The 72,089-nt window shown below is 38.6% G+C and overlaps 1 pseudogene; it reads left to right on the top strand.

Annotated features, from left to right (window-relative positions):
* Nucleotides 1–13,142: 13,142 nt before the first annotated feature.
* On the top strand, nucleotides 13,143–44,856 carry LOC101605537 (annotated as a pseudogene).
* Nucleotides 44,857–72,089: the final 27,233 nt, after the last annotated feature.

Genomic DNA, 72,089 nt, shown 5'->3' on the forward strand with positions numbered 1-72,089 from the left:
TAGTAGTAAAAATATCAATGTATGATTTAAATATTGAAAAATATGCTGGGTTACTGTTAAAGTACTATGTTTAACAAAATATTTCTCCTTTGAAATATTGTTATTCTTCCCCCACAATACTAGTGAAGAGTAAGCAATACTCATCTATTTTGTTACCAAGTTACTGATCTTATCTGTTTCCTATGGGCAAAAGTAATGCTCAGTACTCAGCTCACAACCCTCCTAGACAATAAATACCCATTAAGCTTTGTAACAATATCTTGTTTACCATGATGCTTTATGATCTAACACATTAAAGTATGTCACTATTCAACTCATTTGCACAGTTTCTAAGTATATTCTTCTCTGTCTCAAGGATGCATTATTTGCCTTGGCTCTACAGAGATAGCTGTAGAAAGTGGAAAACAAAAGTGAAGAAGTTTGGCCACATTCTTCCCTCTCAGATGGGCCCTGAATCTATGGTTCCAATAATGAAAATTGGGCCCTGACAACTCCAAAGCATATTAATTTGTAAAAGTATCTTATAGGTGAATACTGTTTTAGCATTAAGAAGTACACTTTTGGGTAATCCCAGTGGTCATCACCATCTGAAAAGGGAAGTTTCTCTAAAGAGAAGTGAGAGTAGCATTAATATATGAATATGAAAATTAAGTGTAGTGCTTTCAGAGTAATTTGGTGAGAGTAATTTATGCATTTATCCAGACAAGAGCATGCTTTATACCCCTAAGGCTCATGACCTTCCCTGCCATAGGCTTTTGATTAAGTTTTCAGTACTAGGAATGTATTCCCTTTGATAGAGTGGGCCTTCAGTCCAATTAGAAAGCAGTTGGTTTCCTCTAGACCAGACAACCCACTATTGCACTTGTTCAGTCTTTTGGCCTGTCTGGCCAAAATGCAACACAGTGCTGAGAAGAAGGGATAGAGGAGTGTCCAGAACTGAAATATCTCCCACCCTCCAAGGTCCATGGCAGAAGAGGTGGTGGAAAGAATGTAAGAGCCAAAGGAAGAGTGCCACTCCTTACATACAGCTGTCTGGACAGAATTTGGCCTCGATATCCAAGACTTTGCAGTGCCTAGCAATACCTACATAAGACCATCATAATAGGAGAAAAAGATGATGACATCAAATTATAAGAGAGACTAATGCATAGAGGGAGGGGATATGATAGAAAGCAAAGTTATAAAGGGCAAAGTGGGGGAGGGGAGGGAAATACCATGATCGGTTGTCTGTAAGTATAGAAGTTGTCAATAAAACACACACACACACACACATATTTTTAAAAAAGAAATACACTTTTTATTTTTTTTACAAAAAATATTTGAAGAAAAATGCATATGGTATCAAAGCACAGACAGCATAGGCTATAATACAAAGGATAAGAATATAAGCCTTCAGAATATATACATGGCTCAGTAGTTAAGAGCACTTCCCAGACCAGCAGAAGGGCCTAAGATGGCCTGACACATATGAGATCATTTCTCCCAGATGACACATAAAACACTTGGGTGTGGCCACACATGTCTGTAGCCCTAGTCCTATAGGGAAAAGATATGAAAGAATTGCTAGACAATACCTTCACAAGACCCTCATAATAGGAGAAAAAGATGATGACACCAAAATAAAAGAGACTAATGGAGAGAAGGATGGGCTATGATGGAGAGTGGAGTTGTGAAGGGGAAAGTGGGTGAGGCAAGGGAATTATCATAGTTTATCGTCTGAAAGTATGGAAGTAGTCAATAAAAAACATTAAAAAGTAATTGCTAGGGCTGGTGAAAATAGCAAGTGCTGGAATTAGTAAGAGACATCTCAAGACAACTAGCAGATAAGCAATGCAAGGAAACATGACGTTCTCCTCTGGCCTCTGCACATAGGTCCAAGGAGTACACATACCACACACAAATCACACCACACATACTATACAAACACATGGAAAAAAGAATATTAACTTTCAAACAGATGGCATACAAATATAAGTAATAAAAATTAAATGACACCATTTTGATTAGTAAAATTTGTAGGAACAATGTCTGCCACTTACAACCTTAATAAGTTTGAGATGATAGGTATTCAGTTAAAATATATAATGCTGACCTCATCATACTTATGTTTCTTCTCTTTTGTTGCTGATGCTCTGGTGATATTTGATAAAAATCACAACTTTTGTGCAAATAAAAACCCATTTCTAAATATTTATGAGAATAATTGAAGTTTTTAACAAGTCCTTTTGAATGAGGCATAGTAAAATACTTTCTAAAAATAATTTAAAATTTTTCTCATAAATATTGAATTGTATCTAGAAGCCAAACACAGAACAATGAAATAATTCTTATTCATGTCTGAAATAACTGTGAACTTAAAGTTTTTTTCTCCAAATACTAACTCTCAAAAATAGTTAATCATATAGTTGGTTAATAGGTATGCCTATTTTGTCAATGAAAGGATATAAAAGTAGCATAATGTTATGTTTTAAGTGAAAATAAGGTATTGTATTCTGATCAAATATATTTTTTGTCAGTTTCTAATCTATATTACTTCAGATGACAGATTTTTGATGTTTTCACAAATCTTAATTCAAGATGAAGTAACTTTATTGCTTACCAAAATTCTTATCCAAAACATAGACCTTCAGTGTTAAAAATCGAGTAATATAAAGATGCTGATTTTGTCCATTAGTGTTAAGTGACAGAATAAAAAAAGTAAATGCATTAGTAAATGCAAGTTAATTATTTCATCTATATGTACCCATACTTGATTCTCAAAGAAAGCAAACGAATAATTTAATTTCTGCTTTTAGATCATCATTGTGAATACATTCTGATATTTTTTTTTTCTTTTTAGCATATAAAAATGTATTCACAAGCAAAGCAAATACAGGTGGTTGCCACAAGTTTCTGTGTTCCCTGCATGACACAGGAGCATTGTCCAAGGGGGCACTGGAAGGTGGATGCCAGCAGTGAGGGTGGAGATAAGGATGTACAGTGGGGTATGGGGCACCAGTTTTCATAGACCAGGCTGAAGCACTGGTCTACAGAGTTAGCTGCTGTAGAGGTGTTCATGAGCTGAGGCAGAAAACACCACTTGACTGATCAGACAAGGCAGCTGAGGCCCAAATGATCTGCTGAAGCAGAAGGCAAGTGGAGGGGAGTGAGACCTGTGGCAGAATGGGAAGCAAGAAGTGGGCACACAAACCCCTAACTTAACACCATACCCTTCATCAGCCTCCAGTGCACAGGCCCCAAACATGTCATGTGCCTCATTAACTTGGAGTTCACAAGCTCAAAAATATGGGCCACAAACATGTTAAGCACCTCCTCCACTTGGAGTCCACAAGTCCCATACACACTGACCCTCACCAGCCTGAAGTGAGTGCACAGGCCTCAGGCCTCACACATGCTGGCAACTCGAAGACAAAGGCACAGGGTACAAATACATGGAGCACCTTACCAGCCTGGGGTGCACAGGCCCAAAACACACTGAGCCACTCACCAGCCCAAAGCGCTGAGCCCCAAACAAACTAGTGCCTGGAATGCACAGGCCCTAATCACATTGTTCCCTTCACAAGCCTGGAGTCCTCAAATCCCAAACATGCTGACAACAAAAATCACAGGTACAAACACGTGGATCACCTCATCCAATTGGAGTGCAAAGGCCCAAAACATACTGAGCCACTCACCAGCCTGGAGTGCACAGCAAAAATATTTTTTAACTTATACATATATTTTTATTTAGTTTTTACTTCTTAGAATTAGATGTGCATAGGGTATAATAGTAGCTAGCGGACATCGGCTTTGATAATAAACTTCTTCGAATATGTTGTCAATGAAGGGAAATTAAGTTCTGGAGAGCTAAGTTTTCAGTTTGCCTTTATCTAAGACATTTCACATTGTTCTGCCTGGCACAGGGTAAGAAGACAACCAGACAAAATGCATTTCAATAAACTACAAGCTATGTATCCATTAGGGGAAAAGAATCAATGTTGCCTGCACTTTATTTTTAAAGACTTTACTGGCTATTGTTCACTTTGTCCATTGATATCATTCTTCACCAGTTAAATGTATAAGTCATGCATTCTTATATTTTTCATAAGGGTCTAATCTTTTGACACAGTGACGTATTTTGTAATTTATTCAAAAGAGGCATTACTATTTTAGAGGAAAGAATTAAGTTGTTCTGTTCCAAGCAGCTCTTCAAGTAAGGCAAAAAAAAAAAAAAAAATCTAACAAATGAATCATCTCCAAAAGAAGCATGAAGGCTAGAGAGATGGATTAGCAGTTCAGGTTCTTGCCTCAAAAGCTAAAGGATCCAGGTTTGATTCCCCAGGATCCATGTAAGCCAGATGCACAAGGTTGCACATGTATCTGGAGTTCATTTGCAGGGGCAGATGTCATGGCAAGCCCATTCTCTCTATAAATTTGCCTCTCTTGCAAATAAATAAAAGTAAAATTTAAAAAAAAGAAGAAGTATGAAAGAGCTGGAGAAATGGGTCACTGATTAAAAGTGCTTGCTTACAAAGACTGACCCAGGTTCATTTCCCTAGTAATGACATAAAGCCAGATGTACAAAGTATGACATATGTCTGGAGTTCATTTGCAAGAGGACCTAGTATGTCATTCTCTCTCTCCCCCGTCTCTCCTTATAACACAAAAATACACACACATAAATAAATACATAAAAATAAAATAAACATTAAAATTAATCTTTACATCTTTATGTAAATGTTAAGAACTTCTAAGTAATTTTTTAACCCTATAAAATTTTTGGAGGCAGAATGTAAAAATTCAGAAAATTGTTACAAATTGAGTATTTCAATTTTTTATGACTAGTTGAAATACAAGACAAGCCCAAATGTTGTATAGGTAGGTCAAAACTTTGGTAGAAATCTATATTCTTTCCATCTTACAGAATCAGAACATAGAGGCTGGTGCAACCATTCCTAAAATAAAGAAGGTATCCTGAAAAAGCAAGAATACAGAAATACTAAAATTCATATGCCAACTCCATCAGTCTCTTACTAACTGCTGAATCTTGCAAGTATGGGGAACTCAAAGCAACTTGGAAATAAATGTGAGAAACTAAGCCAAACTTCCTCAAACAGGGAAAAAGTGGGGTATGGCTTGAAAATATGCAAGGTAATTTATATATTTTTAAGAACATTATTGATTGCAAATAAAAGGGTGTAGAAATTCAATAAGTAAAAATTTCCAAAGACATAGTGAAAATTACTCAGATAAGAAGAACCAATAAGCTGGGCATTTGTGGCTCATGCTTCTAATCTAGAATATATAAATAAGTTCTGAGACCAATATATGTACATGTATGTGTATATATATATATTTGTACAGCCTTTAATGACACCCAATGGCTCCGCATTATCAAGGTTAAATGTTGTGTATATGTTTCTGATAACTGAAAATATCTCATCTGTTTTACAAGCCATGTGAAATACTACTGTGCCATTTAATGAACAGTTCTGTAAGAAACTCTCAGCCAGCTCATCCTCAGGTGGTCCTCAGACAAGCCAAGCCTGTCTACCTGGATTCCTTTGACCACAAAAAACACCAGTTTGCTGTGGGCTCACTTCTCATTAATTCCTTACTTTTATACTTTCTCCCCAATGTTCTCTTCCAAGACTATTTTCATGCACTCCTGGGTCCATTAGAATAATTCCCCTCTCTGGGAGAGACTCTCTAACTGCCACAAGCCATAACTTACTGTCCCATTCAATAGGAAATAGTAAGCAATAGTAAGTTATAGTGCCTACATATAAGAGGGAGAAATAAAGGAGGATAGGATTAGGGTAACTGTACCCCTCAAGGTAAAAAGGGCAATAAAGTTTTTCTTATCTTATTCCCAGTTCCAAAGAACTGTTTGTTAATGCATGTGCTGCATGCCTGGCTCTGCAAAAGATAGGCTTTGCTCTCTTTGATGCAGGTCAAGTTATGTCTCTCTGCCTGTCCAGCTCTCAGCTGACCAGAGTTAAATGCCTGATCAACCTTTCCATAATCAGGACAAGTTGTGTGAAGACACCCACTCTCCTTTGGTGCATAAATATTTCCTCTCCTAATTATTGTTCCCCAGTCTTGATTGTTCCACAGGTGTAACTCTACAAGAAAAAAGTCTACAAACTCCTCCTGAACCAACCAAAAAAAGATTTCCATCCCTCTGCTGGTGGGCCTTGGCATGACACTGTCTCTAGATGCCTCTGGTGACCAACCACCTCAAATCTCTCCAGAAACAATAGTACTTCCTTGCGGGTTTGGTACTTCAAAACTGTCTAGCCTTAGACTTCATTACTGCTGAACACAGGGGAGTGGGGTATGTATGGTCTTGGGAAAATAATATAGTTCTTTTTGTTGTTGTTGATGTTGTTGTTGTTGTTGTTAATGAATCAAAAGCTGCTTGACTGCTACAAGCCTGAGGACCCTACCACCTGGCTTCTACTTAGCCCCCTCCCTACTATAGGAACACTACTGCTTGTAGGCCCTGTCTTATCAAATTTCTCTGATAACAAATAATTAATATGGCTATGGATGCTACTAATCTGGTACTTGTACACCACCTAACTCTTGCTGGACCTACAGTCAATTATAAAAACAAAAAACAAAAAACAAAAAAAAACCAAAACTCATTCAGGATGACACTGCCCCATTATAAAAACAAAGAGAGAGTTGTTGGGCACTTCCAGGCACAGACTGAAGCCTTCAGGAGAGGAGTCTGAGCTACCAGGCACAGCTAAGGACCCCCAGACTGCAGGAGGCCACTCCATCTTCAAGCCCAGTACACCTGAACTTAGGCTTTGACCATAACCCTGTCACCTTTGGCCAGTTGCCTAGGAAATTCCTTATCAGCCAGCAGCCTTCACATAACCCATCCCCTTGATGCCCTCTTCCTGCCACTAGATCAGGTGCCCCACCCCACCCCCCCACCATTGCCTATGAGCGGGAATTAGTGTCCCCATATCAGACATAGGCTAGCAACCTTTAAACCCACCAATTCCCTTAGGGACCTCTTCCGGCCTTCAACTCTTATAAATCCATTTCCCTGACAATAAGCTGAGAGCTGTTCATGGAAACTATCTCCTCAAAGTCTTTACTTTCATGTGCTCACCTTCATGGTTGCCTGGGACTCTTTGGGGGACCGTAGCCAGCCCAAGGGCCCAGGAACCCCCACTAAATGGCTAAAAATGAGAACATTTTTATCTAAATTGTGAAATAAGACAAGAGTGTATGTCATTTTCTCTCTAAATATAGTGCTCAAACTCTTAGCTATAGAAATGAGACAACAGAAAGAAATGAAAGGAACACAAATAGGAAAAGAAATCTTTGAAGATGGATTTTCCTATACCTGAAAAATCCTATAAACCTCATAAGAAAACTATTAAACCTTATAAATGCTTTCACCAAAATATCAAGATGTGACATCAACATATAAAAATCAGTAGTTTCTATTTATACCAGCAACAGACTCACTGAGGAAGAAGTTAGTCAAAATTCCCACTCACAAAATCAATAATAATAATAATAACAATGGAATACCTAGGAATAAGCCTAACAAAAAGAGCAAAGACTCATAACTGAAGATTTAAGACACAGAAAAAAGAAACTGTAAATGACAGTAGATGATGGGCATTGATGGGCATAATTGTCCTTCAATTATGAATATAATGTTAATGATGCTACTGAAAGCAATCCATAACAAAATTCCAATGTCATTCTTTAACATTCAATGTTTTGTCCCCAGCTGATGTCAGATCATGTATGTGCTAAGTTCATCAAAATATTAATGAGAAATTAAGAGGAAGTAGGTCATGGGTGGTGTTCCTTTGAAGAGTACATCTTGTCCCCATCTACCTCACCTCATTCTTGCATCCTTGTCTGCTAAGGGATGAGCAGATTTGCTCACATGCTTTTCATGTTTATGTTCTACTGTAGCCCAGACACAATGGAGCCAAGTAGAAATGTGAACAACATATATTGTTCCTTTCTTAAATTTTTATGTAACTTGGGTATTTTGTTAGAGTAATGGGAAGAGACTTACAGAGCATATATCATGATTAATAAAACTGAAGCATATATATGTATACATTATTATGTTAGATGTAAAAGGGAAGCTTTCATAGTTTTCTGTTCTGAGTTCGTACTCCATCTTTAAGGACAATCTACAACATTTACAAAAAAAAATCTACCTCTCAAGTTTGTTTATAAGAATATAGAATGTAAATGAAATGGTAGGGTATGTACTGAACTGAGGTTTATTTGTGAGTCAGATGAACCTGCACCTATAAGATAAATACCTCCACAGGACACTCTGCATATGCAAGAATGGAAAGATTTTATAAAATCTTTTAAGTAAGTTCACCAGATAGATGAAATTATTCCTTTAGATATTTGGTCTTTGTACATTCTTATTACTTTATCATCCAGCTATACAACCATTAAAAACTGCTACCCCAATCAGTGGCTGGAGACCTTAAGAGTCTCATAAATACTGCAGAAGATAAAACTAATTGTGAGGAGGATTATCTGCCTTTCACCTACCATGTCTCTCACTTTCAGAGTCTTCTGACTCAAAGGAAAATGATAAACCTTAAGATGCCTCTACATGCTTCATGGAAAAAAATCATAAATTTCAAATCAACAGATCTGGCTAAATGTATCAATTATGCTCAACAAACTACCCCATAAGCACTGCTCTTAATGTTCATACCCATATACTGATTGAGGGGGATATGATGGAGAGTGGAGTTTCAAAGGGGGAAAGTGGGAGTAAGGAGGGAATTACCATGAGTTATTTCTACAATTATGGAAGTTGCCCATGAAAATAAATTTAAAAAATAAATAAATAAAAATTTAAAAAATTAAACATAATATTCCTCAACCCTGGACCCAGAGACTTAAAGGAATTCAGTCTTGAGGACACTCCCCTGTAACACACCATACACTGTTAAAAAAAAAAAAAAAATGAGGAAGGGCTTGAGACATGGCTTAGCAGCTAAGGTGCTCACCCGCAAAGCCAAAGGACCTTGGTTCAATTCCTCAGTACCCATGTTAGCCAGATGCACAAGGTGGGACATGTATCTGAAATTTGTTTGCAGTGGCTGGAAGCTCTGGCGTGACCATTCTCTGTCTCTCTCTCTCTCTCTCTCTCTCTCTCTCCCTCTCCCCACTTCCTCTTTCCCTCTCTCAAATAAATAAATTAATTAATATAAAATTTTTAAAAATGAGCAAATGAGAAGGGGGAACACAGTTAAAGAGTCCAATGTAAAATATGGGACAGGCCCAATCAAAGGATAAGGAAATAGATATTCAAACTTGAAAGGAAAAAGTAATAATTTCTTAACTCACTTGTCTTCTGTTTAAAAAGGAAAATGATGGGCTGGAGAGATGGCTTAGCGGTTAAGCGCTTGCCTGTGAAGCCTAAAAACCCCGGTTTGAGGCTCGGTTCCCCAGGTCCCACGTTAGCCAGATGCACAAGGGGGCGCACGCGTCTGGAGTTCGTTTGCAGAGGCTGGAAGCCCTGGCACGCCCATTCTCTCTCTCTCCCTCTGTCTGTCTTTCTCTCTGTGTCTGACGCTCTCAAATAAATAAAAAATTAAAAAAAAAAAGGAAAATGATAAGATTGTAAAGATATATAAAATCTGTGGCCACTTTAATTTTTAGTTATGTTTTCTGTATAACAACTTAAAGCATGAATTTGTGTGAATGTGAATGTTTTAATGATATATTAAAAAGCCTTGTATAAATATATACTTAAGTAGTCCTAATTTTTTAAACCTGTCAAAATGTTCACTTTAGATTTACTATATATTTTATAAAATCTTTAACATTACTTGTTTGGGTGATATAATATTCATTAGAGTCTTCAGATGGAAGTTTCATCTGGCTACAAAGGTTAATATTATATGCATCTATTTTGATGATTTCCTTCTAAAATTAGTTTTACAATAATTATATTTATTCAATAGTCATAGCTAATAAAAATACTAAATACCTCTAATACACATTGAAGGTTTTTTAATTATACTGATTAAAATAGATTTTTATTTCAGTATTTCTATACAAGTTACCAATTTAAAGTCTTTATTTCATAAACTTGGAGATTTTTATGTTAAATGTCTTTGTGACAAGTAGGAATTTAAAAGCTTCACTTCCCAAAAGCAACATTCAGAATTTGACTCGGCCAATATGTATGTATGTATGTATGTATGTATGTATGTATGTGTGTATACACACACACACACACACACACACACACATATATATATACATATATATATATACATACATATATATATATATGTATAGATAGATAGATAGATAGATAGATATGGTGTTTATATTTTATATTGCTTATATAATAGCATATTAATTTACAGATAAATGGTCATATAAAAATACTGTTGTTAATCCAGATTCCTTCTAAAGTCTAAAAATCCAAAAACTGATGTCTAAAATTGCCCAAAAGACAATGACTTATTTCTGTTTCTGCTATCCTTAAATAATTAACATATTTGACTGAACAATAGATTTGAATACAGAGGTATACAGACTAGCCATTGAAACATGTTTTATAACAAAAATGTCAAGATATTATCCTGCCCTGTTTTGGGGATTACTTAACTGTTATGAAGATAATAATAATTTAATTTCAAACTGACAACAAATTTATAAGCTATAAAATTTATTTGGTTTTTGTGACTAGGAATATATATCTATGTATGTGTATAAATAGATAGATGATAGATAGATAGATAGATAGATAGATAGATAGATAGATAGATGGATAGATGGATAGATAGATACTATCTTGCTAATATGGTAACGATGCCTTATAAATGAGTTATCATATAAACTAAAATATAATAAATTACCTTAAATCTTTCTCAATTTAAGACATTTTTCAGGAGGCTCTATACTAAAATAACACCAGGGAAATTAACAACCCTCTGTAAATTAGGATAGCTAACTTTTAATGTCAAATGGCTATTGGAATTCAGAAAATAATTAAAAATATAGACGGGGGCTGGAGAGGTAGTTTCGTGGTTAATCGCTTGCCTGTGAAGCCTAAGGACCCCGGTTCTAGGCTCAGTTCCCCAGGACCCATGCTAGCCAGATGCACAAGGGGGCGGACACATCTGGAGTTCGTTTGTAGTGGTTGGAGGCTCTGGCACACCCATTCTCTCTCTCTCTGTCTGCCTCTTTGTCTCTCTGTCTGTCCCTCTCAAATAAATAAAAGTAATATATATATATATATATATATATATATATATATATACAGGAAAAATACTAAATGCTTCTACTCTAAGAATATTTTAAAACAAGGTCAGTGAACTTACTTGGAGCCCTAAGAAACTCTCCCTGGAACAATTCAGCTAGATTCAGACCAGAAGCGTCAAGGCCTGAGTGCCTCCCACCGCAATGCGTGCACACACACACACACACACACACACACACACACAGACACACACACACAGAGAGAGAGAGAGAGAGAGAGAGAGAGAGAGAGAGAGAGACAGAGGGAGAGAGAGAAAGAGTATCCAAACACACTCTCCATTTAAAAATAGAAAGGTGAAAGCTGGCTTGGCTTGGCTTGCAGGGCCTCGCAGTTATGAAATGGCTAGGCCAGGGATAGGGGAAGTTTGCTATTTGAGCTACTGGGAAGTCCCATCTCTCCTCAACCTGATGCTGGGAGAGGGATTAAATGATGAAAAAAGACCAACTAAGATAAAAGTCTTTCTACACATTTATGCCAAGACCTCTGAGTCTTTTTTGTTCTTTAGCTTTTGGCTCTGAGAGAAATTTCAAAATTTGTTGTTTCCCATGAGTTTTATTTGACAAAACATAAAGATTTAAATGCTTATTTATATAGTGTTGGTTTTAACTTGCTTTTAAAATGGTTTACAAAAAATATCTCATGTTAGTTTGTCATATTAAATACAAGCCTTAGATTATGCCCATCTATTCTCAAATAGAGGATACAGCCCAGTGTGGTGGCGCACGCCTCTAATCCCAGCACTCGGGAGGCAGAGGTAGGAGGATCGCCGAGAGTTTGAAGCCACCCTGAGAATACATAGTGAATTCCAGGTCAGCCTGAGCTAGAGTGAGACCCTAACTTAGAAAACAAAAACAAAAAACAGTACAGCCTGTATATGCATGCTTGAAAATATTATAAAACAGATCTGGTTGCCACTTTTTTAAAGTATATTTAGAGAGATTTTGATGATATAAATAACACAGAGAAAAAACTTTTAAAACTTTAAATATTCATATTAAAATGTTTAATTGTATGTTTTGTGCAAAGAAAGTTTCTGTATAGATTTTCAATAATGAGGTGGTTAAATCTTTGCTAGATTGTGCCAATGTACTTCTCATCGATTGGTAATGAGATAAATAAGTTAAGTATGATTTCTTTTAGTAGTCCTATAAAACATGATTAATAAGTTCTGTTTATTAGGATGAGATAAAATTCATTCTGGCTCTACTATAAAAACCTGTCATACACCTTACACTTCCATTTAACAAAATAAATTATTTGCTATAAATCTGTTATTATGCGTTATCATTTAATCTGACCACAGATTCACAATATGTTGCTATTTGTTTAGCATTATTGAAAACTGCTATTATACCAAAGCATCCTATCTCACTGTTTTTTTACTGGTACAGAAACTAATTTGTCAAAAAAGAAACCCAACATATATTACCCACATATGCTTCCGTTAAAGCTACCCGAGCTGCTATTAGAAGGCAACACTCACACTGATCAGCTGGTATCACTTGCCACTGTGATAAAAGCTCAAAATTTACATTCTCTCACCCATGCTCCAACAACCTATTTACATCATAAATTCTCTTTACCTGAAACTCAGGCTGTTAGTATTGTCATATCTTGCCCTTCCTGTGCCCCATTTCATACTCCTTCATTTTTAGGGAAAACTAATCCATGAGGGTTCAAACCTAATGATATCTGACATATGGATGTTACACATATACCCAACTTTGGTCACCTCTCTTATGTTCATGTTATAGTAGACATGTTTTTAGGATTGACCTTGGCTACTACTCAATCAAAGAAAGAATTTAAATATGCTAACTATAATGTTCAGGAATGACTAAGACCAGGAGACCACTCTGAGGCAAAAATGGAAGCTTTTATTCAGGAAAACAGGAGCTGCCAGGACTTTCAAGAGCAGAGTACAGCCAGCTTTGAGATTATAGATAGTGGGCTATATAGAGTCCTTCACCTGGGGGAAGATGAGGAAGGTAAATAGCTAGGGTGTGAGACCAGAACAGTGACCAGGTGGGAGATAAGGAGGCAAGAAACCTAGACCTGGGAAATTGTTAAGCAAGAAAGGGAAATGGATGGGTGGTTCCCTGAGGAAAGTGGATGACCCACGTCCTTATGTCTCTGTCTCCCTCCTGCTGTCCTCCATGACTCCATTTTATCCTGACCTAATGACTAAGGACTTTTGCTATTTCAGGACTGCCCATAACATTAAAACTTAAAAGGCTCCTTCTTATGCTAGTGCTCAATTTACTTGCTTTCTTGCTAATTGACATATAATGCATACTACTGGAATTCCATACAATCTACAAGGTCAGGCTATTGCAGAATACAAAAGTCATACTCTGAAATTATACCTTACAAAACAATAAGGGGGAAATTACAATATCCACAGTTGTAGTCATATTGTCATTGAGGGCAGAAAACACCTGAAAAAGAGCAGCTTGTGGAAAGAAAGGGTTTATTTTGGCTTACAGACTTAAGGAGAACCATGATGGCAGAGGAAATGATGGTATGAGAAAAGGGTGGGAATCACCTCCTGGTAGTTATCAGGTGGACAAGGAGCAGGAGAGTATGTCAAACACTAGCAAGGGGAAGCTGGCTATAATATCCATAATACTGCCCCCAACGATGCATTACTTCTAGGAACCTCCAAGTCCCAGATTGCCACCAGCTGGAGACCTAGGATTCTGAACACATAAGTTTATGGAGAACACCTGAATCAAACCACCACACCACCAAAGAAAGGGCTATGGCATTATATGCTATAAATTAGGAAATTTTGGGTGATGATGGACACTCAGTGCAGCAGAACTGGACCAATGAGGCTCCAGTTGCAGTCCCTTAGCCTATTTAGTGGAAAGACATTAGGAGTAATGATTGGAAGCCAAACCATGTTAATGTATGGGGTCAAAATTTTTCTTGTGTATCCATAGCAGCTGAGGAGATGTGGGTACTGGAACGAAGAATGAAGCCTTGACATGTAGCGACAGCATCAGTGACAAAACTTTGATGTTGGAGAAAACTTGGAGGCATCCTTCAAAATAATGCATATTATAATTCCAAAACAAGAAAGCAGTCCTCCTCAGACACAACAAACTTTGATCCACACTTGGGGGCAAATGAAAAAACTCACCCAAGAGGCTGAACAGCAGATTAAAAATGCCAGATATTGCCAGGTATGGTGGTGCATGCCTTTAATCCCAGCACTTGGGAGGCAGAGGTAGGCGGATTGCCATGAGTTTGAGGCCACCCTGAGACTACATTGTGAATTCCAGGTCAGCCTGGGCTAGAGCGAGACCCTACCTCAAAAAAAAAAAAAAAAAATCCAGACAGGATCTGAACCCTATGTCTCTGTTTCTAATGATGTTTGCTCTTATTTACTGTTATTGGGTCCAACTGTTGAACTGTTGTAAGTTCCCCTTTGATTTTGAATTGTACATTTTTTTCTTTTCAGAGATGATGGTGGGCCCTATTAGATGATATAAGGGTGGGAGGGAAATATTCAGTCAGGTTAATATGTTAGGCCCATGGAGAAATTTCATTGATCTAAGAGTAATAATGCTCAATATGGTATGTATAAACAGACAACTATGCTTAAGATGCTGGGTTATATAGTTATGCAAAACTGAAGAAGGGCTCTAATGTAGACACTACTTACTCTACTGTTGGCAACAATATTAATTTGTCTTTAGATAATCTTGAACCTAGTAATTATCAGAATCTTTGGACCCAATTAGCAGTCAATACTACAAATAAGAGTGCATTTTCCATTTAGGTGGGGACATCTGTGGAGAAATTATTAGCTATATATCTCATAGGATTATCTGTTAGACATGATAAATATGCTAATATTATGAAAGATAGCCTCACTCATCAGGTAAGCCTTATTTCCCAGGTTGAACCCATGTTGCTCAATTCTTTTCCTCTGCAACACTAGAGCTTGTGCATTGGCTGTACTAAGTTGCCTACCCCTGACAATTGTTCCATTGAGCATGATGTCTCCCTTCCTGCTGGGAAGAAACTCCTTATGGGATGGGTTTTTCTTTGTAGACTTGTTGCGTATCAATCTTTACCAGCCCATTTTTCTGGTATTTCCTTGCTAAGATGACTTTTTTTTTCATTTGTTGTCCACATTACCCCATTCACAACATGCCACCAATGGGCTTCCTGCTAACTGTGATGATCAATTGCATTTTATGAGAATTCCCCAAATAGCCATTATGGCTGCTTTTGTTTTACCACTATGGGGTTTAGTAGTAGGATTGCAATGAAAAATTACTCGATTAGACTGTGTATTTAATAAAACAGCTATTTGTACTTCCCAGGTCTTGGCTGAGCTCAATCCAAAAATAAAGGAACTCTGAACATCAGTCCTTCAGAACTGGGCTATTACTGAGTTTTTTCATAAAACATCATTTAAGACATGAGTGCTTTCAAGGAGTGTGCTGTTTTGATATCACTGGCAATTCTAATATTATTCAACAACAATTAAACCAAGGCATACAGAGGTAGATAAGATTCATCTCTAGGGCTGGAGAGATGGCTTAGCGGTTAAGCGCTTGCCTGTGAAGCCTAAGGACCCCGGTTCGAGGCTCGGTTCCCCAGGTCCCACATTAGCCAGATGCACAAGGGGGCGCACATGTCTGGAGTTCGTTTGCAGTGGCTGGAAGCCCTGGCACGCCCATTCTCTCTCTCTCCCTCTATCTGTCTTTCTCTCTATGTCTGTCGCTCTCAAATAAATAAATAAAAAATGAACAAAAAATATTTTAAAAAAAATAATAAATAAATAATAAAAAAAAGATTCATCTCTAGCTTCAAGTTAGCCAAAGATGTCTCCTACTTCTGAAATAGGGAAGTTGTTGTCTACTTTATTTTGTATAACCTGTTATTTGCATAAACTCTGCATGCACCCTATACAGTGAACTGTTCTAATAAAAGTTCTGCAAGCTGCTGCCTCAGGGATCATGAGCAGAAGAAATTTTCTAGACATGGAGTTCCCTGGTTCGTTGACTTACCCCAGTCTCAATTACTCAGCACAGGTCATTCAAAACGTTGAAACAGGTTAAGTTGGTGCCAGTAGATGATGATTCTATCAGTTGCAAATAGCTAAATAAATCTAGGAACAGTGTCCACAAGGGATCTCAATGTTTCAAGCAGAAAATTGTCAATGCCTACAAATTTCCTCCTTGTTCATGAATAGTCTGTAACTAATACTTATAATTACAATCTCACACATCAACTTACATTTATATAGACAAATCCATTACTATTTTTCATTATCTGTCATCAGCAATGTCCAGGAAGATCAAAAGTTCAAAGCCAATATGAGGTTGAGTGAGTTCAAAGCTAGTAGGGACAACTCAATGAGATCTTATCTTAAAATGAAAAGCTAAAAAGGGTCCAGGGGTGGAGCTAAGCAGGTTTCCCCCTTCAGTAGCCAGACTCTCTGACTATAACTGCTCTCAGGAATCGTGAACACCACCTTGAAGCTCTAGATCTGCCTGGACTCTGTCCCCAGCCTCTTGGATTGGGGTGGGGGGGGGGTGCTTGGGACTTATCTCAGTGGAGGATAATTTCCTAGCATGAATGAGGCCTTGGGTTCAATCCCTAGTACAAGAAAAAGGAAGTAAAAGGAGGTGGTCCAAAATATCTTTGGAGACTTATTCTTATTTCTTCTACCTTTACCATGTAGGTATAATGTCTTTGAGTAAAATGTCAGTTACACTGGCAGATGCCATTTATTAAAATTCATAGTGCTTTACATTTATGACTTATGCAAGATTCTGCAGTTATATTGTGCATTTAAAAGCTAAAGTTTTGAGGGCTGGAGAGATGGCTTAGTTGTTAAGTCACTCACCCATAAAGCCTAAAGACCCAGGTTTGATTCTCAAGTACCCACATAAGCCAGATATACTAGGTGATGCATGTGTCTACAGTTCATTTACAGTGGCTTAGAGGCTCTGGCATGCCAATTCATTCTCTCAATCTCTCTGCCTCTTTCTTTCTCTCTCTCTCTCAAATTAATAAGTATTTTTCAAACATTAAAGTTATGAAATACAATAAGTATATTAATTAAGTCATATTTCTTCATATTTTGTGATATATAAATTATATTATTTCTCACTTGATAAGAAAGAAAAAAACTGTTTATATTTATATTTCTTAATTTCATGGTCTGTGGTTCTCAGCTAAATAAGTTAGGCAATTGTTCCACATACTGTCTTCCAACTTGAGGATACTTAATTCATAACATCACGTTTTTTAAAAAATAAAAAAGTCTAGAGCTGGAGAGATAGCATAATGGTCAAGGCACATGCCTAGAAAACCTAATGACCCAGGTTCAATTCTCCAGGTCTCACATAAGCCAGATGCACATGATGACACGTGTCTGGAGTTAGTTTGCAGTGGCTAGAGGCCCTGGCATGCTCATTCTCACTCACTAGCTATCCCTCTCTCTCCCTTACTATGTCCCTAATAAAAAAATAAAAAAGTCTAAATATATGAAAATGTTGAGTAAATATAGCAGTTGAGCTTTAACACAAAAAAGCTCCAGTGTGTTCTAGAAGACATTAATTCTTTTGCATGTAAATAAATGATGTAGGAAAGCAAGAACAATCTGATCAAATAAACTTAGGAACTAATGGGCTAAATAAAACTGAACAGCTTTGTCTACTACAGGAATGACGGAACTGAATATTATCAGAATAATATGTATGAATGAGCACTAGCTAAACTAACTAAAGTGACATTTTTTCTTTATAATAATAAAATAACTCACAAAAAATGAAGACTTAGGCACTAAGGTAAACTGTGCCATGAGGCAGATCATTTCTGAAGCTTTAAGTTTCATTTCAAACATTTGTAGCCATAAAAATAGAAACAAAGGATGGATCTTTTTCATTATGCTGTGGAACCTTCAGGATGAGGTTTCCTGGGAAACATAATTCACAGAGCATACAACTTTTCCCCCATGCTATAGCTCTAAAAATGGCACTTCTAGAAGCTTTAGCTGTCACCTATCCTCACAATACAGTCATGAATCTGGTAGTTTTTACATTCAACAAATGTGCACAATAACTGAGAATAGGGCCTAACGAAACAAAGAAAATGGTCCTCATGAATTCACTGCAACAAGATATGTAATGAATCTATTAAAAGACTTTCCAAAAAGACAGACTTACCTGCAGTTCTTACACTAAGCAGCCACCAAAAGTAACCACTTAATTTGAATTACATATAATATGTGAATAAGTAATAGAGATAGGAAGAAAAGATGTTTACTATTGTTATATACTCTGAGACACTTCAGACTAAAGTGAAGAGAAGGCCAGTGAATGAAATTGGGATGAGTTTATAGAAGAACTTTGTAATACGTTTATAAAACCAAGAATTTCCTTAACTTATGATTTAGATTCATCTATTTTTCGTGACTAACACTTTAGTTCTTATGACTCCAATTAATACCAATAATAAGTAATGTACCAAGAAAAGCTCTTACTTGGAAAGTGTAAAATACATATTTGGAAGAGAACAGCTGTGTCCTTTACTATAATCCAACTGGACTCATTAAGAGATGAAATCATAATTATTAACTCTGCATTATTTTTTGTTTCTATAACTTCCATAAATACAGAAACTGTAACTGAAATGAACTTTCATTTTCTAAAAATTTATTTTCACTTTGCAGAAGTATTTCTTCAAGTACTTGTTATTATATATGTTTAGCAATTTTATGTAACATTAATATTGTATCAAACTGTAGTCTGTTTTCTTTAATCCACAAGAATGAATCTGATTCAGGAAGCCTTTTAGTTGACATATAAAACACTGACATATTCAAGATGTGATTCAGACTTATCATTTGCATATTTGTATAGCAGTATATACACTCAAACTATGTTAAATATAGCAGCATTCAGTAATTTTCACTCATGTTATCTTTTAGAAAATGGTAAAAACAGTTAAGTAAAGGAGAAGCTGTAGCTTTTGGAAATATTTTGTTTTATTTAAAAATCTTCTAAATCTTTGACATAAATATAAAAACGAATAAAAAATGCTTCCAAATTATGCAGCAATTTGGTGACATATTAAAAAATTATCTAAATTGATTTAGGACATTATTTTCTCTGGCATCATTCATGGGTAGGCCAAAATAAAAATGTAGATGCTTCAAAGAAACACAAAACTGAATTAGATATTTATTATTAATAAGAAGTCTATTCCCAGTTATTTGAGAGACTTTGCTAAAATAGTATGCTCATGGATACTCTGTGCTACATAGCAAGACCTTGTCTCAAACAAAAGTGGGCCTGGAGAGATACCTCAGTGGGTAAAGTACTTGCCATGCAACTATGAGTACCTGATATCAGTACCCAAGAACCATGTAAAGCTGTATGTTGTAGCACTAGTGTCTATAATCCCAGCATACCAATACCAGTGAAAAGGAAGCTGGATACAGGAAAATCTGCCAGAAGTCTGTGGACCTCATATCCTGGTGAATAGAGTAGTGGAAAATGATATACCAAACAAGGTAGAAGATAAAGATTGACATTGGAAAGTTATCCTCCAACCTCCACATGCATGCTATGGTGTGTGCATGCCTATACTCACACACATGGATACATATACACACAGACATTGTCTACTCACAGCATGCTGATATTAAATATACAAGCAGAAATTATCAAGAGAATATGAGCAAAACGAATTCAATAATATAAACAGAGAATATAAAAATAATCCCAAGATTGTAAGAACAGCTCAGCATCTGATAATAAATCAATGTAAATCATAATATTGTGAGATATATAAAAAACACATCTGAACATTTTCAATAATGCAAAAAATGTTTGATAAATCAATACCTCATGAATTGATATTTTCATACAATGCAAGCTCAAAAAAGTAGGAGTAGAATATTTCCATGACTAAAAAATAACAAGTGGGCTGGAGAGATGGCTAAGCAGTAACTTTGCTTTCCTGCAAAGCCAAATAACTAGGGTTCAATTCCCCGGAACCCACATAAAGACAGATGGACAAAGTGTCACATGCATTATGAGTTCGTTTGCAGTGGATAAATGCCTTGGTGAATCCATTCACTCCCTCTCCTCCTCTCTCTCTCTTTGTAAAAAAAATAAATGAAATACACTTTTTTAAAAAGGAACAATAAAATGGGAAAAAAATAAAGATTAGGAAAGAAATTAATGAAATAGAAACAAAAAATCCAAAGAATTAATTAAAGAGTTGGTTCTTTGAAAGGATAAACAAGATTGATAAACACTTAGCAAATCTGACCAAAAGAAAGAGAGAAGAGACACAAATTAATAAAATCAGAGATGAACAAGGTAACATCACAACAGATGCCAGAAAAATTCAAAAACATCATAGGGACATACTATAAAAAGCATATACTCCACAAACTATGAAAATCTGAAAGAAATGGATGATTTCCTTGATTTATATGACCTACCTAAATTAAATCAAGATGAGATTAATCACTTAAATAGACCTATAACAATCATGGAGACCCAAACAGTAAAATCTCCCAACTAAAAAGAGCCCAGGCCCAGAAGGATTCACTGCTAAATTTTACCAGACCTTTAGAGAAGAGCTAACACCATGGCTTCTTAAGCTTTTCCATAAAATAGAAAAAGAAGGAATCCTACCGAATTCCTTCTATGAAGCCAGCATTACCCTGATACCAAAACCAGGCAAAGATAGCAAAAAAAAAAGAAAAAAGAAAAAAAAGAAAATTACAGACCAATCTCCCTCATGAACATAGATGCAAAATTCTCAACAAAATTTGGAAAACATAATACAAGAGTGTATCAAAAAGATCATTCACCCTGACCAAATAGGCTTTATCCCTGAGATGCAGGAATGGTTCAATATATGCAAATATATAAATGTAATACATTATATAAATGGATTGAAGGACAAAATTCACATGATCATCTCATTAGATGCAGAGAAGTCTTTTGACAAAATACAACATTCCTTCATGATAAAAGTCCTACAGAGACTGGGAATAGAAGGAACATATCTTAATATATTAAAGGCTTTTTATGACAAGCTTACAGCCAACATATTACTAAATGGGGAAAACTGAAAGCTTTTCCATTAAAATCAGGAACAAGACAAGGGTGTCTACTGTTTTATTTAATAAAACTTTTATTTAATATGGTACTGGAAGTCTTAGCCATAGCAATAAGGCACATAAAAGGGATACAATTTGGAAAGGAAGAAATCAAGTTATCATTATTTGCAGATGACATGATTCTATATATAAAGGACCCTAAAGACTCTACTACCAAACTGTTAGAGCTGATAAAAACCTACATCCATGTAGCAGGATACAAAATAAATACACAGAAATTAGTAGCCTTCATATATGCTAACAACAAACACACAGAGGATGAAATCAGAGAATCAATCCCATTCACAGTTGCATCAAAGAAAATAAAGTACCTTGGAATAAACCTAACCAAGGAAGTAAAGAATCTCTACAATGAGAACTTTAAAACACTCAAGGGAGAAATTGCAGAAGACACTAGAAAGTGGAGAAACATCCCTTGTTCCTGGATTGGAAGAATCAATATTGTGAAAATGGCAATCTTACCTAAAGCAATCTACACATTTAATGCAATCGCCATCAAAATTCCAAAGGCATTCTTCAAGTAAATAGAAAAAACAATCCAAAAATTCATTTGGAATCACAAAAAACCTTGAATATCTAAAATAATACTGAGCAACAAAAATAAGGCTGGTGGTGTCACCATCCCTGATTTTAACATATACTACAGAGCCATAGTAACAAAAACAGCATGGTACTGGCACAAAAGCAATGGAACAGAATAGAGAACCCAGATGTAAGTCCAAGCAGCTATAGCCACCTGATATTTGATAAAAATGCCAAAAATACTCATCGGAGAAAAGACAGTCTCTTCAGCAAATGGTGTTGGGAAAATTGGATATGTATCTGCACAAGGATGAAAATAAATTCTTCTCTCTCTCCATGCACAAGAATTAAGTCCAGATGGATTAAAGACCTTAACATCAGACTGGAAACTCTGAAACTGCTAGAGGATAAAGTAGGGGAAACCCTTCAACATATTGGTCTTGGCAAAGACTTTCCGAATACAACCTCAGTTGCTCAGGCAATAAAACCGCAGATTAACCACTGGGACCTCATGAAAGTACAAAGATTTTGTACTGCAAAGGACACAGTGAAAAAAGCGTAGAGGCAACCTACAGAATGGGAAAAAATCTTCACCAGCTATATATCTGATAGAGGATTAATATCTAGGATATACAAAGAACTCAAAAAGTTAAATAATAAACCAAACAAGCCAATTAAAAAATGGGCTATGGAGCTAAATAGAAAGTTTTCAAAGGAAGAAATGTGGATGGCACATAAGCATCGAAAAAAAATGTTCTACGTACCAAGTCATTAGGGAAATGCAGATTAAAACTATATTAAGATTCCATCTCACTCCTGTCAGATTGGCTACCATCATGAAAACAAATGATCATAAATGTTGGCAGAGATGTGAAAAAAGAGGAACCCTTCTACACTGTTGGTGGGGATGTAATCTGGTCCAGCCATTGTGGAAATCAGTGTGGAGGTTCCTAAAACAGCTAAAGAGTGATCTATCGCATAACCCAGCTATAGCACTCTTAGCATATATTCTAAGGACTCATCTCATTTCCTTAGAAGTACATGCTCAGCCATGTTTATTGCTGCTCAATTTATAATAGCTGGGAAATGAAACCAGCCTAGATGTCTCTCAACTGATGAGTGGATAATGAAGATACGGTACATTTATACAATGGAGTTCTAATCATCAGTAAAGAAAAATGAATTTATGAAATTTGCAGAAAAATGGAAGGATCTAGAAAGTATTATACTAACTGAGGTAACCCAGGACCAGAAAGCCATGCGCCACATGTTCTCTCTCATATGTGGATCCTAGCTACAGATAATTGGGCTTCTGTGTGAGAAGAAAAAAACTCAGTAGCAGATGCCACTAAGCTAAAAACGAGATACAAAGGGAAGAGAAGGGAAGGGAGGAGGGTACTTAAAAGGTTGGTATTGTATATATGTAAATAGAAGAATAGATTAAAGGGGGTGAAAAGGCCTAAAGTGAGGTCAGGGGAGGAGATTGAGTAAAGTAAAGGTGTAAGGAGGGCTAATCAAAATCTGAGAGGATATAAATAAATCAAATGGGAATCCTTCAGTTTTGGACAATGGAACACACAGGAGCCATAGATCATTGCTAGAAAATTTTCAGTACCAGAGATGGGATACCTTCCAGTGAATTGTTGGCCAAGGTCTGTTGTCCCCAAAACATTATAGGCCATTGCCAGGTCCTTGGTTTCCCACCAGGAATAGATGGTAAGACTCTATTGCTGAAGACTCCACATACTTGGGCTGCAAGGCCACTGAGAAATCCTGCTGGAACTGAGCTGATAACCTCCTCCATGTAGACCAGCTGACAGAAAGTTGGAAGAAGCCATTCCACATGCAGTTCAATGGGAGAAAGAGATACCACCAGTGAAGATACTCAACAGTGGATACTGAAAGCCTTATAATTGGCCAGCCAGGCCAAATGAGCCAATGGGTGCAATAGTGTCATATCTATTATGGTGGAAACCAACTGCCCTCCAATTGGACTGGAAGCCCACTCCAAGGGAGGGAATACATCCCTGATACTGAAAACTTAAAACAGGAGTAGTCATGAGCCCTCGGATTGTAACAACTGCTGATGTCTGGATTAGGGTATATACTACGTTTATCAAACTTCCCAGTAAAAACTTCTCTTAATATTCATACCCTTATATTAATGCTACTCTCACTTTGGGTAGAGAATCTTCTCTTTTCAGAGGGTAGTGACCTTGGGACAACTCAGAAGGTATCATGGTGCTGGAAAGAAGTAACTAGAGTACCCAGTAACATTTTGATCACACCTTCCAAGGCTCAGGGTCTTATGCAGATTTGGTGGTGGAAAGAATGTAAGAGCAAAAGGAAGGGTTGGACTCCTTACAATGTGCTCCCTCCATACAAAAACTTGGCCTCGATATCCATGACCTCATAATGCCTGACACTACCTACATAAGACCATCATAAGAGGAGGGAAGGATCATGGCATCCAAATAGAGGAGAGACTTATTGAGATGGGGAGTGGATGTGATGGAGAAGGGAATTTCAAAGGGGAAAAGGGGGAGAGGGAGGTATTACCATGGGATATTTTTTATAATCATGGAAAATGTTTAATAAAATTAAAAAATATAAAATAAATGAAAAAAATAAGAAAAGTTTGGTGGCATAGCATATACATTTAGCCATACAATAGTAGTAGCTTCTCCCCTAGAGCTTATGACCTCCCCATTCATAGCCTTTTTTAAAAAAAAATTTTTATTTATTTATTTGAGAGCGTCAGACACAGAGAGAAAGACAGATAGAGGGAGAGAGAATTGGCGTGCCAGGGCTTCCAGCCTCTGCAAACGAACTCCAGACGTGTGCATCCCCTTGTGCTTCTGGCTAACGTGGGACCTGGAGAACCGAGCCTCGAACTGGGGTCCTTAGGCTTCACAGGCAAGTGCTTAACTGCTAAGCTATCTCTCCTGCCTGCATTCATAGCCTTTTGACTACATTTTCAGTACCACTCATAGATTCACTCCCACAGTGTGGGCTTTTTGTCCAATCAAAGAGTAGCTGTTTTCACCCATATCAGACATGCCACCATTGCACCAACTGGAACAACTGGCCTACTGTCCAGCTTAAAGGCTTGCAGGGTTCACTTCTGGTTAAGACTGTTGATGACTAGGGCTAGAGAGATTGCTTAGTGGTCAAGGTGCTTATCTGCAAAGCCAAAGACTCAGTTTCAATTCCCTGGGACCCACATTAGCCAGATTCACAAGGGGACACATGTGTCTGGAGTTCATTTACAGTGGCTGGATGCCCTGGCTCACCTGTCTCTCTCTCTCCCTCTCCCTCTCCCTCTTTACCTGACTCTCTCTCTCTCAAGTAAATAAATAAATAAATAAATAAATAAATAAATAAAATTAAAATGAATAAAAGATTTTTGATGACTTCTCTCCCCAAAAAAGCTAAGTGCTGCACAGCTCTTTCTAGCATCTTAACAGCTAGTCAACAAGGAGGAAGCTTCCATCCAGTTTTAATTCTTAGTACATGTAGTCTTCAGCAATAGGGTCTTACCACCATGTTCTAGTTGGCAACCAAGAGCATTAACAATAGCCTGTATTGAGGGAGGGCTTTATCAGAGGCTCCCCTTGCCAACAACTCACTGGAAAGTATATCACTTCTGACACTGAATTTTGTTTTAAACAATCTATGGCTTCTGGATGCAGCATTATCCACCACCACAGTGTACTTATGCCCATACTCTTTCTTTTTAACATATATATTATAATCTAGTGAAGAAGTAGGCTTTCATATGGCTTATGCATAACATCTTAAATTTTGATTAACCTTTCTCCCACTCCTTCTCTCCTCCATCTCCCATACTACTTGGAGCATTCCACCTCTAGTACTCTGCCTAGTTACATATATACCACTCTCTCTTCTTAAGCCCTTCCCTCTCCTCCCTCCCTCTTAACCCCTTTCTAGTTTTCCCTTTATTGACAATTTCAAATGTGAAAATAATGTAATTTGATCATACTCCTCTTCCAAACCTTGATTAATCCCCACTCCTCTTCCCTTCAACTGAATTCCTTCTATATAACTAGTTGCTCTTTTATTTCTGTGCTATCTTTCTTTACCTGCTTCCATCATCCATGTCAAAATGTTGGTTAGCTCAATATTGTAGAGGCTGAATGTAATTACAGCTGCAGTGGGCTCATTAAGTGACTGGCACTAAGCCCAAAAATAGAATATCATTTTTTTTTGCAGGGAAGACTCAAAACTCATCAAATTGCTGAGATTATATGACTATTGAGTGATCAATGATGAATGAGAAATCCTTGTCACATATTCCAAGGTTTAGGGAATACTATGAAAAATGGTGGGGGCAGAAAGAATGTAAGAACTAGAGGATAGGTCTAAATCCTTTGCCATGCTTTTTAATATAACATGCTTGTCCACAGACATTTAGTTTACTTCCTCGTTTTCTTTCAAAGCAACTCAATTTATAGTCATGTAATATAGTTTTTCAAACAAAATTATCTTTGATTTGAAAGAGGAGAAAAGTATACTTAGGATAAATCTTTTTAGTTGTAATTTAGCAATTTGGCAAATAAGTGTTAAAAGCTTATGTATTTTCATAAAGTGCTTTATTTTTGTTGTTTGTAGGTTTGTTACATTTACTATAGGGTATTGTTTAAATTATTTTTTGTAAAGTAAAAGCTTTTGAATATTTTTGTTATTTTTCATCTGTAGGGAAATCATCTGACACTATTGTCATCTATGTATTCATGACAACCTACTATAGACACAGGTCACTGACATAATTAGTTTAGTAAACCCTTCAGATAACATAAATTCAGTTTTTTTGTTTCCTTTCCATTATTTATTTATTTATTTTTCTGAGCAGTCTAATATAAGTTTGTTTATGGAAAATTGACCACTTTAAACACCTTTATTTGTTTTATTAGCTGTTCTGTGAATTTATCAGACATAGTGTTGCTAGCTACATGTCCACATATTTTCCCATATTTTCTCATAAGACTTCAATGTATTTGGTGTATTTGACATGACTTTCATTGCAGTTTTATATTTTTCCTGTTCTCCCTCTTCTCCTTTTCAATATTCTACATTTTTGGTTCATGTAAATACTATGTACTGAGTGTAGGTTTTTAGTGTGATAGCTTCCACTGTATATTTTTAACGTTGGAAGTAAATTTACAAGTAAATTGAAACTTGACAGTAACTTGTCAGGAGGGACTATTACTCTGAAAACCAATAATTCTACCAACTAGTCAAACTTATAGAGTACCAATATTTCAATATGCATTTGAATTTCCCAGAAAAAATCTGAGAACTGGTATAAATAAAATTAAAATAGGAAAACAAAGTCATTCTTTCATAATCTATATAGCTGGTTATACAACTATGGAATATCTAGAATTGATTGACAATTCTAAATCAATTGATTGTCATGAGTAAAATATAAATAAATAGAGCATTCTATTTATGACTAGTTAATATTTATTTTGAGATTTAAGTTGGTACTGACCCATCATTGAAATACATTCAAAAAAAACCACACAAGACAGCAGAAACTGAATCAACAAAGTTGATTTTTTTTCCTGAAGCTCTTGCTTTAGACCTCAGAAACTCCTTCCAATGTGAATAGTAATCTTATATCAAAACACCTACAGGTCAAGCCAAACCAAGGAGTGGCTGGCCAGGTAAAGAGGAGATTTCTGAGGCCTCAAGCACTTAGCTCAAGAGCTCCTAGAAGAGACTTAAAAAAAAATCAAGATACTAGGATGATGCAACCAGGTTTTTCCTCCAGGCTTTCCTGAGCTTATCACCATTCACCAGAGCAATGGGGAAAATTTCACATGTGCTGAACATAAGTTTCTATGGAGCCCTAAAACTATGCAAATGTAAGGACTGTCCCAACATTTTCAATTAACTATCACTTCTTAGCCCACCAGAAAAGACATTGGAATGAGGCTATTTGTTTTTGCTGTGTCACATAAAGGAGAACCCTTAAACAGGCAGCGTTTGTGAAAGTCTTTCAGCCACAAAACCCATGTGCTCTCATGAGAATATTCAAACAAGAGAGAAGCCCTTCACATGTTCGCTTTGAAAGAAAAGCTACCACCACTTATCACACATCATTATCTCCTGAGGAGTCAACAGAAAATCAGATTCAAAGGTGTTCCTTCCTCACCAGAGGTTTCCACAGTGACTTCCTCAATGTGGTGCAGATAACTACATATGTCTGTATGCTTCTATAGTTCATGTCTATTGGGAATATATCACACCATTTTTGGATTAGGCTTCTTACTGTCACCCTCCACTCATATGCATGATGACAAATTGCATGCCAGTGTGTTCACTAAAATACTGCAAATATCTAGATGGCATGATGTTTTTTATTCAATAAATATAAATCAGTAATCCAGGTATGGTGGCTATCAGGGAGTATGATGCAGGAAAATCACAATTTCCAGTCCAGTCTGAGTAGCTAAGCATGACCTTGCCTCAAAAGAAAAACTAGGGCTGGACATACAGCTTACGGGTTAAGGTGCTTGTCTGGGTAGTCTAAGGACCCATGTTCAGAACAAGAATGGTCTCAAAATAGAGTCATTCTTATGTAGTCTTTTACAGAATAATAGGATGTCCTTATTTTCCAAAAGTTTTCATTTTTTAAACTCTTTTTTTTTTTTTAATATTAGACTGAGTGGCTCTGTAACAAACTTCTACAAACCTAAATATGTTCTTAGATTACACTGTATGAACACATAACATTTCTTTGGCCTTATTGCTTAGTATTTGCTGATTCTTAACAACCTATCATTTATTTTTCCTTTTGTTTAATGGTTGATTGGAGATAACTAATAGATGTGTATGTTCCGTACATGAAGTCTTTCCAAGACATTCATCATAAAGTATATACAAATCATATCTATTCTAATTTCAACATTGTTTGGAAAACTGCAACTCTAAAATGAATAATATTATAACACTTTTTAAATATTTTAACATTTTTAAAATACATCACCCAAAGAAAGGAGAGCAACATGAAAGTTGAAATTAATTTAGTATTTTTTCTAAAATAGTTTTAAAACTAATGAGCTTTTTTAGATAGGATTCACTCTAAAATTTTTATGTGATAAGTTAATTAATGTGATATACTTGAGATATATGATATAAATTGGACTTGTCCATTCATTGTGCCTTCGAGATTTCTGCTTTCATTATCATTATTGTTAACTAATTGTTCTGAAAGGAGTTGTAGTCTAACTTTATTTATTAATTTATATTTATTTTATAGATAAAGAGAGAGAGAAAGAGGCAGATAGAATAGACACTCCAGGGTCTCCAGCCACTACAAACAAACTCCAGACACATGTGCTGCCTTGTGCATTTGGCTTATATGGGTACTGGGGAATCAAACCTCAATCCTTAGGCTTCACAGACAAGTACCTTCAACACTAAGCTACTTCTGCAGCCCTTAGTCTAACTTAAAATGTGAAATACTGGTTAAAAGATTTCACCATTAGCCAGAGCAATGGGGAAAACTTCACATGTGCTGGACACAAGTATGTTTCTATGGAGCCCTAAGACTATGTAAATATAAGGACTGTCCCAACATTTTCAGTTAACTATCACTTCTTAGCCCAACAGAAAAGACATTGGAATGAGGCTATTTGTTTTTGCTGTGTCACATAAGGGAGAACCCTTAAACAGGCAGCATTTGTGAAAGTCTTTCAGCCACAAAACCCATGTGTGCTCTCATGAGAATATTCACACAAGAGAGAAGCCCTTCACATGTTCCCTTTGAAAGAAAAGCTACCACCACTTATCACACATCAAATAAGAGTGGAACTAAATTTAATGTATTATTTGTCAAATTATTTATTTATAATGAATTCTTTCCTGGTAAATTAGTTTAAATAAAGAAATGAATTGGGGACTTCCGGTTAAGATGGTGGCGTAGGTACCACACCAAAGCAGCCTAGGGGGGAAAAAAGACCAAAAAAACTTAGGAAAATACACACTTTTACTAAAAAGTGAGGTGTATAGGAAATTGAAGCAGCAGTGGAGAAGTAGGAGAGATCCAGAGCATCCAGAGCCCACACAGGCCAGCAAAAGCGGCTCCGTCAACTCGGCCAACCAGAAAGCCTCCAGGCTCGGCTCAAGCCACAGGAAAAGCCAGGTGCAGGAGCTTCCCCTCACACTGGGCTCTCCGCAACTCAGGAAACGTGAAGGGAGAGCGGCAGTGAGCAATGGAGGAGCAGAAAACAAGGTAGAAGAACACGTGGAGCAGCGAGAGAACCAGAGCAGCTGTGGCTCCCTCCCCTCCCCCACTGCCTGAGCCCAGCTCCGGCGAACAGAGCAGCGGTTCCGGGACCCGGCCACGCAAACTTAAGCTGACAGCAGGACCCAAACAGGAGCAGAGTCTGGCAGCAACATCAGTGGCTCTGGCACCAGTAACAGCAGCTCCAACAGTAGCAGCTCCAGTCACAGCAGCAGTGGCAAACCCAGCATCAGCAGACCCAGGAGCGGCAGCAGCGCAGACCCAGAAGCAGCAGCTTCTGTGGTAGCAGCAGCAGTTGACACAGCAGCAGCAGCTTCAGCAGCAGTGGTGGCTCCAGCAGTGGCAGCTACAGCAGCAGCAGCTTCAGCAGCAGCGGCTACAGACCCAGCAGCGGCAGCTTGAGCAGCAGTTTCAGCAGCAGGGGTGCTGATCTGCAGGGCCACACTTGCCAGGCTTGGTTTGCCCAGCAGGAAAAGCCAGTGCCCAGCTCCAGAAATCAGAACAGCAGCCCAACGACCCAGGCAGCAACTTGACTGAGACCAAAATCATCCAAGGTAACTGGCATTGCACCAGGGAAGGGTCTCACTTGGTTGTAAGCTGACTTGGATCCCTCAACAGACCAGATATCTTAACCTCTTTGTTGATAGAGGACCTGGTCGTTATAATAACTACTCTTGCATAGATACTCGGGGCTGTTTCTGATTGAATGTGTACAGTGTTTAGTTAAGCTTTAGAATCTACCTGTATTTTATTCCACTCAGCCTGCTTGAATACTCCTATAGCAGGGAAACTCAACCCCTAGGAGCACCTTTGTAGATACTCTGAGAGTCTTAAGAGCCACACCTAACACCTTAAGCTCCTACCCTGAAAATATATTACATCAAATCAATTGATACAGCTAAAAATACCCAGCTAGCTAGAAAATCCAAGCATTAACTTAATCCAAGATGCAAAAATATATACAGTATAACACAAGAAACACTAAAAAGCAAGATGATATAAATCCACCTAAAAGTATTAATGAAGCAGAAATGTCCTCCAGTGAGAACAAGTTATAGGAAATGCCTGAGAAAGAGTTCAAAAGAATGATTATAAATATTTTCAAAGAGGTCAAAGAACAAATCAAAAGAAACAAAGAAGAAATCAAAGAGGAAATTAAAGGAATCAAAGAAGAAGCAGGATACCAATTTAATGAAATAAAGAAGGCAATACAAGACATAAATAAGGAAATAGAAATAATAAAGAAAAACCAGTCAGAATTACTAGCAATGAAGAACACAGTTAATGAAATAAAAGCTCTGTAGAAAATCTCACCAGTAGGATGGATGAGGGAGAGGACAGAATATCTAAGCTAGAAGACCAGGTGGCAGATCTAATACAGTCCAACAAAGAGAAAAACAAACTTATAGAAAAGTATGAGTGGGAATTTCAAGATATTTGGGACACTATGAAAAGATCAAATATAAGAATTCAGGGCATAGTAGAAGAAGAATTCCACTCCAAAGGCATAGTAGGCGTCTTCAACAAAATCATAGAAGAAAATTTCCCCCAAATTGGGAAAGAGGTGCCAATGCAGATACAGGAAGCCTTTAGAACCCCAGCCAGACAAAACTTGGAAAGAACCTCTCCTCACGGTATTATAATCAAACTTCCAAACACACACACCAAAGAAAAAATATTGAAAGCAGTTAGAGAGAAAAATCAAGTTACCTACAAAGGCAAGCCCATCAGGATTACAGCAGATTATTCAACACAAACTTTTAAAGCCAGAAGGGCTTGGAGTGATATATTCCAAGTTCTGAAAGAAAACAACTGTCAACCAAGGTTACTTTATCCTGCAAAATTATCCATTCAAATACATGGAGAAATAAGGACATTCCATAACAAAAGCAGATTAAAGGAGTATTTGAAGACAAAACCAGCTCTACAGAAAATACTTGATAGAATCCTCCATGCTGAAGAAAAGGAAAAGCATACATATAAGGAACCTAGAAAAAACAAGCAATACTCAAATACTAGTTAACTGAAGAGAGCACAGGTAGAACTGGAACCACAAAAAAAAAAAAAAAAAAAAAGGCAAACATAAATATACACCTTTCAATAATATCTCTTAATATCAACAGCCTCAATGCCCCAACCAAAAGACATAGGTTAACAGACTGGGTTAAAAAGCAGGATCCTACAATTTGTTGTCTCCAAGAAACTCACCTTTCTACAAAGGATAGACATTATTTTAGGGTAAAAGGTTGGAAGACAGTGTTTCAAGCAAATGGACCTAGAAAACAAGCAAGGGTTGCTATCCTAATATCAGACAGGGTAGACTTTAGTCCAACGTTAGTCAAGAAAGATAAGGAAGGTCACTTTATATTAAGGGCACACTCCAACAGGAGGGCATTATAATCCTTAGCATATATGCACCTAACATGGGAGCTCCCAAATTCGTCAAACAAACACTATTAGAACTAAGGTCACAGATAACACCAAACGCAGTGGTGGTGGGTGACTTTAACACCCCACTCTCATCAATTGACAGGTCATCCCGGGAAAAAATAAACAAAGAAGCAACTGGACTAAATGAGGTCATAGAAGGAATGGACTTAACAGATATATATATACACAGGATATTTCATCCAAAGGCTGCAGAATATACATTCTTTTCAGCAGCACATGGAACATTCTCTAAAATAGACCATATATTAGGACACAAAGCAAATCTTAACAAATTCAGGAAAATTGAAATAATTCCTTGCATTCTATCTGACCACAATGGAATTAAACTACAAATCAGTAGCAAGAAAGGCTATAGAGCATACACAAAATCATGGAAACTAAACAATACACTACTAAATGATGAATGGGTCAATGAAGAAATCAAGAAGGAAATCAAAAAATTTATAGAGGCAAATGATAATGAGAACACAACATACCAAAATCTCTGGGACACAATGAAGGCAGTTCCAAGAGGTAAATTTATAACCTTAAGTGCCTATATTAAGAAATTAGGGACTGGAGAGATGGCTTAGCGGTTAAGCACTTGCCTGTGAAGCCTAAGGACCCCGGTTCAAGGCTCGGTTCCCCAGGTCCCACATTAGCCAGATGCACAAGGGGGTGCATGCGTCTGGAGTTCGTTTGCAGAGGCTGGAAGCCCTGGCACGCCAATTCTCTCTCTCTCCCTCTATCTGTCTTTCTCTCTGTGTCTGTCGCTCTCAAATAAAAAATAAAATAAAATTAAAAAAAAAAAAAAGAAATTAGAAAGGTCGCAAGTAAATGACCTAATGCTTCACCTTAAAGCCTTGGAAAAAGAAGAAGAAGGCAAGCCAAAAATCAGTAGAGGGTAAGGAATAATAAAGATTAGGGCAGAAATTAATGAAATAGAAACAAAAAGAACAATCCAAAGAATTAATGAAACAAAGAGTTGGTTCTTTGAAAGGATAAACAAGATTGATAAACCCTTAGCAAATCTGACCAAAAGAAAGAGAGAAGAGACACAAATTAATAAAATCAGAGATGAACAAGGTAACATCACAACAGATTCCAGAGAAATTCAAAAAATCATAGGGACATACTATAAAAGCATATACTCCACAAAGTATGAAAATCTGAAAGAAATGGATGATTTCCTTGATCTATATGACCTACCTAAATTAAATCAAAATGAGATTAATCACTTAAATAGACCTATAACAATCATGGAGATCCGAACAGTAATCAATAATCTCCCAACTAAAAAAAGCCCAGGCCTGAATGGATTCACTGCTGAATTTTACCAGACTTATAAGGAAGAGCTAACACCATTGCTTCTTAAGCTTTTCCAGGAAATAGAAAAAGAAGGAATTCTACCAACCTCCTACGAGGCCAGCATCACCCTGATACCAAAACCAGGCAAAGATAGAACAAAAAAAGAAAATTACAGACCAATCTGCCTCATGAACACAGATGCAAAAATTCTAAACAAAATATTGGCAAACAGAATACAAGAGTATATCAAAAAGATCATTCACCCTGACCAAGTAGGCTTTATCCCAGAGTTGCAGGGATGGTTCAAGATACGCAAATCTATAAATGTAATACATTACATAAATGGGTTGAAGGACAAAAATCACATGATCATCTCATTAGACGCAGAGAAAGCATTTGACAAAATCAAACATCCCTTCATGATAAAAGTCCTACAGAGACTGGGAATAGAAGGAACATATCTCAATATAATAAAGGCTATTTATGACAAGCTTACAGACAACATATTACTAAATGGGGAAAAACTGGAAGCTTTCCCACTAAAATCAGGAACAAGACAAGGGTGTCCACTGTCCCCACTGTTATTTAATATAGTTTTTAAAGCCTTAGCCATAGCAGTAAGGCAAGAGGCACACATAAAAGGGATACAAATTGGAAAGGAAGAGATCAAGTTATCATTATTTGCAGATGAAATGATTATATGTATAAAGGACCCTAAAGACTCTACTAGCAAGCTGTTAGAGCTGATCAAAACCTACATCCATGTAGCAGAATACAAAATAAATACACAGAAATCAGTAGCCTTCATATATGCTAACAACAACCACACTGAGGATGAAATCAGAGAATCACTCCCATTCACAGTTGCATCAAAAAAAATAAAGTAACTTGGAATAAACCTAACCAAGGAAGTAAAGAATCTATACAATGAGAACTTTAAAACACTCAAGCGAGAAATTGCAGAAGACACTAGAAAGTGGAGAAACATCCCTTGTTCCTGGATTGGAAGAATCAATATCGTGAAAATGGCAATCTTACCTAAAGCAATCTACACATTTAATGCAATCCCTATCAAAATTCCAAAGGCATTCTTCATGGAAATAGAAAAAACAATCCAAAAATTCATTTGGAATCACAAAAAACCTCTAATATCTAAAATGATCCTGAGCAACAAAAATGAGGCTGGTGGTATCACCATCCCTGATTTTAACCTATACTACAGAGCCATAGTAACAAAAACAGCATGGTACTGGCACAAAAACAGACATGTAGAATAGTGGAACAGAATAGAGAACCCAGATGTAAGCCCAAGTAGCTATAGCCACCTGATATTCGATAAAAATGCCAAAAATACTCATCGGAGAAAAGACAGCCTCTTCAGCAAATGGTGTTTTGAAAACTGGATATATATCTGCTGAAGGATGAAAATAGATTCTTCTCTCTTGCCATGCACAAGAATTAAGTCCAAATGGATTAAAGACCTTAACATCAGACCGGAAACTCTGAAACTGCTAGAGGAAAAACTAGGGGAAACCCTTCAACATCTTGGTCTTGGCAAAGACTTTCTGAATACAACCCCAATTGCTCAGGCAATAAAACCACAGATTAATCACTGGGACCTCATGAAATGACAAAGATTTTGCACTGCAAAGGACACAGTGAAAAAAGTGTAGAGGCAACCTACAGAATGGGAAAAAATCTTCACCAGCTATATATCTGATAGAGGATTAATATCTAGGATATACAAAGAACTCAAAAAGTTAAATGATGAGGAATCAAACAAGCCAATTAAAAACTGGGCTATGGAGCTAAATAGAGCATTCTCAAAGGAAGAAATACGAATGGCATATAAGCATTTAAAAAAATGTTCTACGTCACTAGTCATCAGGGAAATGCAGATTAAAACTACATTGAGATTCCATCTCACTCCTGTAAGATTGGCCACCATCATGAAAACAAATGATCATAAATGTTGGCGGGGATGTGGAAAATGAGGAACCCTTCTACACTGCTGGTGGGAATGAAATCTGGTTTAGCCATTGTGGAAAATTCCTGAAACAGCTAAAGATTGATCTACCATATGACCCAGCTATAGCACTCCTAGGCATATATCCAAAGGAGTCATCTCATTTCCTTAGAGGTACGTGCTCAACCATGTTTATTACTGCTCAATTTATAAGAGCCGGGAAATGGAACCAGCCTAGATGTCCCTCAACTGATGAGTGGATAATGAAGATGTGGCACATTTATGCAATGGAGTTCTACTCAGCGGTAAAGAACAATGAAGTTATGAAATTTGCAGAAAAATGGATGGACCTGGAAAGATTATACTAAGTGAGGTAACCCAGGCCCAGAAAACCAAGCGCCACATGTTCTCCCTCATATGTGGATCCTAGCTACAGATGATTGGGCTTCTGTGTGAGAATGAAAATACTTAGTAGCAGAGGCCAGTAAGTTGAAAAGGAGACATAAAAGAGATAGGAAGGGAGGAGGATACTTATTAGGTTGATATTGTATATATGTAATTACAATGATTGTAATGAGGTAATATGATGGAGAATGGAATTTCAAATGGGAAAGTGTGGGGGTGGGGAGGGAGGGAATTATTTTGTAATCATGGAAAATGTTAATAAAAATTAAAAAAAACCACACACACGCACAAAAAAAGAAATGAATTGTTGTTAGTTCGTGAGTAACACTATTGCACTAAGGGGAACATACAGCTAAGGCATAAGGAGCATCCCCACCTGCACACAGTTCGAACATGACACAAAGCTGATTGTCCATGATCACTTATTGCTTTTGTGTTTTTTTTCCTTTGTCCTTTACAAAGGATGATGTGAAAGTTGTTCCTTCTCATTAGCTTTAAATCCTAGCATAAAGCCTAAAACAAAACAAAAATCATCTTAAGGCCTACAAATGTTGATCAATGATGATAGTTGAATTTCCTAGAAGTTACTCAGGTATTTTAAAAAATCCTTCTTCAGAACACAAGAACATAGGATTTTGTTTTCTTCATTTTCTTTCCTGAATATCACTGATCTGAAACAGATATTTTCAATTATTCTATTTAAAACAACAATTTATCCCAAATTCTAAATAGCTATCATCCTTCCCTAGCTTATTTTGTTTGGGGGTGTTCATGTATGTATGTGCTCTTTTGTTTTTGAGACAAGGGCTCACTATATTGCTCAGCAAGGCCTAAAACTCCTGGTCGTCATGCCTCAACCTTCCAAGTACACCATCACTACTACCATGTTATGGTTCTCTTTGATCATTAGCATTTCCTAGCTATGCTATGCATTCATGTTGATTCTGCTTTGTTTACTATTCATGATATGATCACAAAATATAATGTTAAAAGACTTATAAACAGAAGTTTCTTTCTTAAAATTGCTGCATCTGGAAATTCAATGATCAAGTGCCCAGAGGTTTGTTTTCAGGTGTGGATTCTATTCCTGGTTTATAGACAATAATGGTCTTTCCTTTGTGTTCATGGAGGAAGGGGCAAGACAGGTGTCTAAGATCCCAGTTTCATTCAAGAGTGCTCTGTCCTCATTAGCTAATCACTCCCCAAGGACTCACTTCACAATACCATCTTCTTGGGTTGTTAGGATTTAAGAAATGACTGTGGTTAGACAACTTATATTCATATCAAAGCACTTAAAGTCATTTATTCAGCATTGAGAATCCTGTCTCAATTTTGTAGAAGAGGTTGACCAGAAAGATAAGACCTCTCTCTGTTCTGCTTATTGGTCTCCTCAATGAAAGAACTTATAGAACATATTAGCTAGAGTTTTATTTCAAGGAATAATATGAAAAAGTGAAAGTGTGCATGCTGGGCAGCAGTGTGAAGATGGTACAGGATGTCCAGATGGAGTTTTTACAGGTCTGTTAATGTTTATAGGATGGTGTGTTTTGGTTGTCTCCTTTGTAGATGAAAATTGGGTCTTAAGATAGCTTGTGCATATCATCAGCAAAAATTATGTTCAGCTAGTGTTTGAAGTCAGGAATCATACAAATTGGGGCCAATTTTCCCTTAATTTTACCATTACCAATTAAGTGTAACAGTGGAAATTCATATACTGAACATTTGCTGATAGTTTTAGGGAACTGTATATGCTCATGGGTTTTACACCTGGTAGTAATCGTGTGTGTGTGTGTGTGTGCAGATGCATGTGGCATTGTGTGTATGAATGTGTAGGCCAGAAGATCATTCACCTTTTTTTGTTTGAGACAGGGTCTCTCATTGGTCTGTAGCTCACCAAGTAAACTAGACTGGCTGGCCAGTGAGCTCAAAGGATCTGCAGATGCAGGTGCCCCCTACCATGTCTGGCATTTTTTTAATGTGAATTTGGGAGATGGAAATCAGGTCTTCATTCTTGTACAGCTATCTCCCCAGGCCTGGTAGTAATTTTGAAGAAGCAAGAGAGCACCCCTGAAGCTAGAGTTCCTTTCTTTTATGACTGGATCAGAGTGACCAGTGTATTTTCTTATGTGCAAAAACAAGAAGGGAATAATGTGATGAGGGTTGGAAATTTCTCCTGATCCCTGAATTCCTGACTACCAAATTATTCTCATCATATTCATAGCAGTCTCATCAAAAGGAAAAGAAATAATGCAAAAAAGAATAATATCTACAAATGTGTTTTAAAGATAAGTTGAGCAAAAATTATACTTATGATAAGAAACTATTGAGGAAAAGGGATGTCAGTTTGTGCATGTGTGTCTGTGTGTGTTGCGGATTATACATGTGTGTTTGTGTCATTATGCATTCATGTGTGTGCCCCCACATGTGGAGGCCAAAAGTTGACTAAATTATTCTAACTAGCCAGCTTGTTTGACATAGCACCAGTCTATACCTCTCAAGTACTGGGAATACAGTTACACCCAATCCATATTTACATGGGATGTGATTTCAGGTCTTCATATACTTATTTGACAAGCTCTTTGGCCACTGAGCCATCTCCCTCATGGATATCATGCTTTTTTATTTTATTTTATTTTTTTTACAGATTATGATACTTTTATCATGTTTATTGCAATTTGGAATATGGCCAATTGAAGGGTCCCTTGGTCCCCAATTCCCTCATACCCTGTTCTACAGAGTGCAAGCATGGATTTCCTGGCTCCATCGATTTCCCTGTTGATGGCTTGTGGCTGCCTAGACCCTCCAAGTTTGCTGCCTAAGCAGACCCCTTACTCTACCTTCCAGATTGAAGGGCACCTGGGTCCCCAATTCACACATCCCCTGCTGCTGATAGTGAGCACTGAGTGAATAGGCCAGATCTCCCTTTCCTCACTGCATTTTCCTAGGTCCCTGGTCCTGCGGGGATTCCTGGCTGCTAGCTTGAGGCTGCCTGGACCCTGCAAGCTTGCCTCATAAGCAGGCTCCTAGTTCCACCTTCCTGATTGAATAGCCACTGGGTTCCCATTTCCCCCATACCCTGCTCCATAGAGTGAGTTCACCAGAGCTTCCTCATAATTCCCTGGTCCTGGTTCACTGGCTGCTAGTTTGGGGCTGTCGGACCCTGTGACCTTGCCTCAAAAGTAAGCCCCTTGCTCTGCTTTCCTGAATGAATGACCCCTGGGTCACCAACTACTGTATCCCCTGCTCCAGATGGTGTGTGAGCAGAGTAAGTAGGCCAGAGCTTCTGGTTGGTTACACACCATCCAGTCCCCTGGTCCAGGTACCTATGCTGCTGCCTCCGGCCGCCTGGTACCTGCATGTGGGCTAGCAAAGCCAGGCTTTTGCTTGGGTTTCCTGATTGACTGGACCCTGTATACCCAACTCCCTATTCCTTTGAGCCAGAGGATATACCCACCACTGTAGGAGCTGGACTCTTGCCCCTGGCTCTCCAGGTTCCTGGTTCCTGGCTCCCCAACCCTGGATCCCCATGTGCTGAAGAACATGTGCAAGTGGAGTGAGTAGGCCAGAGCTCCCAGTTCCCTACCTCCCAGTTCTCCGGGTATCTGTGATGTACTTGGAATCTCCACAGTCAGCACATCTGTGATTATAATCACACCTTTAAAACAGAGCAACCACTGAGAATCCTGAAAGGACAAATACTTGCTTCCCCCTCAATAGAATGGTTTAGTGGTTAAAGAGCTTGCCTACAAATCCTAAGGACCCATGTTTGACTCTCCACATCTGACTTAAGCAAGATGCACAAAGGAGAGGCAAGTGCAAGGTCACACATGCCCACTAGGTGGCATAAGTGTCTGGAGTTTGAGTTTAGTGGCTGAGGCCTTTGGGTGTCAACTCTCTTGCTCACTCTCTTTCAATGCTTCTCAAATAAAAAAATAAATTTACCAAAGATGGGTAGACCACAACACACACACACACACACACACACACACACACACACATACACACACACACATACACACACACACACAAAGTTAGATAACTGAGAAATCTCCACAATGGAAGACACCAACGAAATTATACAGAAATCAACCCAAAATGAATATGTGCATCTGTGGTTATAACCCCATCTTTTACCAATTTGGTTTACATTTAAAACAGAAAACCCTCTGAAAATCCTACAGGGACAAATGCTTTCTTCCCACTCAATAAAATAAAATGTTTCCCCAAGATGGGTGGAACACAACACTAAAAATACCAACAAAAGTCAGAAAACTGAGAGAACTCCAGCAATGGAAACCTCCAACAAAATCATAGAGATCTCAATAGAAATTCAATCCCAAAACACAACAATCAATTTGACCTAGATCAAAAGAACTGATGAACTGGAAGTAAACCATTAAAAAAAAAAACCAACAATTGAGAGCCAGACATGGTGGCTCATGCCTTTAATTCCAGCACTTGGGAGGCACAGGTAGGAGGATTTATTGCCATGAGTTCAAGGCCACTCTGAGAGTACATAGTGAATTTCAGGCTAGCCTGAGCTAGAGTGAGACCCTACCTTGAAAAAAAGAAAAAAGATTGTATCATTGAAATTGAGCAGAATCATCTCTTAGAGCACTCAGCTTTGACAGTAGGATTAACTTAATTGAAGAAAAACTTACAATCCTCAAAAGATATGTAAATTAATTGAAGATGAGTCAAAAATTGAAGTTCTCAATAATCAATTGCTTAAGCCTAGTGCAGACCTGATCAAATGCAAGAATGAATTCAAGGAAACATCAAGAAAATCAGAACTTGAAATGAAATTGTACCTCAAAAAGAAGATGGATGTGATGCAAAACAACACAACAGAAAACAAAAATCAAATAGAGCTTATAAAAACATCTCTACAACCCCTCACTAACAGAGTTACTCATGTGGAAGACAGAACCTCTGACCTGGAAGACAAGACAGAAGAAACTGATCAGGAAGCCAAAAACTTTGCTAAATTCAAAAAATCATGTGAACAAAATATGAGGGAAATGTGAGATACACTAAAATGACTAAATATTTGTATCAGGTATATCAAAATGAGAGTAACTCCAGGCCAGAAACATAGAAACGTATTGAAAAAATTTATTCAAGAAAAATTTCCCAATCTGTCAAAAGAGAGGCCCATCCATATATAAGAAGCCCACAGAACACCAGACAGACAAAGAAGAAACTCTTCTAGACACATCATAGTTAAAACTCTTAACAATGAAAACAAAGTGTTCAAAGCATCAAGAGAGAAACAACTAATTACATAGAAAGGAAATTCCATCAGAATTACCACAGATTTCTCAGTGAAAACTCTGAAAGCCAGAAGGTTCTGGAATGGAACACTTGGTCAAATAAGAACTTTCCATTAAAAAGGTCAACCCTATGATTATATGAACACGAAGGCAAACCTACAGAGAATACTTCAGGGAATACTCCACATAGAAGAGTCAAACACCCATTTCAAGAACCTACAAGCAGAAGATCAAAATAACCAAAACTAGAACAGGCTCAAAAAAAGTAGAAAACAGAAGAAAGCACCCCATAATGGCAGGGATTAAATCAAACCTCAGAGTAACAACCTTAAGCATTAATGGTCTTAACTCAGCCATCAAAAGACGCAAGTTATCATGGTGGAAAAAAAATGGACCCTTCTATGTGCTGTCTCCTTCTTCTACTGCTACTACTTCTTATTCTTTTCCTTCTCCTTCTTCTTGTTCTTTATTTTTCTTGTTTTTTTTGGGGGGGGGGGGTCAAGGTAGGTTCTCTCTCTAGCCCAGGCCTACCTAGAATTCACTGTGGAACTTGGAACCTCAGAGTGGCTTCAAACTCACAGCAATCCTCCTACCTCTGCCTCCCAAGGACTTGGTTTAAAGGAGTGTGCCACCATGTCTGGGTCTATCTGCTGTTTTTAAGAAACCGACCTCATCACTAAAGACAGACACCTCCTCAGGCTGAAAGGATAGTAAATTATATTCCAAGCAAATGAAAATAAGAAAGAAGTAGGTGTTATTATATTAATATCTGATAAAAGACTTCTGCTTTGAAAAGCAAAAGTAATCAAAAAGGACAAAGAAGGCCACTTCTTACTCATCAATAGAATGATTCAACATGACAACATCACAATTATAAATCTGTATACACTAAACACAGGTGCAACACAGTTTATAAAAAACAAAACCTCCTTGAGAGCAAAACAGCAATAAAGAACAACACTATCATAGTCAGAGACTTCAATATTCCACTATCATCAATAGACAATCATCCAAGCAGAAAATAAAGAAAAAAATAATAAATCTCAACAACACTATCTAGGTCAACTAGACCTAACTGATATCTCCAGAACCTTCCACCCCAATTCTACAAATTAAAATTTTTCTCAGAGCCCACAGAACCTTTTCCAAAATAGACCACATATTAGTCCACAAAAATTTCCTCCATAAATTCAGGAAAATTGAAGTAACTTCCTGTATCATATCAGATCACAATGCTTTAAAGTGATAAATTAACAAGAGACACATCAAGAACTCCAGCAGTTCCTGGAAACTAAACAATACACTTTTAAACAATGAATAGTTATGGAAGAAATCAAAAAGAAATTGTAAAGTTCCTAGAATGGAGGGATAATAAGAACACAACTTACCAAAATGTGTGGGACACAATGAATGCAGCCCTAAAGGGAAACTTCATAGCGCGAAATTCCTTCATAACAAAGACAGAAAGATCCCAGATTAACAACCTAACTGTCCACCTAAATGCATTTGAAAAACAAGAAAAATCAAATCCTACGAGCTCCAGACAGAAATAATCAAGAGAAGAGAAGAAATTAATGAATTGAAAACTAAGAAAACAATTTAAAAGATTGATGAAATGAAGAGCTGGCTCTTTAAAACACAAAATTATCAAGATTGATATACCCCTGGCCAATTTGATCAAGCAAAAAAAAAAAAAAAAAAAAAAGAGCACGAGAGAGAAGTCCCAAATTAACAAAATAAAAAATGAAAAAGGACAGGTCACAAAAGATATCAATGAAATTGGAAGAATCATCAGTACATACTAGCAAAACATCTACTCCACAAAATTATATAACTTGGAGAAATGGTAAATTCATAGCCACATGCTACATATCAAAATTAAACTCAGAGCAGATAAATTTTCAAACAAACCTATCACATGCATAGAGATTGAAAAGGTAATCAAAATCCTACCCTGAAAGAAAACTCCAAGAACAAGTGGCTTCTCAGCTGAATTTTATCAAATCTTCATTAAAGAACTGAGACTAATTTTTCTGTATCTGTTTTGCATATTTGGAGAGAAGGGAATCCACTCTAACTCCTTTTTATTAGCATCAGCCTAATACCAAAACCAGATGGAGATTCAACAAGAAATGAAAATTAGAGGCCTATATTCCTGATGAATTTAGATGTAAAGATCTTGAACAAAATCCTCACAAAGTGAATTCAACAACAGATCATAAGCACTATCCACCTTGATTAAGTAGGCTTCATCCTAGGGACACAGGGATGGTTCAAGATATGGAATTCGGTCAATGTAATACACCACAAGTTCCTGCAACACCTCCTGCTGGTGCATGGATGCTGGTCCTACCTGCGCATGTACAAATTCCTCTGCTATTTCTTCTACAAAAACTTCGCTTTCACCATGATCCACTTCTGGTTTGGCTTCTGCTGTTTTTTGACCCAGACAGTATATGACCAGTATTCCATCACCCTCTATAACATCGTGTACACCTCACTCCCAGAACTGACTATGGGGGTCTTTGATCAGGACATCTGAGAGCAGTAGAGCATGGAGAACCCTAAACTGTATGAGCCAGGCCAGCTGAACCTCCTCTTCCACAAGGGGGAGTTCTTCATCTGCATCAGCCAGGGCATCTACACCTCTATTCTCATGTTCTTCACCCCCACGGGATGTTTGCCGAGGCCACCCGGGATTATGATGCCCAGTTGGCAGATTACCAGTCCTTTGCAGTCACTGTGGCCACATTTCCAATCATTGTGTTCAGTGTGAAGATTGAACTGTACACGGGTTATTGGACAGCTGTCAACCACTTCTTCATCTGGGCTGCCTGGCTGTTTACTCCACCCTCCTCTTTGCCTTGTACCATGACGGGCTTTCTGGCAAGTTTCCAAACCAGTTCTGATTTCTGGGTAATACCCAGAATACCTTAGCTGAGCCCACAGTGTGGGTCACCAACCACCCTCCTCAGCACAGCAAGGTGGATCCCTCAGCCATGGTCTGCTACACCCAGACGGTGCGGAAGAAACCCAAGACCCAGCACCGTTGCATAGGCGGTTGGGCCGCTGGGCTCTGCTCATCATATCTGGCAAGAACATGTGACTGAGCTCCCTGGTAGTCTATAGCTTCACCACACGCTCCAGCTCCAGCTGGATTGACAATCTGAGCAGAAGAAGAGGAACAGTGCCAAAAACCCCATTGGTAGGGCTGAAAAGCCCCTTAAGGGGTGAAGATCTCACTGGGGCACTCTGTTGCCATCAGCAGCGCAGGAGAAGCCCAGGTCCTCCTGCATCCCCTGACAGACTGCCCTATTGGTCCCATCAGCTAGGAGAGGTGGAAGAAGGTCCTTTCAAAGTACAGCAAGGCCCAGGCCCTACAAGCAATCTCAGTGAACGACCAGATGTGAAACCAAAAACAAGAAAAAACTGAGATTGGGTCTGTCCCTGCCCTGCCTGGGAGACTGTAATCTCCTTTTTTTTTTTGAACTCAAATTCCCCATTGGGTTTCTGGTACCTCTGTTCCTGAACTACCTAAGAATGGATCATGCTGGGAGGCCAGAGGTCTGCTGGGCCTCTGGACCCATCACACTGTAATGTCTTTTCATTTTGTGTTTGTGTCCAGCAATTTGGTTTTATCTTTATTTGCAGATGGCGGAGGTCTTCATGTGACTTTATGTTGTGATTGGTGTCTTAACTCTTCTGGAAAGAGGAGATTAGTCCATCTGGAATCCCCTACCTTGTGGACTGGCTTGGATGAAGCCCTATCTCATGGGCCACCCTCTGGCCCCTAGTGCCCTCATAGGATAGGGTCTAACAGAGAGGGAGGAACTGTCAGCTAGTGGGCACTGGGGATTGGGTCCTATCTCCTTCCTCACCTGGAGGGTATAGGACTGCTTCTCCCTCCCCAGGGTGCACATACCAGTTCCTGGAATCCATAAATCCTGCTGGTAATTGGTCTGAAGCGTGGAAGAGTTACCATCATTCTCAGTTCAGTATGAGATGTGTGTTGATGGAGGGGAAATTTTTCCTATATTTTAAATTTAGTCCCAGACTCATTGGCATATTCCCTTTAGTCTTCTCTTCCCAGCCTGCCTGGTGCTCCTGGCTGCAGGGGTGCAGCCCTGGCTTGAAGGAGGGTCCCTGAAGAAAAGTGTTAAAGGTAGCTGCGCAATAACGACCGGAAGTCAAGTTCTGGTGCAAGCTGACAGGCCAATGCTGAAGGCAGCTGAGATTTTCCATCTCTCTCTCTCTCTGCTTCTGTTTCTTTCTTTTTTTTTTTCCTTTTCTATTTTTCTATTTTTATCTTGTTTTTTCTTTTTCTCTTTTTTTTTTCTGTTCTCTGTTTTTCCCTGCTGCTATACTTCTATGCTTCTCTGCTGCCACAGCTCTTAGCCTCAGTCTTTTATTTTCTGATCATGTCATGCAAGAGCAAACTTCAAGAAAGGTATAATTTCACAGAATTCATAGAAACTTTTTGTTATTCCTTTTTACCAAACAACCCCATAATTATTCACCTCAAGTAAAGTCATCAGGCCCCTATAATGATTAACTGTTTTCACATTTTCCCCATGTATGTGCGGTCAAGCACTTGTGATTTCCTGAACTTCTACTTTCAATTATTATATTAAAGGTGAGAGGCAAAACAACAAGAAGTGGGGCTTTCCATCATTAATCACTGACCCAATAGATCCATTTATCCCTCAATCATTTATTTTGAATTTTCCTTTTCATGTCTGTCCAATACTTAGACTTTGGTTCCCCCAGTTGAACTCTTTCTGACTTTGGTTGTTTTTCTGTAAGGATTCTTGGTAAACAGTCATAGTTTGCTTCAATTGCCACCATTTAGAAAAATTAGTCATAGTACAATTTTTACATTGTTCCAGGAAGCTCATTGTTTCCTCCTAAGTGTACTGTACTCCATGCCTGACTTTTTTTTAAGGCCTTTAAGGAAAACAATGATCTCTGACCCATTTTCTTATTTTTCTAATTCTATGCCAGAGCCTCTTTCAGATACATTGACCAACACTTCACTAACACTAATTTTTACTGGAAAAGTAAACTTAGACATTGGGACACCAAGTGAAAGACAGAGAAAGACAAACATTATACAGAAAACCACAGGTATCTGTAGTGTAGAAAGCCAAATATTTTTCTATAGAGGGGCCACAGTGGACTTCAAGGAAGAGACAGCTGGGGTAGAACTGTGTCATGCAGCTCCTCAGTGCTTGTTTCCTCATGATCCTGAAATAGCATGCTTGCTGTCTCTGGCACCTGGCACCTTCACCTAAGGTAGTATAGGATGGGAAAGCTGGCCCCTCTTGCTTTGTTCCTGGAAACAAAGGGGTCCTACCCTCTAGGAAAGAGTGAGGAGAGGTGGAAGGTAATCCAGATACTGCCTTCTCAGTACCTGACTTCCTGAGAACACAGCATCATGGGAGCCTCTTCATAGCTCAGCTGTCCTGCGTCCAAAGTCTGCTCAAGTTAGCCTCTACTTATGTAGCATCCAGAGAAAACTGTCTTTCTTTGTAAGCTGAGGAATAACAGATGGTACTTCAGGAATGGTGAGCTGGGAATGGGGAATAGGAATCTCAGTGGACCATATGGCAGCCCCAAAGGTAAACTTCAGGGAGGTAGGGCTGGGATGGGTAGGGAGTGGGTGAAAGCAAAATCTCCACAGGGAAATCCCTTTCTGCAACACATTTTACAAACCCAATATCATGTCTGACTGTGTGTCTCTCAAGGGGAGATCTGATTTTATAACAAAGAGGACTTTATATATATATATATATACATGTAATATATATACATAGTCGTCTGTATCCTATCTATCTAGCTATCTAGCTATCTATAAAGCTATGTAAATTATAATTTTTGGTTCTCTCTCATTTTTTAGAGAAGGAGGAAATTACCAAGTTGCACTGCACTGTAATTAAGGAACATTCTGTATAATTTATGACACATTTCTATAATTGCAAAAATTATACAATTTTATGAATATAAAATAAAAATGCATTTTTATAAAATTACAATTTATGAAAAAAAATCAACCCATTACAAAAATATGGCAGAGAACCAAATGGGGAGATCTCAGAGGAAGAAATACAAAATGGCTAACACACACAAATTTCAACATCCCTAACCACTAGGGAAATCAAATTAAAACAACTATGAGATTCCACCTTATTTCCAATAAGGATGGGAATCATTAAAAAAAATCTAATAACAACAAATGTTGGTGAGGATATATTGAAAGAGGAACTTGCTTTCACTATTGGTGGGAATGTAAACTTGTACAGCCACTATGGAGGTCAATACGGACATTCCTGAAAAGGATGAACATAGATCTACCAACAGACCCAGCTCTTCATCTACTGGGCATGTATCCTAAATGCTCCATGGATTTATACAGAAGTACATGCTCAAACATGTTTATACCTGCTTAATTTATTATAGCTATGAACTGGAATCAATCCAGGTGCCTATCATTGGATGAATGGGTAATGAAGTTGTGGTACATTTACACAATGGAATTCTACTCAGCAGTAATAAAAAATGATACAATAAAATTTGTGAAAAATTAGACAGACTTGGAACAGATCATACTCAGTGAATTCACACAATCACAGAAATACAAACACCACATTGTCTCAGTTATCAGCATTTCCTAACCGGGACCACTTCTAGTAGCTGATAGGCAATTCAAGGCCCAGACAATAGGGATGGAAAGGTTTTGGGGGAGGGGGAAGGGAGGTTGGGGCAAAGAAAACACAAAATCAAATCCAAAATGAACTGGTACCATAGAAACCTTCAGGCTGGGAGATAGCTTAAAGATACAATCCTCAAAAGGAGTGAGGGAAGCACCTGACAAAAAGGGCCCTGGAGATGGTGGGATGAAGCTGAAGCTTAATTTTTTCTTTTTCTGGCCAAATACCAGAGATTGGTTGCTGACCACAGTGAGCTGTTGATTGGAGAGATCAACAAAGTCCCCAAATCAGACTTCCAGACAAGATAGCAACTGCCTAGCTGTGCTGCAAATCCCAGGAAAAGAAAGGCAAGACATTAAGGGTTTTCTGGGTCTTCTTGTCCGTGGGAAGGCACGGGGGGGGGGGGGCGGAAGGGAATCACGGATCCTCTCACAGGTGGGTAGCCTACCCCTCCCACCAAAGAGCAGCCATGCCCACCGCCAGGCCCGCCGCCACTGCTGCCACTCTCTGATCACATGCCAATTGTGCACCTATTATACGCTGATCAATCCCTGAGTGTGGAAGCTTAAACTGCGCTGCAAAATTGCTCACATTACTACTCATGCTGCTGCATGTTCAGAGAGCCCAGTCCCACAGCAACTGCTACACAAGACCAGACTGTGTCTCTTGCTTGCGCTAGCTCAGGTTCCATCCCCTACCTGTCTACCATGCCAGCCATCCTCCATTGTCCTCTGACGGGGGAGCGCAGACTGTTTCCGGGTCCAAGTGTTCCCAGCCAGACTTTGGGCTGCTTCAGTGCTTGTTACCTCAGTCTCCCTCCAAGGTCGAATGCAGGCAGCTTTGGCGCATTACTGCTTGAGAATTTAGGCAACTTTGGCACCCCTGTCAGGCAGTAGATAGGCGGCTTTGGCAAGTGGGAGGCAAAGCCCAGGCTGCTTGGCAACTTCCCCAGGCTGCCTCAGATTCCCATTGCACTAGAGCCCAGATGGATCCACCCACCTATGTGCTCATACACTGTCATGGGCAGACCACAGCACAAAAGAAATAACATGAAAAGTCAAAAGCAAGAAAATCCAGTTAGATCAACCAGTCCTACATTGAATACATTTAACCAAAACATAGAAGAGTCATTAGGATCAGAACATCAAATTGAAGCTATGAGCAATGCAACCCTGACCAATCTACTGCTAGAACTTGCAGGAATGCAACAAAGGACTGATAATCATGTGGATGCTACCATTACTAAGCTAGAATAAATTGATAAGACATTGGAAGGAGTTCAAAGAGAGTTAAGAGTTTGAGGGAGAGTGAAAAAAAGGAATACCTTAAAAATAAGCTGGCCATACTAAATGAAGACATAAAGAAATGCAACAATGAATTCCAAGAATCATCAATAAAATCAGAAAATGATGTGAAAAGGGAGATTGACAGAGGGATGGAAATAATACATAGAAAAGAAGTAGAAAATGCAAACTTAATTGAACAAGTCCAAAACTCTCAAGAGGCTCTCAAGAATAGAGTCAGTGAAGTGAAGGATAGAAACTATGATCTGGAAGACAAGATGGAAGAAACAGTTCAAGAGTTCAAAAATTTCAGTAAGTTCAAAAGTTCCTGTGAACAGAACATGAGGGAATTGTGGGATACACTTAAACGTCCTAATATCAAAATCATTGGAATACCAGAAGGAGAAGAATTTCAGACCAAAGGCATGGAGAACTTACTTAACAAAATAATTGAAGAACACTTCTCCAGTCTCTTACAAGAAAGGCCCATCAAGATACAAGAAGCCAACAGAACTCGAAACAGAGTGGACCACAGGAGAAACTCTCCAAGATATATTATCATTAAGGCTCTAAACATTGACACCAAAGACAAAATCCTAAAAGCAGCTAGGGATAACCCCATCAGCATTACTTCAGACTTCTCAATGGAGACCTTGAAAGCTAGAAGAGCCTGGAAAGAAACACTACAAAGTCTAAGAACCTATGGCTTCCAACCCAAACTACTCTACCTGGCTGCCCCAGCCAGTGGGGAGTTGAACAAGGACTCGAGGAAAAACTAACCTGTGTGGGAAAAGGCAAACAGACACAAGAAGGAGATCATGCTAGGTGTTTGTCAAGGCCTCGAGATTTTATTTTTTCCATGTAGGTTTATAAAGGGTTGTAGGAGGAAAGGGACATGGTCAGGGCAAGGAGTTGTAGGGAGAAGGGGATGTAGTTAGGGCAAAAATCACAGAGTTACTGCTTAAACCGCAATGCCTTTGTTTCTTCATCAGCTGCCAGGAAGATGGGGAAGTGTTCAGCCAGGTGTACAATTGCATTGTTTCTGGTAATTGAGTATTAGGTGAGGAAGTAGGAACTTTACTTGCTATATGGTAGTCTCTGTTCACATGACCAAGGTTTGGTTCATAGCTCCCAACATCAATGGCCTCTCTCACTTCTGCTTTTCAATATAGTACAGGAAGTCCTAGCTCAAGCAATAAGACAAGAGAAGGAAATAAAAGGGATACCATTTGGAAAGGAAGAAGTTAAGTTAGTTCTATTCACTGATGACATGATTGTATATGCAAGAAACCCAAGAGATGCCATCCCAAAACTTCTGAAGGTGATTAACTCATATAGCAAAGTAGCAGGATACAAAATCAATGCACAAAAATCAGTAGCATTTTGATATGCAAACGACAAAGATACAGAGAAGGAAATAAGGGACATAGTCCCATTTTCAATAGCAACAACAACAACAACAAAAATCCTTGGAATAACGTTAACCAAGGAAGTGAAAGATCTATACAACAAAAACATAAAAACACTCAAAAGAGAAATTGAGGAGGACTTGAGAATATAGAAAGACCTCCCATGCTCCTAGATAGGCAGAAGTAACATTGTGAAGATGACAATCCTACCCAAGGAAATATACAGATTTAATACAATTCCAATTAAAATCCCTACAGTGTTCTTCACAGACATAGAAAAAATGATCTCAAATTTCATATGGAAAGGCAGAAGGCATCGCATATCCAAACACATCCTCAGAAAAAGAAATACCTTTGGAGGCATCACCAAATAATATAGGCTGAAAAAAAAGACAGCATCTTCAACAAATGGTACTGGACAAACTGGATAAACACATTCAGGAAACTGAAACATGATCCACACATTTCACCATGCACTACACTCAAGTCCAAATGGATCAAAGACCTCAATATAAGACCAGAAACACAAACACTACTGGAAGAAAATTTAGGAAGTACTTTCCATGACTTAGTAATGGAGAAAGACTTCTTGAACAGAACCGCAGTAGCTCAGGATCTTAAACAGTCACTCAACCAATGGGATCACATCAAGCTAAAGAGTATCTTTACAGACAAGCACACAATAAGCAAAGCCAGTAGATTACCCACAGAATGGGAGAACATATTTTCAGGTTATTCAACTGATAGAGGCCTAATCTCTAGAATCTACAAAGAACTCAAAAATCTAAACAGTAAGAAGGCAAACACCCCACTCACAAAATGGGGCAAAGTTATGAACAGGCAGCTCACAGAGGAAGAAAAACAAATGGCAAACACACACCTAAGAAAATGTTCATCATCCCTAATCATCAGAGAAATACAAATTAAAACAAATATGAGATTCCACCTTACCCCAATAAGGATAGCAAACATCAAAAACTCAAACGAAAATAAATGCTGGCAAGGATGTGGAGAAGTAGGAACACTTATCCATTCACTAGGCACTAGGATGGATGGGGAGGGAGGGGAGGGCATCAAAGGGGTGAGAAACTCTAATTTAAACCCAAAGAGCAATGGTACCATAAAATTCTGCTTCCTAAAACACAGACCAAATGTCTGAACCTTCTCCAGGCCCTTACAGGAAACACCTGAACCACAAGACACTGGAGAGTGTAGGATCAAGTCTAACCTAAATCTTCTACATCTTCTCCCCCCCCCCCTAACTTTAGTGTATTAGTTATCTTTTTCCTCATTTTCTTAGTGGGCACTGACTTATAACTCCCAGTACCAGCATGGGGCTATCATCCACAATGAGCTTTTTTTTTTTATTTTTATTTTTTTTAAATTATTTACTTATTTATTTGAGAGAGACAGACACAGACAGAAGGATAGATAGAGGGAGAGAGAGAGAATGGGCGCGCCAGGGCTTCCAGCCACTGCAAACGAACTCCAGATGCATGCACCCCCTTGTGCATCTGGCTAACGTGGGACCTGGGGAACCGAGCCTCGAACTGGGGTCCTTAGGCTTCACAGGCAAGTGCTTAACTGCTAAGCCATCTCTCCAGCCCCACAATGAGCTTTTTAACAGAGAAACGTACAAGTTTTCCTAAAAGAATGACAGATTTCTGTCAGAGTACTTGATGACCCACCAAAGGTTACTGATAAGACCCTATTGCTAAAGACACCATATGCAGCTGACATGTAAAATGGAAAGGCATGCCTGGAAGCCAGGAGAGAGTCAGAACCCAGACAGTCAGCGTGTCTAGTGCCAGAAGGTGCTACATGGGAAACTGGGGGAAATGAACAATATCTCTCAAACCAACTCATGGTCGAACCTACTTAGCAGCAAACAACCTGTTATGATGCCCACACAAGTGCAATAGTGGCATACAGCCATGGTGGGAAACCAACTGCTCTTGATTTGGCTAACTGATCCCCTCAGTGGTATGGGACTCATAGCTGGACCTGCAAAACAAGTCACAACCATATCCAAATATAAGCCCACTCTCCAATATCAAGCTACCATCAATCATGGGGTACAAGAGGGCCTACACCTATTAAACTCTCTATAAAAAAAAGTAAGGGCTATCTCATTTTTCCTGGTGCTAACTTACTCTCCATTGGAGAATCTGCTTCTCTTTTTTCAGAAAGATGTAGATCCTAAGGAGAAAGCCACCGCATAATACCTGAAAAAGGCCCCAGCTGAAAATAAGGAAATTGGTGAAACAAACAAGGGTGCTGTTTTCCTGATGAACCAGATACCAGCATAAGGGGGAAGGAGACCAACACAGAGAAAAAGCAATGCCTACCAAATTAGAGAGCCAGAGCCTCAGAGGCCCCCTACACCTCATCACTGAAGCTGACCAAAAATGAACCCAACATGGCTCAGGGAAATTTTGTGGAAGAGGGGACGAGAAGAATGTCAGAGTCACATATTGGGTCATGATATGCAGAGGTATTTATCATACCAGTAACTGTGGGTTAACTCCCCAATGCACGACCCATATGCCTCAACAAGGAGGGGCCAATGGGGAGGGGTAGGTCATGGATGAGCCTAAGAATGGTACCAAACTGCCTGTATTTGATGAATACAAAACTAATTTAAAAAAAAAGAAAAAGACTGAGCTTCTGCGTGAGAATGAAAAAACTTAGTAGCATAGGCCAGTAAGTTAAAAAGGAGACATAAAGGGAAGAGAAAGGAAGGGAGGAGGGTACTTAATAAGTTGATATTGTATATATGTAAGAACAATGATTGTGATGGAGAGGTAATATGATTGAGAATAGAATTTCAAAAGGGAAAGTGTTGGGGGGGATGGAGGGAATTAACATGGGATTTTTTTATAATCATGGAAAATGCTAATAAAAATTTAAAAAATAAAAAATTAAAAATAAATTAAAAAAAAGCTAAATGTAAAAAAAAAAAAAATTCAAAATCCAGGTTGGAGGGATGGTTTAGTGCTTAAGGCACTAGCCTGAAAAGCTAAAGGACCCTGTTTCAATTCCCCAGGACCCACATAATCCAGATTCACAAGGTGGTGCATGCTTCTGGTGTTCATTTGCAATTGCTGAAGTCCCTGGTATGCACATTTGCTCTCTCTCTCTCTCCCTTTCTCTCTCCCTCATTCACTCTCAAGTAAAAATTAAAAAAAAAAAAGTCAAAAAAGAAGTCCCCAAATCAAGACAAGTTTTTGTCAAAGCACTTTATTATCTGCCTGAGACAAATGATAAGATAATATTTTGGGGGGGGGGACTTTAAAATTTTTATTTTCTATTTTTGACAATTTCATAGATGTTTGTAATAAATTTCGATCAAATTCACCCTGCATTGCCTTCTCTTGTCCCCATCATATTGATCTCTTGAACCCTTCCTTCTTCCCAAATTGTTCTACTTCTCCTTTTATAACTTTTATTTTTATTTATGTTTTATAGCTGACTGAGTTTAATCAGGGTTGCTTGCATGAGTAAGGGTCCTTTACTAGAGCATGGGCCACACTGAAGAAAATGTTGCCATGTCTCCCTCTCCTCCAAAAACCATTAACTGCTAATAACTCTACAGGAAGGGGAAAAAAAGAACAATTTAAAAACATGAGCAACCCATATATAGATCCACCACTAACATTAGATATGCTTCCTTTCTGTTTTTTATTAATTAGTTTTGTACTCAGTGAATACAGTCAAGTTAGTACCATTGTTAGGCTCATCCATGTCCTGCCCTCTCCCCTTGGCCCCTCCTTGTTGAGGTATATGGGTCATGCATTGTGAAGTTAGCCCACAGTTATGGGTAAGAGAAATAAATGTCTCTGCTTATCATGCCCCAACATGTGGCTCTGACATTCTTTCCACCCCATCTTCTGCAAAACTTCCCTGAGCCATGTTGGATTCATTTTCGGCCAGCTTCAGTGATGAGGTATTGGGAGCCTCTGTGTCACTGGATATCTTCTTTGGTAGGAGTTCATTGATGTCTGTGTTGATCTCCTTGACCCTTGTGCTGGTACCCAGTTCACCAAGAAAACAGCACCCTTGCTTTTTTTTTTTTTGCCAATTATTCTTAGTTTCAGCTGGGGCCCTTTTGAGGTATGATGGGGTGGTTCTCTCCTTAGGATCTGCATCATCTGAAAAAGAGAAGTAGATTCTCCAATGGAGAATAAAATTAGCACCAGACAAATGGGATAATGCTTATTTTTTTTATAGAGGATTTAATAGGTGTAGGCCCTCTTGTAGTCCACATTTGGTAATAGCTTGATAATGGAGAGTAGGCTCATGTTTGGATATAGTTCTGACTTGTTTCCCAGCTCCAGCTATGGGTGCCATTCCACTGAGGGATCAGTTAGCCAAATCAAGAACAGATGGTTTCCCACCACAGCTGTGTGCCACTATTGCACTTGTATGAGCCTCAAGACAGGTTATTTGCTGCTGAACAAGTTAGACTATAAGTTGACAGATATTGGTCATTTTTCCCCAGTCACCCATGTAGTATCTTCTGGCACTATATGTGCTGACTGTATGGGGACTGACTCTCTTCCAGCTTCCAGCCATGTGATTCCATTTTATATGTCAACCACATATGATGTCTTCAGCAGTAGGATCTTACCACTGATCTTTGGTGGGTCATCAATTACTCTGACAGAAATCTGTCTTTCTTTTAGGAAACCTTGTAGGTTTCTCTGATCAAAAGCTCATTGTGGATGATAGCCATATGCTTGTACTGGGAGTTACAGGTCAGTGCCCAGTAAGAGAAGGAAGAAAAAGATAACTAATATAAAAGAGTTAGAGAGAAGACAGAGAGAGGAAGAGACAGAGAGAAGCTATAGAACATTAAGGTCCATCTTCATCATACCCTCTCCAGTGCCTTGTTGCTCAGGTGTTCCCTCTAATGGCCTGGTGAAGGTTCAACCATTTGTTCTGCCTTTTAGGACGTAGAATTTTATGGTACCATTGCAGTTTGGATCTAAATTTGTATCTCACACCCCCTCCCTTGCCCTCCTCTCTCTCCCCACCTACCCTATAGTGTAGTCCTCAAGATGCTTGCTGGGTATGTCAGCATCTTAGGTAGATTCATGTTAGGTGCTGTAGATGAGTAAGCCTATGCAGTGATTATCTTTCTGTGTTTAGGTTAGTTCACTGAAAATTATCTGTTCCAGGTTCAACCATTTTTCTTAAAATTTCATTGTGTCATTTTTTCTTACTGCATTCTTCTAGTGATGGACATCTCGGTTGATGCCAGCTCTTGGCTATTATGAATTGAGCTGCTATACACATGGTTGAGCAAATATCTCTGGATTGAGGTTTAAAGGTTTTAGGGTACATGCCCAGTAAGTGAATAACTTGATCTGTTGGTAACTCTATATTCAGCTTTTTTAGGAGTCTCCATATTGCTTTCCAAAGTGCTGGAAACATCTTACATTCCCACCAACAGTGGATGAGGGTTCCTATTTCTCCCCATCCTCAGCAGCATTTATTTTCATTTGAGTTTTTTGATCTTTGCTATCCTTACTGGGTTAAGGTGGAATCTCATAGTTGTTTTAATTTGCATTTCCCTGATGAATAGGGATGATGAACATTATCTTGAGTATGTGTTTTCCATTTGTACTTCTTCCTCTGTGAACTGCCTGTCCAGCTCTTTGCCCCATTTTGTGTGTTGTTTGACTTTTTATTGTTTAGATTTTGGAGTTCTTTGTAGATTCTAGATATTAGTCTATGACAGTTGGATAATCAGCAAATATTGTCTCCCATTCTGTGAGTAATCTAATGGCTTTGCTTATTGTATGCTTGTCTGTAAAGAAACTCTTTAGCTTCATGTGATCCCATTGGTTGAGTGACTGTTTAAGATCCTGTGCTACTGGGGTTTTGTGCAGGAGGTCTTTTTCCATTCCTATATCATGAAAGTTCCTTTTATATTTTCTTCCAGTAGTTCCTGAGTTTCTGGTCTTATGAATGTAGTGCATGGTGAGATGTGTGGATCATATTTCAGTTTCCTGCATATGGTTATCCAGTTTGTCCAGCACCATTTGTTGAATATGCTGTCTTGTATCCAGCCTATATAGGTAGGGTCTTTCTCAAATATCAAGTAGCTGTAGTTGCTTGACCCAAAGTCTGGAGACTCAATTCTATTCCATTGGTCTATACTCCTGTTTTTATGCAAGTACCATGCTGTTTATATTACTATGGCTTTATAATATGCTGAGGATATGCTTGGGTACCCGAGGCCTTCTGCCTTTCCATATGAAATTTGGGATCATTTTTTCTATCTCTGTGAAGAATAATGTTGGGATTTTAATTGGAATTGCATTAAATCTGTACATTGCATTTGTAGGATTCTTCATCTTCACAATGTTAATTCTACCTATCCAGGAGCATTGGAGATCTTTCTGTTTTCTCAAGTCATCCTCAATTTCTTTTTTGAGAGTTTTTATATTTTCATTATACAGATCTTTCACTTCCTTGGTTAATTTTATTCCAATGTATTTTATTTTTTTGTTGGTATTGAAAATAGGACAATGTCCCTTATTTCTTTCTCTGTATCTTTGTCATATAGAAAGGCTACTAATTTTTGTGCATTGATTTTGTATCCTGCTACTTTGCTATAGGAGTTAATCAACTTCAAGAGTTTTGATATGGAGTCTCTCAGATCTCTTACATGTACAATCATTTCATTAGTGAATAGAGCTAACTTAACTTCTTCCTTTCCAAATTGTATCCCTTTTACATCTTTCTCCTGTCTTATTGCTTGAGCTAGGACTTCCAGTACTATATTGAAGAACAGAGGTGAGAGTGGACACCCCTGTCTTGTTCTTGATCTCAATGGGAATTTTTCCAGTCTCCACTAAGTACTATTTGGGCCTTAGCATCTTTTTATATTGTCTTTATTATGTTAAGACATGAATCAACCAGCCAATTCTCTTTAATATTTTGATCATGAACTGATGTTGTATTTTGCAAAAGGCCTTTCTGCATCTATTGAAATGATCATGTGGTTTTTGTGTTTAACCTTGTTTATGTGGTGTATTACATTGACAGATTTCCATATGTTGAACCACCCCTGCATTTCTGGGATGAATCCCACTTGATCAATGTGGATAATGCTATTTTAGAGAATGTTCCATGGGATGCTGAGTAGAATGTGTAGTCTATGGATTTGGGATGGAATGTTCTGTAGATGTCCATTAGGTCTAAGTGATTGTGATAGTTAGGTTATTGTCAACTCGATCTGTTTAATAATCCACAGAAATCCCTTTCAGGTGGGTTTCAGAGGTTGCTTCTAGGAAGGATCAACTAAAGGAGGAAGTCCTTCCCCCAGAGCAGGCAGCAGGCTCAAAGTGGACTTTATGTAAGGAAGCTCTGGGTAAAAAGAGCCCCTTCATTCCTTCCTTCCTTCCACTTGGCTGCTGGAGCTGCTTGCTACCTTCCACCGTGGATTGAAGACCAGTGCAAACTAAAGACTTGCATCTTGTAATGGGGAGGTAATATGATGGAGAATGGAATTTCAAATGGGAAAGTGTGGGGGTGGGGAGGGAGGGAATTACCATGGGATATATTTTATAATCATGGAAAATGTTAATAAAAATTAAAAAAAAAAAAGACTGGCATCTACTGAAGACCCACGTGGATCAAAACCCAGCAGCACCTCAAGAAACCTCCAGGCTTTCCAGCACCATCTTCAGTGCCAGGTTGGGACTGCTGGCCACATGGACTGAGCAGCTACCAGGTTTGGTGATTCAAAGGCCTGCAACTGCTATTGGACTATTGTAACCTAATCCAATAAATTCATTTTTAAAAAATAATTTATTCTAGCAGTTCTGTTCCACTAGAGAACCCTGAATAATACAGTGTTCTATGGTATTGTTGATCTCTCTTACTTCCCTGATGAGTTTCTGTTTGGATGATCTATTACTGATAATGGTGTATTGAAGTCCCCAACTATGATGGTGTTGGTGCTTATTTCTGCTTTATGAACTGTGGTGTCCCTGTGTTTGGTGCATACAGATTTATGAGTGTAATATCCTCTTGATGGATCGTTCCCTTGATAAGTAGGAAGTGGCCTTCTTTGTCTTTTTTGATTTGAAGTCTATTTTATCCAATATTAATATAGTTATACCTGCATGTTTCTTATTTCTGTTTGCTTGGAATATTGTTTTCCACCCTCTCACCCCAAGGAGGTATCTGTCTTTAGTAGTGAGGTGGGTTTCTTGAAGACATTGAGGGGTCTAATTTTCTGATCCATCCTGTTAGCTTGTGTCTCTTGATGGGTGAATTAAGGCCACTAATATTTGGGGTAATGACTGTGAGGTTTGATATGATCCCTGACATATTGTGTTGGTATATGTGGTTTGGTGTTTTCATGGTCTTTGAAGTTTTTTGTGCCTTCTCTGAATTTGATTATTGTGATCTGCTTCTTGTAGGCATTGGAGGTTGTTTCTTCTCTGTGGAGAATTTACTGATATACTCTCTGTAGGTTTGGTTTGGGGTTCATATAATTGTAAACCTGAATTTTGTCATGGAAAGTTTTTCTTTCACCATCTTTTATGAGAGATACTTTTGCTGGGTAAAGTAGTTTGAATTGAAAGCCATGGGTTCTTAGACTTTGCAGTGTTTCATTCCAGGCTCTTCTAACTTTCAGGGTTTCCATTGAGAAGTCTGAAATAATTTTGATGCGGTTGCTTTTAAAAGTGGTGCATTGTTTTTCCATAGCTGTTTTAAAGATTTTCTCTTTGGTGCCAATGTTTAGAGTCTTAATGACAATATGTCTATGAGAGTTTCTCCTTTGGTCCAATTTGTTTGGATTTCTTTTTACTTTTTTATCTTGATGGGCTTTTCTTTTGAGAGAGTGGAAACCTTCCTTTGATTATTTTGTTAAATAAGTTCTCTGTACCTTTGGTCTGAATTTCTTCTCCTTCTGGTATTCCAATGATCCAGATATTAGCATGTTTAAGGGTATCCAACAATTCCCTCATGTTCTGTTCACAGAAATTTTTGAAGTTACTGAAACTTTTGAACTGTCAAACTGTTTCTTTCATCTTGTCTTCCAGATCAGAGTTTCTGTCCTCCATGTGGCTGACTCTATTCTTGAGAGCTTCTGGAGAGTTTTGGACTTGTTCAATTAGGTTTCCATTTTCTACTACTTTTCTATGTATAGTTTCCATCCCCCTGTCAAGTTCCCTTTTCACATTATTTTCTGATTTTCTTGATGCTTCTTGGAATTCATCCTTGCATTTCTTTATGTCTTCATTTAGCATCTCCAGCTGATTTTTTGATTACCTCTTTTTTTTCACTATCCTTCATATCTCTTAACTGTCTTTGAACTCCTTCCATTTTCTTATCTATTAGGTCTAGTCTAGTGATGGCAGCATCCACAAGATTATCGGTACTTTGTTGCTTTTCTGCAAGTTCTACCAGTGGCTTGGTCACGGTTGCATTGCTCATAGCTTCATTTTGGTGTTCTGATCCTCATGTCTCATCTCGGTTTTGATTAGAGATGTTCATTGTAGGACTGGGTCATCTTACTTGATTTACTTTCATTTGATTTTTCATGTTATTTCTTTTGCACTGTGGTTTGCCCTTCACAGTGTATGGGTAGGGAAAGTAGGACTGTGGTCTAGATGGGCAGGGGAAGTGGTGCCTCTTAAGGGACCTGGCCTGAGCTAGCCAGCAGGGAAGCAAATTGGCAGAGCAGTCCTGACCTAACACATCGTTGGGTGCATCAGCCTGAGCTCAAGCATAGTGGGAATCTGAAGCAGCCTGAGGCCAGATGCTGAAGCAGTTTGAGCTCTCACTTGGAAGAATGCAAAAGCAGCCTTAGCTCCTGCTTAGCAGAAGTGCCAAAGTTGCCTGAGCTCTCATGTGGCAATACACCAAAGATGCCTGATGCTGAAGCATCAAGCACCAAAGCAGCCTAAACTTACCTGGTGGGACACTGGGACACAGAAGCAGTCTGAGCTCGCTTGCACAACAGGACACTGGCAGGTGGCCAGCGCAGCTGACAGGCAGGGGATTGCTCCTGACCTGGCACAGATAGACAGGCAGAGTGAGCCTGAGCTCACATAGGAAGTATAATGGGCCTGAGCTGAAGTGTGAACAGGTGGCAGCCAGAGAAGTAAGTGGGCAAATGGGCAGAGCAGGCTAAGCTTGCAGAAGCAGGGATTGGTGGTGTGCTTGTGGCAGGCAAATAGATTGATAGAGCCTGAGCTCCAATAGGCCAGTGGGTGGAGCATGCCCAAGGTCACACATGGGCGGGGGTAGCAGGGTGATCACCCCTGTGCAGTGAGGCAAGTAGGACTATGTTGGCCTGGGTTCCCTTACCTACAGTAAATACAGGAGTATCCTGAAGCTGGGAATGTGGTTATGGCAGCTGCTTGGGCAATTGGGGGACTGGTGGGCTACCTGTGAACAAGGGAAACAGTGATTCCCTTTGTTCCCCTGTGCCCTCCCACTGGTGATCTATTAGAGATTGCTCTTCCCTAGAAGCCCCATTGAACCCTTAATGCCTTGCCTTTCTTTCCCAGGGATGTGCGGCGCAGTTAGGTGGTCACCATCTTTGCCAGAAGTCCAGTCCAAGATAAGACCCTATTGCTGCACACACCAAATACTGCAGACAGAGACCATCAATAAACCTGGCTGGAATCTGGATGAAAGCCATTCCCCAAACAGCCCATCTACTGCTAGAAAGTGCTACATGAGCTACTGGGGGAAAGTAGATGAGCAACCACAGGTCTAATTTATTCAGAAGCAAACACCCTGACAGGATGGACACACCAGCGCAGTAGTGGCACACAGCCATGGTGGGTAACCAATAGTTTTCTGATTGGTTAAGAGATCCTCTCAGTATAAAGGAACCCATATCTGGAATTGGGAAACAGATCAGAATACTATGTAAACAAAGATTATGCTCTTCAGTGTCAAGCTCTCACTAGTGTTTGGCTAAAAATGAGGTCACATACATCAAATTCTGCCCAAATTAATAATGTTTATCCCATTTAAACTATGCTGACTTCACTCTCCATTGACAACTCTTTCCTTTTTTAAAAAATAACAAGACCCAAGGAGATAAACTATTCTTTGCACATCAGCTAAGCCACAGATAAAACCATAGGGGAATTGAAGAGACTAGCAAGAGTGTTGCTTTTATACTGAATCTATAATTAGTGCCAATGTGAAGGAGACAGATCCTGTGGATACTCTACACATACCAAAGCAGAGATCTGGAGGCTTCTAAGAGCTCATCACTGAAGTAAACTGACCCACTATGGCTCAGGGAATTTTGCAGAAGAGGGGTCAGAAAAATTGTAAGACTCACAGGTTGAGACAGTATGCCCAGAGGCATCCCCTTCCTCCCAAAATAACTGACTGCTGCTCCTACAACACATAAACCACAACCCCACAGGGAATACCTGCAGCCTCACTGAGGAGAGTCCCATGCCCAGTGGACAAAAGAGTGAGGGAAAAAGGGTACATACATGAATACATGATGTATTCATGCAAAACACGTTGTTAATAATAATAAAATTTGGAATATGATACATAGAAATTATATTAATAACTGAATCAGTAATTTATCTGAGTAGCAAAACTATTGTAATAAAATATTATTTAAGACATTACACTTTATTGGTCCATTCCCTAAAGTTCAGGACAAGATTAAAAAGCAAATTATTTTTCTAATAGGGTAATTTGTTTCCTTAAATACCATGTTGAGAATATAATATATGGGGCTGAAGAGATGGCTTAGTGGTTAAGTTACTTGCCTGCAAAGCCAAAGGACCCAGGTTTGATTGTTCAGGACCCACGTAAGCCAGATGCACAAGGGCGCACATGCATATGGAGTTTGTTTGCAGTGGCTGGAGACCCTGGCATGCCCATTCTCTCTCTGTGTCTCTCTTTCTCTGTCTCTCCCTGCCTATTTCTCACTCTCTCTCAAAAAAATAAAGAAAAAAATAAAAAAATATAACATATTATATATATAAATATATATTATGTATATAATATATAACATATTATAACATATAAGCATATATTTATATTCTTTTTTGAAATGTTATGATTCCTTTCCTTAATTCACTTGTAACCATAGCTAAATTTATGGTGAAATCATTATTGATTGAGTATGCTTCCATGGAATTAAAATATTCTACGCAGTAGTGGTTTCCTGATTGATAGAATGGTATTAACTGGATCTTGAATGACATTGTATTAGAAATATTTCCATCATGTGTGTAACATATAAAAATAGATACTTCATGTATAGATGTTCGTTAAAATAATATTGTCCAAAATATATAAAAAACACAAACAAAAAAACTCTCACTTGCAAGATTTTCATTAGTTATAGTGGAAAAGTAAAAGCAGACCTTGTCTCCTAATAGGGAACCTGCTGAGTTGCCTTTTATTAGCAAGTAATCCAACATTATTTCAACACTGTCCTTAAACTTTCCTCTTAATTCTTGAAAACCCAGTTAATGGATGGAAAAATAATGAAATAATATTTTAAAGCTTAACTAAGCTGATAGGACTTTTAGAAAATTTTAGAAGTGTGCATGGTATTTAAAATAGATTGTGTGACAGGTGTGGTGGTGCACACCTTTAATCCCAGCACTTGGGAGGCCAAGGTAGGAGGATTGCCATGAGTTTGAGGCTATCCTGGACTACATAGTGAATTCCAGGTCAGCCTGGGCCAGAGTGGGACCCTACCTCAAAACTCCCACAAAAAAATAGAACATAAGTAATCTTGATGCTTATATTAAAACTACTTTGCAAGTATTGGGTACGGTGGTGCATACCTTTAATCCGATCACTCAGGAGGCAGAGATAGGCGGATCCTGTGAGACTACACAGAAAATTCCAGGTCAGCATGGACTACAGTGTGACCCTACCTCAACACACACACACAAAATTAATAAATAAAACTAAATTTTAAAAAATCCTAGCCAGGGGTGGTGGCACATGCCTTTACTCCCAGTACTCGGGAGGCAGAGGTAGGAGGATCACCATGAATTCAAGGCCACCCTGAGAATACAGAGTGAATTCCAGGTCAACCTAGACTAGAGTGAAACCCTACCTCAAAAAAAAAAAAAAAAAAAAAAAAAAGGGCTGGAGAGATGGCTTAGCGGTTAAGCGCTTGCCTGTGAAGCCTAAGGACCCCGGTTCGAGGCTCAGTTCCCCAGGTCCCACGTTAGCCAGATGCACAAGGGGGCGCACGCGTCTGGAGTTCGTTTGCAGAGGCTGGTAGACCTGGCGCGCCCATTCTCTCTCTCCCTCTATCTGTCTTTCTCTCTGTGTCTGTCGCTCTCAAATAAATAAATAAAAAATTAAAAAAAAAACAAACCACAAAACAAAAACAAAAATCCTAACTTGGAAGAATAACCAATGTTTCAGATAAAGAACTTACCAGACTTCATTTTAAATCAAATATACAATTGCACAATTAAAATTAATGTGATTCTTAAATAGACAAAGATCAGGGGCTAGAGAGATGGCTTAGAAATAAAGGAGCTTGCAGAACCCATGAAAGCCAGATGCACAAGGTGGCACATCATCTGGAATTTGTTTGCAGCAGCTGGAGGTCCTGGAATGCCCATTTTCTCTCACTCTCTTTCTTTCGCTCTTTCTCCCAAATGAAATTAAAATATTTAAATACACCAGTAAAGTGGTAATATACAGACATTCAGAAGGTAATATACATATATTCAGGAGACAATATAGATATATTCAGAAGATAAAGGTGTTTTGAAAATGGCCAAATTGTACATAGTATGAGAAGAAGAGCCAGTAAATAAAAGTGCTTCCTGTGAAAGTATGAAAACCAGAGTTTGGATCCCCAGACTTTGTACAAAAGCTAGACACAGAAGCAAGTGTCTATAATCCTAGCCCTCCTGTGGTAGAATGAGAAGAAGAGTCAGGAGAATCCTAGAAGGGCCAGCTAGCCTGACCTATGCAGCTCTGTACAAAGGAAACCCTGCTTTAAAGAAGGAGGAAAGTAAGGACTAACTTCGGTTTGTTATTTATATCCATGCACCTGGTGTAGCATGTGCACACCTGCATACACACACATACACGATAAAACATTACACTTGATCACATTAACATTATATGTGTATATACATAGAAAAAAACCTAATGGTATTCTAACACCATATACACAAAGCTACATTGCAGATGTTTGACTATTATAACAAATCTTCACACTGTTTAATATTTATCATGTTTAAATTAATAAGCATATTCATAAAGTATATGAGCAAATATTTTTATAATCTAAGGTAGCAAAGTTTTGCTAAGCCAAACAGCTTGTCAATTTTTTATTAGTAAAATGATTTATGCATCTCGCTTTTTAAAAATTTACAATTCTGTAAGAGAAAACATAAGTACAAGACAAGTCTATTAAATCGTATAGGATATTTATAAAATGTATTAAAGGATGTGACTATAATATATCCTCATTTGATTGTTTATAAGGAAACTGTAAATATAATAAATATATAGAAAAATTGTTAGTTAAAACTTGTGGTTTAGAAGTTAGATTTTATAACATATATTCTCATATTTGAGCTTACTATAAGTATTGTTTGAATTTGGAATGCTGTCCAGAGGCTCATGTTTTGAATACTTGGTCCCCAGCTGCTGGTGCTATTTCAGGAAGCTCTGGAACTCTGGGCCTAGCTGGAGAAAGTAAGTTACTGGGGATGAATCCATGGAGTGCAATATCCCTGGCAACTTCTTATTTCTCTCCCCACCCACATAAACCATACAGAAGAAGTCATACAAGTTTTTGACATGCCATTGTAGTGCAAGATGCCCTGGCACACTCTTTTTTACACACACACACACAGACAAGTGAAAATGCATAATAAACTTTTTAATTTTTTTTTAGTAAACAACTTTTCTGTCAATGACCTGGAAGAGAAGGATTCTGAGGTAAATAAATGTTTAAAAGTAGTCAGTATTGCTAAAGAGTACTCCATGATTTTCTCTCTCATGTCCACCCATTTTGTAATAGAGGCTCTAAGCTGTCAAAGATATTTGTATACGAAACAACTTTAGAAGGGAAAAATAGTATGTCCTGGGGCACAAGGTAGGTGTGTTCCCATCTTAGCTACGAAACAGAATTTCACCATCTTTAGCAGAATTGAATCATATGTATTGTTCATTAAGACCAAGGAACCTAGGTAATAACCATTCAAGCCATGCTATATTGGCCTAACATATGAAAAGCTAAGTGTGCCCACCCATGCAACAGCATTCAGTAGATAAGTGTATATTCATTTTAGTATAACTTTCAAACTAGTTGCAATTAGCCAGTTTCCCACAATGACATACATATAGAATTATTGTCTTATAAAAATTTATTTTGAGACAAAATCTCACTCTGTTGCCCAGTACTGATCTTGCAGTAACACTCCTATTTCTGTTTCCAAAGTACTAGAATTGAAAGTGGGAGCAACTTCACCAGCCAATACTATAAAACTTAAAGGATGTACAAATAGATATTCATTTTATGTAACTGAACTATTCATATCCAAAGTCAGAAAAAACTTTAGAATATACATGGCCTTTTTAGCATACCCAGTTTATTAAGCAGTGATGGTGACAATAAATACTGCTAGGAAAACAACTTAAAAGTTCATTTGCAGCAGCAATATTGAGAGCAAAGTGACCTTGTATAATTCTTCCATTATAGCAGGTGTCATGGCTCATAAATGCAGCTTATATATCAAAGCTAATGTGGTCCCTAGAGGCATATAAAGTGTATATGCTTCCGATGAACTTTATAAATGCCACAAAGCAGGTCATATGTCAGCTATTAACATACCTAGGTCTTCTTATTAAATGTAAATATAGAAATTAACTACAACTATTGGCACAAGGTGAAATGTACATAAAGATGTATGTGCAAGATGGTGTGTGATTTCCAACCCCCCCAAAAATAAAATAAAACTTCAAAAAAGTTTACCCAATTTTCATCTAGTTAAAGAAATGGTTTGGCATTTAGATGACCATACAGACTGCTTTTACTTAGAATTTTCTATAAGCAACCAAATGATGCTATGTGTGTTTAAATGCTTGTCCTCTCCAATTTCCATATTAAAATATAATTTCTAATGTTACAGTATTAAGAGATGAGACGTTTAGAGAAGTGTAGACCATAGGGAGACTTCATAGTGCCATTTAAAAATCTAGGTGTGGTGGTTAACAGCTGTAATTTCAGTACTAGAGAGGCAAAGGCAGGAAGATCAGAAGTTTGAGACTAGTCCCTAAGTAGATAGGGAGTGCAGGGTTAGCCAGGGATACATGAGACCCTGTCTCAAAAGAAAATAAAAGAAAAAGAGGAAGAAAGAAAGAAAGAAAGAAAGAAAGAAAGAAAGAAAGAAAGGAAGGAAGGAAGGAAGGAAGGAAGGAAGGAAGGAAGGAAGGAAGGAAAGAGGGAGAAAGGGAGAAAGGGAGGAAGGGAGGAAGTGAGGGAGGAAATTACACTCATGAACTGACTGCAACTGTGGTTTCCTGGGCAAGAATGAGCCTGTCAATACTCCATCATCCATGAAGGAAGGGATGCATGAGACCCCAGAAGGCCACAGATAGCAAATGGCAGATAATGATGGCTTAGAGATGGAGAATCAGTTTCATCAGTGATGTGGTCACTGGGAAGTTGCCTGTTCCATGGCAAATAATCTTCCACCATGATCATGCAAGCAACCCTAATTTAATTCGAGGATAAAAAAGAAAGCAAGGGTTAAAAAAGTTGGATGAGACTTCTGGTTAAGATAGCGGCGTAGGGCTGGAGAGATGGCTTAGTGGTTAAGAGCTTGCCTGTAAAGCCTAAGGACCCCGAATCGAGGCTCGGTTCCTCACGTCCCACGTTAGCCAGATGCACAAGGGGGTGCATGCATCTGGAGTTCGTTTGCAGAGGGTGGAAGCCCTGGCACACCCATTCTCTCTCTCCCTCTATCTGTGTTTCTCTCTCTGTCTGTCGCTCTCAAATAAATAAATAATTAATTTTTTTAAAAAAAGATGGCGGCGTAGGTACCATGCCAAAGCAGCCTAGGGGGAAAAAAGACCAAAAAAACTCAGCAAAATACACGCTTTTACTAAAAAGTGAGGTGTATAGGAAATTGAAGCAGCAGCAGAGAAGTAGGAGAGATCCAGAGTTTCCAGAGCCCACACAGGCCGGCAAAAGCGGCCCTGGCAGCTCCGCCAACCACGGCACACCAGAAAGCCACTATGCTCGGCTCCAGCCACAGGAAAAGCCAGGTGCAGGAGCTTCCACTCACACCGGCGCTCTCTGCAACTCAGGAAACATGAAGGGAGAGCAGCAGGGAGCAACGGAGGAGCAGACCACAAGGTAGAAGAACACATGGAATAGCGAGAGAACCAGAGCAGCTGTGGCTCCCTCCCCACCCCACCACCTGAGCCCAGCTCCAGCGAACAGAGAAGCAGTCGCGGGACCCAGCCACGCCAATTTGAGCTGACAGTGGGACCCAAGCAGGAGCAGAGAATGGCAGGAACATCAGTGCCTCCGGCACTGGTAACAGCAGCCCCAGCAGCAGCAGCTCCAGTCGCGGCAGCAGCGGCAGACCCAACAGCAGCAGCTTCAGTAGCAGCAGTGGCAGTGGGTCCAGCAGCAGCAGCTTCAGCAGTGGCTCCAGAAGTGGCAGCTACAGCAGCAGCAGCAGCAGAGGAAGCAGGAGTGGTGGGCCCAGCAGCAGCAGCTTCAGCTACTGATAGACCCAACAGAGGCAGCTTTAGCAGCAGCAGTTCCAGCAGTGGGGGTGCTGATCTGCAGGGCCACAGTTTCCAGGTTCAGTTTGCCCCACAGGAAAAGCCAGTGCCCAGCACCAGAAATCAGAACAGCAGCCCAAAGACACAGGCAGCAACTTGACTGAGACCAAAATCATCCAAGGTAACTGGCATTTCACCAGGGAAGGGTTTCACTTGGTCACAAGCTGACTTGGATCCCTCAACACACCAGAAATCTTAACCTCTATGTTGGTAGAGGATCTGGTCGTTATAATAAGTACTCTTGCATACATACTTGGGGCTGTTTTTGATTGAATGGGTACGGTATTTAGTTAACTTTTAGAATATACCTGTATTTTATTCCACTCACCCTACTTGAATACTCCCATAGCAGGGAAACTCAAACCCTAGGAGCAACTTTGTAGATACTCTGAGAGTCTTAAGAGCCACACCTAACACCTTAAGCCCCAACCCTGAAAATATATAACATCAAATCAATTGATACAGCTAAGAATACCCAGCTAGCATTAACTTAATTATCCAAGCATTAACTTAATCCAAGATGCAAAAATATATACATTATAACACAAGAAACACTAAAAAGCAAGATGATATAAATCCACCTAAAAGTATTAATGCATCAGAAATGACCTCCAGTGAGAATGAGTTAGAGGAAATGCCTGAGAAAGATTTCAAAAGAATGATTGCAAATATGTTCAAAGAAGTCAGAGAACAAATCAAAGGAGTCAAAGAGGAACTTAAAGAGGAAATCAAAGGAATCAAAGAAGACGCAGGACACCAATTTCATGAAATAAAGAAGGCAATACAAGACATACATAAGGAAATAGAAATAATAAAGAAAAACCAGTCAGAATTACTAGCAATGAAGAACACAGTTAATGAAATAAAAAACTCTGTAGAAAATCTCACCAGTAGAATGGATGAAGGAGAGGACAGAATATCTAAGCTAGAAGACCAGGTGGCAGATCGAATACAGTCCAACAAAGAGAAAGACAAACTTATAGAAAAGTATGAGTGGGAATTTCAATATTCAGGACACTATGAAAAGATCAAATATAAGAACTCAGGGCAGAGTAGGAGAAGAAATCCACTCCAAAGGCATAGTAGGCATCTTCAACAAAATCATAGAAGAAAATTTCCCCCAAATTGGGAAAGAGGTGCCAATGCAGATACAGGAAGCCTTTAGAACCCCAGCCAGACAAAACCTGGAAAGAACCTCTCCTCACAATATTATAATCAAACTTCCAAACACACACACCAAAGAAAAAATATTGAAAGCAGTTAGAGAGAAAAATCAAGTTACCTACAAAGGCAAGCCCATCAGGATTACAGCAGATTATTCAACACAAACTTTTAAAGCCAGAAGGGCTTGGAGTGATATAGTCCAAGTTCTGAAAGATAACAACTGTCAAGGAAGGTTGCTTTATCCTGCAAAGTTATCCATTCAAATAGACAGAGAAATCAGGACATTCCATGACAAAAGCAGGTTAAAGGAGTATTTGAAGACAAAACCAGCTCTATAGAAAATACTTGATAGAATCCTCCATGCTGAAGAAAAGGAAAAGCACACATATAAGGAACCTAGAAAAAAACAAGCAATACTCAAATACTAGTTAACACAAGAGAGCACAGGTAGAACCAGAAACACACACACACACACACACACAAAAGGCAAACATAAATACACACCTTTCAATAATATCTCTTAATATCAATGGCCTCAATGCCCCAATGAAAAGACATAGGTTTGGAGACTGGGTTAAAAAGCACGATCATACAATTTGTTTTCTCCAAGAAACTCACCTGTCTACAAAGGATAGATATTATCTTAGGGTGAAAGGTTGGAAGACAGTGTTTCAAGCAAATGGACCTAGAAAACAAACAGGGGTTGCTATCCTAATATCTGACAAGGTAGACTTTAGTCCAACGTTAGTCAAGAAAGATAAGGAAGGTCACTTTATATTGATTAAGGGCACACTCCAACAGGAGGACATTACAATCTTAAACAGGAGTGAAGCTGGGCTGGAGAGATGGCTTGGTGGTTAAAGGTAGTTGCTCACTTGCTTGCAAAGCCTGATGGGCCAGGGTTCAATTCCCCAGCTTGTAAACCCAGATATGCAAAGTGCGGCATGCATCTGGAGTTTGTTTGCAGTAGCAAGAAGCCCTGGCAGGTCCATTCTCATTCTCTGTCTTTCTCATTTCTGTCTGTCTATTTGTCTGCCTGTCTCTCTCCTTTCAAGTAAATAAAATAAACATTAAAAAACACAGAGTGAAGTCATGCTTGGCCCTGCAGACCTGGGGGGATATGGTGGGTCTTGGACTTTGAATTCCCAGGGAAGCATTTGTAGGCAGTGAACAGCCTGCTAGTGTTGGAAGAGTAATTTAGTGTAGGAAGTTGGATTTTAGTTAAGAAACACATCCCATAAGTTTGAAATCATTGCCCAAGACTTCAGTTGGTATACTTAGTAGCAGGTTATTTATTTGTCATTTGAATGTGTACTTGATCAACATCCATTTAATCATTGAGGGAAGTAGGCAGCAGAGGTTTGTTTTCTTTCTTCCCCAGCTTCCTATCACAGCACTCATTCTAAACTTCGTTCCAAGCTGACTTAACAGAAAGTAAAGTTTCTGAGTAAAGCTCCCATGTGTTAGCAGTGTCTTTGAAATTGGTTTCACAGAGTGGAATGAACCAGTACGAAATGCTAAGAATTTGTTTTTATGTGTTCTTCTATAGTATGTGATCTCATTCTCTCAGGAGTATTTATATAATGATATAACTACCACACATCATAAAAGACTACCTTTTTTTCCTTAAAAAAATTTTTTATTGCTGGGTGTGGTGGTGCATGCCTTTAATCCCAGCACTGGGAGGCAGAGGTAGGAGGATCGCTGTGAGTTCGAGGCCACCCTGAGACTCCAGTGAATTCCAGGTCAGCCTGGGCTGGAGTGGGACACTACCTCGAAAAACCAAAAAAAAATTTTTTTTTATTAACAACTTCCATGATTATAAAAAATATCCCATGATAATACCCTCCATCCCCCCACTTTCTCCTTTGAAACTCCACTTTCCATCATATCCCCTCCCCATCTCAATCAGTCTCTTTTATTTTGATGTCATGATCTTTTCCTCCTATTATGATGGTCTTGTAGTAGTGTCAAGCAGTGTGAGGTCATGGATATCCAGGCCATTTTGTGTCTGGGGGAAGACCACCCATTTTAAGCCAGGCGTGGTGGCACATGCCTTTAATCCCAGCACTCGGGAGGCAGAGGCAGGAGGATCACCATGA

The sequence above is a fragment of the Jaculus jaculus genome, chromosome 10, assembly GCF_020740685.1.
Source record: "Jaculus jaculus isolate mJacJac1 chromosome 10, mJacJac1.mat.Y.cur, whole genome shotgun sequence".
In the NCBI taxonomy this organism is placed as follows: domain Eukaryota; kingdom Metazoa; phylum Chordata; class Mammalia; order Rodentia; family Dipodidae; genus Jaculus; species Jaculus jaculus.